This window comes from Python bivittatus, unplaced genomic scaffold (genome assembly GCF_059951505.1).
Source record: "Python bivittatus isolate LINGU-HERP-01145 unplaced genomic scaffold, Pbiv_v1 ctg000470_np1212, whole genome shotgun sequence".
Lineage (NCBI taxonomy): Eukaryota > Metazoa > Chordata > Lepidosauria > Squamata > Pythonidae > Python > Python bivittatus.
In genome coordinates this window covers 3,055,921-3,128,009 of record NW_028277065.1, presented here as the reverse complement: position 1 = coordinate 3,128,009, position 72,089 = coordinate 3,055,921, and the positions used below count along the sequence as shown (strand labels likewise).

The 72,089-nt window shown below is 37.9% G+C and overlaps 10 protein-coding genes across 10 annotated transcripts in view; 4 read left to right on the top strand and 6 right to left on the bottom strand.

Moving 5' to 3' along the window:
• LOC103056341 (olfactory receptor 9S13-like) overlaps window positions 1-167 on the top strand; it is a 939-nt gene extending 772 nt beyond the window's left edge. The window contains exon 1 of the mRNA XM_007438516.1: window positions 1-167. This exon is cut by the window's left edge and continues 772 nt beyond it. Within this exon, the coding sequence (XP_007438578.1) occupies window positions 1-167 (167 nt within the window).
• A 9,010-nt stretch (window positions 168-9,177) lies between these two features.
• On the top strand, window positions 9,178-10,188 carry LOC103056097 (olfactory receptor 6B1-like). The gene has a single exon (XM_007438515.1). The coding sequence runs from the start codon at window positions 9,178-9,180 to the stop codon at window positions 10,186-10,188; it is 1,011 nt and encodes a 336-aa protein (XP_007438577.1).
• A 7,419-nt stretch (window positions 10,189-17,607) lies between these two features.
• On the top strand, window positions 17,608-18,558 carry LOC103061046 (olfactory receptor 6F1-like). Its single transcript, XM_007434971.1, has one exon. The coding sequence runs from the start codon at window positions 17,608-17,610 to the stop codon at window positions 18,556-18,558; it is 951 nt and encodes a 316-aa protein (XP_007435033.1).
• A 3,923-nt stretch (window positions 18,559-22,481) lies between these two features.
• On the bottom strand, window positions 22,482-25,305 carry LOC148215628 (olfactory receptor 5AP2-like). Its single transcript, XM_088143107.1, has 2 exons — window positions 25,300-25,305; window positions 22,482-23,402 (listed from the first exon to the last, which is right to left on the bottom strand). The coding sequence occupies exons 1-2, from the start codon at window positions 25,303-25,305 to the stop codon at window positions 22,482-22,484; spliced, it is 927 nt and encodes a 308-aa protein (XP_087999233.1).
• Window positions 25,306-33,595: 8,290 nt separating this feature from the next.
• Window positions 33,596-34,534, top strand: LOC148215627 (olfactory receptor 6F1-like). The gene has a single exon (XM_088143106.1). It carries the CDS (start codon window positions 33,596-33,598, stop codon window positions 34,532-34,534), a length of 939 nt encoding a protein of 312 aa, XP_087999232.1.
• Window positions 34,535-38,028: 3,494 nt separating this feature from the next.
• LOC148215626 (olfactory receptor 2AP1-like) lies at window positions 38,029-41,719 on the bottom strand. Its single transcript, XM_088143105.1, has 2 exons — window positions 41,666-41,719; window positions 38,029-38,949 (listed from the first exon to the last, which is right to left on the bottom strand). The coding sequence occupies exons 1-2, from the start codon at window positions 41,717-41,719 to the stop codon at window positions 38,029-38,031; spliced, it is 975 nt and encodes a 324-aa protein (XP_087999231.1).
• Window positions 41,720-43,476: 1,757 nt separating this feature from the next.
• Window positions 43,477-45,192, bottom strand: LOC148215625 (olfactory receptor 10A7-like). The gene is made up of 2 exons (XM_088143104.1): window positions 45,187-45,192; window positions 43,477-44,397 (listed from the first exon to the last, which is right to left on the bottom strand). The coding sequence occupies exons 1-2, from the start codon at window positions 45,190-45,192 to the stop codon at window positions 43,477-43,479; spliced, it is 927 nt and encodes a 308-aa protein (XP_087999230.1).
• Window positions 45,193-50,608: 5,416 nt separating this feature from the next.
• On the bottom strand, window positions 50,609-52,954 carry LOC148215624 (olfactory receptor 5M5-like). Its single transcript, XM_088143103.1, has 2 exons — window positions 52,946-52,954; window positions 50,609-51,538 (listed from the first exon to the last, which is right to left on the bottom strand). Exons 1-2 carry the CDS (start codon window positions 52,952-52,954, stop codon window positions 50,609-50,611), a joined length of 939 nt encoding a protein of 312 aa, XP_087999229.1.
• Window positions 52,955-57,562: 4,608 nt separating this feature from the next.
• LOC112541470 (olfactory receptor 5J3-like) lies at window positions 57,563-65,312 on the bottom strand. The gene is made up of 2 exons (XM_088143101.1): window positions 65,067-65,312; window positions 57,563-58,516 (listed from the first exon to the last, which is right to left on the bottom strand). The coding sequence occupies exons 1-2, from the start codon at window positions 65,310-65,312 to the stop codon at window positions 57,563-57,565; spliced, it is 1,200 nt and encodes a 399-aa protein (XP_087999227.1).
• A 3,601-nt stretch (window positions 65,313-68,913) lies between these two features.
• Window positions 68,914-71,153, bottom strand: LOC112541471 (olfactory receptor 5J3-like). The gene is made up of 2 exons (XM_025171033.1): window positions 71,145-71,153; window positions 68,914-69,834 (listed from the first exon to the last, which is right to left on the bottom strand). The coding sequence occupies exons 1-2, from the start codon at window positions 71,151-71,153 to the stop codon at window positions 68,914-68,916; spliced, it is 930 nt and encodes a 309-aa protein (XP_025026801.1).
• Window positions 71,154-72,089: the final 936 nt, after the last annotated feature.

The window sequence follows — 72,089 nt, the reverse complement described above, 5'->3', positions numbered from 1 at the left end:
CTCAGCCAGCAGCCATATCGTCCCCTTCTCAGAGTAAAATTGTGTCAGTGTTCTACACTTTGGTGATCCCAATGTTGAATCCCCTCATCTATAGCCTCAGAAACAAGGATGTCAAACAAGCTCTGAAAAGGACTTTGGGCAAAAGAAGGTTTGTTTCTATAAGTTGATATAAATTGACAAAACTCAGTTTGAAACTGTCCTTCACTTTGCATGTGACTTTCAGAAAAGGGAATTAAGAACACTGTCTTTTTTGATGGAATCTACAAAAGTAACTTCTCAAGAGTTGCTTGAATGTTCTCTGTATATTAATGTAGTAGTGAGAGTTGTAATAGTTACTTTGATATTAAAATTGCCTTTTGTTTTTTCAGACATTTGGTATCTATGTTTCTTCTTTCCCATATTTTGAAAAAACAAAAAGAGTAATATTTTAAAACTTTTTTTTCCTCTAGTGGATTGGTTTAGAAAATAAAATTGTTATTCTTGCCTTACTTTTCTTGCTCATTCTGTCTGGGAAGAAATATTCGTTCTATAATCAAAAAAGAAATTTCTCTCTAAAATTGCAATGAAACTGTAACATGGTTCCGAATGCCAAATTCAAGACCACAGTTTGGATTCTATAGAAGTGAATTAGAGTGTGCTTGTTTCTCTGTAAACAGACTGCTTTAAAGGAAGGTTCTGGGATTCATGGGATCCCATCTTCGTGGGATCCTGATGTAATTCCTGTGTCTTTTCCCTTAATTTGGTGATTTTACATTGTCATTCAGATCATGAACAATCATGCTTTGAATCAATTCCTCTGCACATGTTCTGCAGAAACGGAATCAGAACATTTAGCATATAGTCATCATTGTAGAGCAATTCCACATGATAGCCTCCAGCTGTTTGTCTCCCATGCTGCTAACAGCTGGAAATAACCTGTTTTATAGACCCACTCCATTGAATCCCCCCCATACTTGACACTTTCCCATCTGATCTGTTAAAGTGACACCATGAAAGAAAAGGTAAGGAGGTTTAGTGGTGTGTATCCCCCTTCCCCTCCATGTGCATTGCCTTTGATTCTATATTAAACACTAGTTTTATATTTCTCTTTCTCTTGCATTTTGGGGAATGCTATTTCTGTCTATGTTATGTGTCTGTTTATATATATATAAATAAATATTCTGGGCTAATTGACTACCTGGAGCCCCTGTGTGTATGTATGTATGTATGTATGTGTATGTGTATGTGTATGTATGTGTATGTATGTGTATGTATGTGTATGTATGTGTATGTATGTGTATGTATGTGTATGTATATATATATATATATATATATATATATATATATACACACACACACACACACACACACACACATACATACATACATACAGACATATAATACTGTTTTATCCTATCTGGCGTTTTAACAGGAAGAAATGATACTGAGGGATGAATTATCTTGGTCAGTATGTTTTGGTCATTAAGAAGTGTGTGATTGATTAGTTGATTGATTAATTGAATATGTGCTTCAGGTGTGTGTTGACCACATAGATTTTCTCTATAATGATCTGTCTCTAATGTGGTCCTTCAAGTCTTCCAGTGGTGCATCCTTCACCACTGTAACTGAATCCATCCACCTTGCTCCTTGTTACCTTCTTCTTTTCCTTCTAATGATAGACATTTCTATCTAACATTTCAAAGCACATAAATATAAATATTATTAATAAAAATGACTAATTAGAATAGGGTTTATTAGCCTTTAAAGTAATCTCAAACAGTGAATCTCAACATAACAAAAAGTCATGGCTAAGTTCCATATACATAATGGCTCCAAGGATCCATCTACTGTACTGTTATATTTGAAGGTTTCTGACTAGCAGAAGCATTGTAAGATTCTTTATTCTGTATTGCATGCACATGACAAGAGTCTGTATTCTGTATAGGGTTTAATTTCCAAATACTGAATAAATCTCTTGCACACTTACTCTAGCTGTGTGTTCAATGTCTCTAAATTTAAATAAAAAATCTTGGAACCTGTTAGCAACACATGCATCTACCATTCAGCCAGTAAAACAAGACAAGGCAGGACCACCCTTTTATCATTCTTCCTGACAACTGGGCTAGAAAGAGAAACTGGCAGAACTTTTTTGCCAATTTTATGCTTTTTTCCTAAAAATCCATGTTTCACCATTCCATCAGTGAACTTGTGATTAAAATTAAAAAAAAAAAGGGGGGGTGGTGTCTCAGAATAAAAAAAAATCTTTTCCTCCTCCTCCTCCTCTTCTTCCTCCACCTCCTCCTCCTCCTCCTCCTCCTCTTCTCTCTCCTATAGGAATTTCATGTAATAAGGGCAATTGTCTTACTGTTCCTTCAAAGAGCTCACAGAAAGTTTCCTCCCCCTTCTCAGATCCTCCTCCAAAGCACACTGTGTAAGGAACCTTAGCAGAAAAAATAAGTCTAAGGAGGATTTAGATCATGTTTTGACATTCAAAGTGTGCTTATCTCAGTTTATTCAGTATTTATCTATCTATCTATCTATCTATCTATCTATCTATCTATCTATCTATCTATCTATCTATCTGTCAAATTTGTCACCACCCATCTCATTAAAAAAAAATGAGTCTGGGCAGTTTACAAAGAAATTAGAATCGATTAAAATACAATATAAAATGGTCCTGTATAAATAGAAAATAAATATAATCCAAGAATAGATGTTAAATTGGCAAGTAGCTTCACATTCCAAGAATATGTGGAACTATGAATTTGAAGTAAGATCTAGACCCATATCAAAAGGTTCACTTCTGCAATGCCATTTCAACTACTCAACTTCAAGTCTGGATCTTATGGAATAAAGAAAAATAATCTTTTGAACATATACTCAGAAATTGGCCATGTAACCAGGGTTGAGAAACACATGACCAAAAAGAATTCTGAGGCCCCTAAACTTTTTTGGGGGCCCAGGGCTGCCTCTGAAACCATCAGCAAACTTGTGAATATGGTTGCTGAAAACACTACTGTGTTTTACAGTATTTTGAGATGGAAAACAGAATGCACACTGGAAAAAAAAAAAGGAATCAAGTAACAACATATAGAAATTGTAGTCCTGCCTATGTGTGTGTTATGGCCATGGATACTTTGTGTTATCATCTTAGGCACTTCATATTTTTGCCTAGCTGTTGAATCCTACAACCAAATTTTAAGTTAACTTGCAGAAAAATACAGGTAGTCCTCGCTTAATGACCATAATAGGGACTGGAAAATTGGTCATTAAGCAGGGCAGCCTTTAAGTGAGTCACCACATGACCAGACCCAATTTTATGACCATTTTTATGATGGTCATAAAGTGAATCACTGGGATTGCTAAGAAAATCAAGTGGTCGTTAAGTGAATAACATGGTGATTAAGTGAACCCAACTTCTCCAAACGATGTTTTTTGCCAGAATTTCTTAATGACCACTTGATTTGCTTAACAACCACTTGATTCACTTAACAACCTTCATAAAAATGGTCACAAATTATGATCACGGGACTGCAGGGGGTGATGCAACAGTTTGCGGCAGTCATAAGTGCAAGTACAGGTGATAAAACACTTTTTCTGAGGCTATCATAAATTCGAACCGTCATCAAATGAATGGTCATTAAATGAGGACTATGTGCATATATCTTAATGAAAGTATAAATGTATCAGGGAAAATGGCACACAGAAATGCTTACATAGGAAACAAGTTCACTGAAATGTATAAATTTTTTATACAAGCTTTAAAAAAAAAGTGATATAGAAACTAACTGAAACAACATTTGCAAAATAAGAATGGAATGAAATGTAATGGATATCTATATTCATTACTGTATATGCAGTTTGTATGTAGAAATTGCTACAAATGGTAATCTCTGATATGATAACTTGAATGCAAAAGCAGCCAACATCTGAAAGTTTCTAGACTGTGTTTAACATTTACCAGTTAATATTCAATGGTATCTGAGATAACAGCCATCTTTATTTCATAGAATATAATAGGCAAATGTATTAAACTTTGACCATTTACTAGTAAGTCAACAAGTTCTTTTGTTTGTTTGTTTGTTTGTTTGTTAAAGGTTACATACTGTTCCTCAAATGTAAAATTGGATTTTGAAATCAATTATTCAACTGAACAGTTGAATATCAACATTTCCACTCTCATAATATTGCTTTTTTTCAGCATTTATTTCATAAATTACTTGAGATGTAGGACAGCAATTGCTTACCACTATGCAATACATAATAATAATGTGTTGATCAGTATTATCCATAGGAATATTGGGACTATGTTGTAAAACACTTAAGAATAGTTAGTGGGATTAATTGCCACCTATTCCTTTATATTTTATGTTTATCAGTCTGATTTAGTAACAACATTTGGAGGAGCCCTGCGTACTATCAAAACCTTTTGCAGGAATCAACATAAAACCTATGGCTAAATTCAGCTAACTTATGAGTGTGAAGTTTTGGAAGAATTACATAACCCTTGAGTGACATAGTGTGCATTCCTCTGTGAGTTGGTGTGAAAGTGTCACAAGTGAGGAAGTTTACAAAACAACATTGCGGAGGGAGGGAGGGAAGGAAGGAAGGAAGGAAGGAAGGAAGGAAGGAAGGAAGGAAGGAAGGAAGGAAGGAAGGAAGGAAGGAAGGAAGGAAGGAAGGAAGGAAGGAAGGAAGGAAGGAAGGAAGGGACAACATAATGCCTAGATGGTGCTAAAACATTTTACAAGAAGTTATTATGTGTTTCTATTTCTTAAGTGTCTTGACATATACTTTATTGGTGGAACTGATTATTCTTTTCCACCTGCTGAGACCCAAGAGGTAGCACAGAGTGAGGAATTAAGAACAAATCTTGATGTGATACAAAGTCTCTTCTCAGTTTAAGGTGGACTGTCCCTGGTGAGCGAAAGAAGCAACATTCTCTTTACTTACTTAGAATATATAAGTCTTTTTATTGAGAATTCTTCAACCTTTTCCCACTTAGAATACTTTGGGAATGGATGTACTACTTCCTCTTTCAGAGTGGACCCTGCTTCTCTGCAACTTTGGCCACAGAAATGTCTGTTGAGTGTTTTGCTTTACTCCACCTTTTGCTGTCATTTCCCAATGACAATTTTTACAGGAAACTAAAGAAGTTATTTTGTGAATATTTTGCTATGTAAGTAAATGTTAACAATTAGATCTATTAACTTTGAAATGCGATATAATATAATGTCTCCACTTTCTCTGTCCTGACTTTTCAACCATTTGGTATATTTGATTCATTCCATAAAAATATTTTTATAAAAAATGTACACAGCTTATTTTTATACTTGATGTACCATGTTGGATGTTAATCACATTTATTCATTGAACCCCTAAACTTTAAAAAAGAACATGGTTCCCATGTCTTTTATTTGAATTAGTCCAAGTATGGGAGGTCTTCATGTTATGATGGATGGATTGCTCTCATTCTGCATGCCATTTCTATTTAATCTCATTAATCTAGGAATTAAGGCGGGGGGGGGGACAGCTCTGCACTGTACATTCACACTGCAGTATATTTTGTCTGTACTTCCTTTCAAACTATGCATCACTAACTACATTTCATTTTAAAAAACACATTTCCAAATCAACCGAAGATCAAAAATGGTCTTTGCTAAGATATTCAGGAAATGCCAGTGGTAATAGAAGTGAAAAGATTGAGCAGGTGATGGGTTTTTAAATCCATAGATGTGATCTTTCAAGACACAGATTCATGGAGTGCAAATATTGAGTCTGTAGCCTTGCAGGCTCAAAGAAGCACTTTGGCCATTCTAAAGTTCTTTCACACTAAAGCTGGAGAATGTATACCTGAAGCTTTTAAACTATTCATAGCTAAATCTCTGGCTCAGCTGCTTTATGGTTCCCAGCTAATTTCCAAGCAAGTTATATGTCAATGGAAGTGGTGCAAACCAAGTTTATCAGGGCTCTGTTCTAAGCCCCAAAATGCATATCTAAATGTGATTCTGAAATAGAAACTGGCAAAAAAAGGATCAAATTAAGAGCTTAGCTATTAATTATTGGTTCAAGTGCCACCGTTTCCCAGCTGGAATGATTCCATTCATCTTAAATTTCAATATTCATTGTCACAAGTAATTTTAGAAAACAACAATAACACTTTCTTCTTGTGACTTTTTTTTTTTTTTTTAACTACTTACAATCTCTTGAATTCACTCAGGCTAAGAGATTCTTTAGAGCAGTGTTGTCCAAACTTGGCCACAACCCATGCTGGCTGGGGAATTCTGGGAGTTGAAGTCCACTCATCTTAAAGTGGCCAAGTTTGGACAACACTGCTTTAGAGAGTAGCTTCTGGATATTGATTATCAGAATGAAAAAGGTCTTATTCCTAAACCTCTTTCAGCATGATTGAACCATCCCAGATGAAAAATAGCTAATTATGTCAATTCCATAATTGTCACATATGATGCAGGCAAGTTTGGTATAATAATTGTGAATGTGCATAAACAATTGGTCTCAGGCTTAACATTAGCAATTAGTTTCTATTTCTATTTTAATCATTTTTTGTTGTTATCTATGATTAATACCCCTGCTTTTTAACTTTATCAGATAATTTATGTCTATATTGTCAATTAATGTTAAGTTGAATATTTACTTCCTCTTTAGATATAAATTTTATTTAACAATTTTAGCATTAATGGTGCCCACAGCTGTATCGCTTATTTTATCATGTGTACTCATCCCATATTTGTACACTTGACTGTATTCTTTATTGTTCATTTCTTTCTCTTTTTATTTATTTAATTTATTTATTTATTCAATTTATATGGCTGCAATCTCAACAAGTGACTTTTTAATGCTGTCACTCACCAAAATTAATAAAATCTATCTATAATTTGCAAATGCCTATTGATACATTTGTTTTGAACTGAGAACTGCCTAACAAAATTCTGAGAAATGCTACGTCCAAAGGTTAGGTAGGTAGGTAAACAGATAGTTAGATGGATAGTTAGATAGATATAAGCATATTAATTCAGGATGTTGAAATCAGGCCAACACTGTACACTGGAATTGTATATACCAAGCATTCATAGGATGCTCCTCTTATCCCTTTGTAAACAATCCATCACAAAATGTCCTATGCAGAATATCTTCTAGTCATTTTCATGACTGTAAAGCCTTCTTTCCTTTCTGCCAAGATAAGAATTACTTCATTGCATGAGATTCATATGTTTGAATGTACCATAGTTCTCATGGTTCATAGTGTACTCACCAAGCAGTGAAGCCGTTAAGGCAATAGCAGATTGTTAAGAATATGCAGAATAACTGTCATGGATAATAGTACCTGATAGATCTGGTCTGTATAAATATAGCTAACACCCTATTCCCCATTTGCAGGCAGGTAAATCAGAATATCACATATTTGGCAGTAGTTTATGACCTGTTACATTCAGAGAACATGAGTTACTATAATTCATTTTTCACCAAAGGGTTCTCAGAATTCTCCCAAGCATAAAACAGGATTCCTTGATATCATTTTTAATGCAGGTTTGATAATAGGCCAAGGTTTTTGCCTCAAGAGGTGCTTCACAATATTATTTGCCTCACTGAGATGCAGTGATGATATAATTCTCTCCACTGACATAACTCTTTCCACTGTTTCACATCACTTTCACGTCTCTGCTGGGAAAAAAGCTGGAAGAGGCTTCTGTGAAGTTTTGCTTTACTCTTTAGAAGTTGTGGGAGGAAGTATTGCTTCAGAAATCTGCTTCAAAGACATGTTTCACTCTTAGTTTCATTTAAATGAAGCTCCCCTTGAAGTTTTGCATAGCCCTCTAACATGGGTTATTCTAAGGAAGCTCATAAGATCCTGTGATTAGTCTGAACGTGTTAATGCTAAATAAGCTTGCAAAAGGAGAGACTAAACATAGCAATAGTCACATGATGAAATATTTATTTATTGCTTTAATATTCCAAAATTTCTCAAGGTAGTATACAATTTTTTCATAAATGCCTTTTTTTCCAGAGCCTGTGAGGTAAAGCAGGATCAGAGATCTAATTCTTTAATGTAGGGGTAGACAATGCTATTTACTCCTGTTCTCTTGTTTAAGAGGTAAAGCAGATTCTTTTATTTTTCCTTCCACAGGTCTGAAGGGCAGGGATTCTAAAGCAAGCTGTCTTTGTTCTGGGAGTGCTCAGTTCCTTATTCTTATATATTTAAGAATAATAAATATTCCTCATTCTTTATTATTCTTATTTCCTCATCAGTGGGAGGTATCAATCTTCTAAAATCTTTGTAGGCATGTTTGTGCTTCCTATCTCCCGATACACACCACTTACAAGCTATTTTCCCTAATGTAATATGCTTTTTGACATCAATTGTCAATAAAGAAACATAATTTATGAACTTTATTTGTAAATAATTTATAAGTACATTTTTGTATACAGCTTTCAATAGTTGTAAACTGTCCCCAGAATCAAGTGCAGCATGCTATAAACACCACTGGCAAAGGAGCAACAATAAAACAGGACAATTGTCCTCATAACCTCTTTGTGAGCTTTCTAGATATTTCTGTTCATCCACTGTATTGGTTTAGCTAGAGCTCTTGACTGATTTAGCTGGTCTCTTCTTATGATTTTTCTTCTTGTTCATCTCATGCTTTCAGAGGAATAAAAAAATCTCTCTCTCTTAAAAAGTATGATACATTTCAGTGCATAACTATATCTCTGTAACTGCAGATCATATGATAAATTGGTGAAGAGTATTTTTTTTTTTAAATTCCAAAAAGACATCTGCAGGGCTGGGTGGCAGGTCAAGGTTGCACATCCATGAATGCATTGGCTGGGTTCAGATATCATACTAAATGATGATCTGTTTCTCAGTGATTACTGAATAGACCACAATTGTCTGAGTTATCACAACAAAGATATAAACCATGGTTAACAAAGGGCAACATGCTTTGCCAAATTTTTATGAGTTATCATGGTATGTGATAGGCCATAGACTTAAATTTTACATCTAGCAATACTTTCTGCTGACAACAATTTAAAATATATTAATATTCTTTAATCTAATTCTATCTACAAATGTACATACAGATGGTGTTGTGATGCTAGGGTATAAGTATTCATAAACATATCATTGAACTGTAAATGCTTGTTTGCCTTCTCTTCTACAGCAATACCATATTATTCAGAATGCAAAGAGAGAACAGAACACATGCATTTATCTTGGTTGGTTTTCCTGGAAGCCTTGGATTACAGGTTTCTCTCTTTATTATTTTCTTGATTATATATTCACTGACAATCACAGAGAACATTGTGATCATTCTACTCATCAGGGTGAATATCAATCTCCATAAGCCTATGTATCTGTTTTTATGCAATCTTTCTTTCCTGGAGATCTGGTATGTCTCTGTCACAATCCCCAAGATGCTTGCTGGTTTTGTGATGGAGAAGAAGGATATTTCCTTTATTGGTTGCATGGCTCAGCTCTACTTCTTCCTAGCTCTGGCATGCACAGAGTGTGTCCTTCTAGCTGTTATGGCCTATGACCGCTACGTGGCCATTTGCAACCCACTGCGCTATCCAGCCATTATGAGCCAAGAGCTCTGCATTCGCTTAGCAGCTGGTTCCTGGATGAGCGGCTTTTTCATAGCCATGGGGAAAGTCTATTTTATTTCACGCCTGAGCTACTGTGGACCAAATGTTATCAATCATTTCTTCTGTGATGTATCCCCTCTTCTCAATCTGGCCTGCACTGACATGTCATTGGCTGAACTCATGGACTTTCTACTAGCTTTGCTCATTCTCCTTGTTCCACTCTCTGTAACAATTGCTTCCTATTTTTGTATCATTTCCACAGTCCTCCACATCCCTTCAGCCAAAGGGAAGCAGAAAGCCTTTTCCACATGTGCCTCACATCTTTTGGTAGTCACTATTTTCTACTGTGCTTCCCTTTTCATCTATGCACGTCCAAGGGCCCTTACATCTGTTGACTCCAACAAGCTGATATCTGCTGTTTATACTATTCTAACACCACTTCTCAATCCAATCATCTACTGCCTGAGAAATCAGGAATTCAAAGATGCCCTCAGCAAAACTATTCCTGGGACTTCTAGGACCTTAATCAAAGGGGTTACTATACATCCTGCTTGCCCTGGCATAAAGACATCCCACAAACCATTTGTTGAGAATATGTACCCGTGATTTCATCCTCAAACCACTCCTCATCTATTGCAAGGTAGCCTCCACAGGTCTTTTCTTGTTCTGTGTCAAAAGTAGTGTTTTCTGGCTTCTACAAGCACAAGCAATGCTATATCGTCTCTCTGTAATATTTCATTTTGTTGTAGGTAATTTCTCCAATGACATACCAAACACTCAGTGAGGTTATTTTTAGATAGAAGTTTATCAGTCTCTCAGACATCTAGTACATGAGTAGATAAGATTACCATTCTTCCTGTCACTTAGGTTTTCAGAAGATGATAGACCTGTATTCAGAAATAAGCCAAATAGCAGGTTGGTTGGTCAGTTAGTTAGTTATGTATTTATTGGGTACTGGGGAGAAGCATCTCTTTGCTGAAAACTGTCACTCAGACAACTTGAAAGGTGGCTGAAGTCTTTGTCCCAGGCACCTGTCCATGCAAACCCATGCCTGCCCTGTCCTGAAGAGCAATTGGTGGTACTTTTTTCTCAACAACAGTTGACACTGCATGGATGGGGAAATAAAGCTGTGGATTGTTGCCGTGGTGTCAGGAAAAGGGAGAATTTTTCCCAGTATTTCTGAGTGCATGTATTATGCTGACTAAGGATTATATAGGCCCTCTGGAGGGCGCCATCTTGAACAACCATTAACTGGTTAACAAAATATGAAAATATGGATCCGCCAACTAGGAAACATCTATATGGACAAAATGTATACAATGAGAAAGTTTTATATCCATTTTTATCCTGCTAATTATTAATTACATTGTTATTTCCAATTATAGAATTCATGGAGGAAAACAGCCAAGATAAGGGATAATTCAGCTTCCCTTTCCACTGACACATACATATACATCATATGGATTGCAGGGACATAATAGCAATGCAACCCTGGGTCAAACAGTTCAGTCCATTTATGAGGGTGGTGGAATTAAAAGCAAAATAGATGTGTTAAACACATCTTCCTTCCTTCCTTCCTTCCTTCCTTCCTTCCTTCCTTCCTTCCTTCCTTCCTTCCTTCCTTCCTTCCTTCCTTCCTTCCTTCCTTCCTTCCTTCCTTTCTTTCTTTCTTTCTTTCTTTCTTTCTTTCTTTCTTTCTTTCTTTCTTTCTTTCTTTCTTTCATCAATCTGTTCAATAGTGTTCTTCCATAGGTCCCTGTAGTTTTCTTGGCAAGATTTCAGAAGTGGTTTGCCATTGCTTCCTTCCTAGTGCTGAGAGAAAGTGACTGGTCCAAGGTCACCCAGCTGGAACTAGAACTCATGGTCTCACGGTTTCTAGCCTGATGCCTTAACCACTACAACTAAACTGGCTCTCACATCTACTTTAGCCTTTATATAAAGAAAACGAAAAATAGAGCCGCAAATAAGAATTTGATAGTATGATTTCTGTTGGATCTGGCCACAAAAATGACCCAGATGTTGTGAGTTGGTCATATGATATTATTCACAGGATGAGTAGCACCTCTCTGTGTGAAGTAGTTCTACAAATTAAAGAAAATGACTTTTGCCTGTTAGTCCATTGACTTAAAAGTGATTAGGTAGCTATGTTTCCCACCCCATATTTCTGTAATGGACTTTTAGACTCCCAGGAAAATTGCCTTGGGAACCCTCAAACCTATGGTGAACTGCCCACTCAAGGCTGAGAACGTCATGTCTAAAATGATAACCATCTCTGTGGAAAATGGGCAGCATATAAATTTAATAAATAAAGAACCATATAGCAGTCTTAGAACATCATGAGCCCAGCATACACTGAATAACATGCTGTACTCTTCTACTCTTAATCTGATTTGTTTGTTTGTTTGCTTGCTTGTTTTTGTTTTCTTTCTTTCTTTCTTTCTTTCTTTCTTTCTTTCTTTCTTTCTTTCTTTCTTTCTTTCTTTCTTTCTTTCTTTCTTTTGGTGACAGGGTAGAGTACATTGGCTGTTCATGGAGTGAGAGCCTCCCTATTTTCATGAACAGATAATTTCTTGAGAAGATGTTGACTGTTTGTTGCTGACTTCCCTTGCATGGTCTATCATTAGAAAACTATTGGATCTAAGGGATTCTTAAATACTCTGTGGGAGTTTTTCAGATGCAGTGACTGACAGTCCTATTGACAACCTAGTCTTACTGAAGAATAATAAGATGAGAAGAGTTATCCAGTCACTAGGAGTCAAGTCTGCTCAGCAGCTGCTTCCCGAATAATGTTTTCATAGCTATGGACAAGGTCTTCTTCATCTCATGCCTGAGTTACTGTGGACTAAAGATTATCATTGTAGGATGTCCAGAGATATTTAGGAGTGGGAAGCACATAAATTAGAAAATAAATATTTAATAACTTTCCACTTCTCAGTCTATATTGCACGGATATGTTATTAGCAAAGCTCATTGTTTCCTTCTTGTCTTATTCATTCTCATTAATTTTACTCTCTAAGACAACTATCATTTATAGCTACATCAGGTCCACATAAATACCTTCATTCAAAGCCAGTGGCATACCTAGTGTATTTGACACTTGGATTGGATCAGGGAGCTAAGCAGCAGCCACAGGATCCAGGCTGGCCCCCATGATACCACTGACAGCCTGCCCTGGACCATCTTTGTCACTGTGCAGTGCCACTGACCACCAAATAACTGACTGATATGTTGGCAGCAACAACCCAAATCCACACTTGCTGGTGACCTTCCAGATAGTCTCTTTAGACAATCCACCCTCTTACTGCCTGCACCCAGGGCAGACCGTTCCCACTGCCCTGCCACTGGTATACCTTCAAAGCACAGGGACATTTTCCACCTTGTGGTGATCATAAGGTGGTAATCACTTTGTGGCTTCACCTTATGGTAATTACAGAATCACACATTCTGCCAAGGACTTTCTCCTTCTTTAACTCCAATAAACTAATATCCATTGATTATATAACTTAATTATGATGTTTCATGCTAATGTGTAATTCAATCATGGGCATTATGACATCACAATGCATGTGTTTTCTTTTGTGGGCATGCAACCCAGTAAACCTTCCTGGGGATAGAATGTGGTCCTAAGACCAGAAAAGGGTTCACACCATGCCTATACAGAATAGACTGTGTGAGAAGGTCATGACATACCCCATTAAGGCACAGAGACAACACCGTTTATTTCACTGAAATGCCTTCTGCCACCTTTAAGTCTCCATTAGCAGGAAGTGGCTTCTGAGTATTCATTGTGCATGCACACAAATCTCTTCTAGTTATTGGAGCAGTGACAGGAGGTGAATTAAAGCAATATGATGATTTAATGTAACTTTTAGGGGAGTTGCACATTGCTTCCTAAACACCTCCAATGGAATACCTCATATGAAGTGTCAGTATGAAGGATTCTATGAAAGCTGCTTAGTTTAGAATCCTAGATTAATTAAAGCTATCGTAATCTAACAAATAAACAAACAGAAAAGCAGCCACCCTGTTTTATCTACAGTTTTTGATATGCCCAAATGTATTTCCCCTCTGAATGCTCTTTTTTTCTTGTATGATTTACGTAATTTGTAATTATTTTTCTTCATGAATACTTATTTGCCTAGAGAACTGAGGAGCAAATTTGGAGATCCGTGGGTATCTGTGCCTAATCATACTGCTGTTCCAAATAATTAAGCATTTATTGTGACAACATAATGCAAGCTGTACCCTTTAGCATTGCATTGTGACATTCCCTTCAAACATGTAAGAGGTATACTTTGCAATTTGATATTGCAACACATTTCTTTACTTGCCCCTCCATATCCCCTTTATCCCCGTTATCCCCCATCCCCCATTACATCCAGTCAGGCTTGTATATTTGTTTCAGAAGGACAATTCAAGTTCTTTCTGTCAAACTGAACCTGGATACATTTCTTTGCTATCCCTTGCTTAACCAAATTACGAGGTTTGTCACAAAACATCATGGTGTATAAATCAGAACTGTCACTTAACCTAAATTCAAATGATAAAACAAAGGTATGAATTATCCCAGGGTTTTTATGTTTTTTGCTTACTATAATAGAGCTTTTTAAAATATATATATTTAAGGCTAATTGCTTTAGAAAAATGAACTGAGCAATCAGATAAGGGAACTGATTTGCTCCTGAAGGGATATTAGACACCACTGGATTATTGATCTCTCCCTAATTCCACTCCAAATTTTGTGGTGATGTTTTTCATGGCCCTTAAGAAAACAGGAATTAAGAGTACACATTATAATTACAAATGTAATTGATTGCTGGTGAACATATCCCAAAGGTTATTGCTCAGAGATAAGGATTTCGTCTCTTGTGTGTGAAAAGACACTTCAAATAGTAACATCGACATTGGTCTATTTTCTGTGACTCTGAGACACATTGTGCTTGATGGTTTAATGTGGAGTGAGGTGGGGTCAGAAAATATGTGGGAAATTTTAAGTATGAAGAAGAGATGGGAAAGATTTCTTATTTGATTTATAAAGAATTTAAAAATCAAGATTTCACTGAAATTAAGCTACATTAACTCATTTTCATATAACTTCACTTTACCTAGAATGTATTCATAAACCTGAGCAATTAGCATTTTGTGTGCATCCTGAGGCTATCTTTATTAAGGTAAATGTTTTATTGATAATTTGATAATGGGTTGATATAAATTCATAGTTAATCATTCTATCTCTAATCTATCCAGTGTTTGAAGTTTTGCATATATTTTGAGTTTGATTATTTATATCAGTCCATCTATATTTAGGGATGTTGACAGAGGTTTACAAATGTATACATGGAGTGATCATAGATGGAGAAAGCAGAACACACAATTAATTTATAAAAACCATAACCAAATTTTTTAAGAATTTCATCTGTTATTAAACAATGAAATTACTGTAGATAAGTTAAATAGTTTATATCTATTGGTAGCCATCAGTTCTGATCTAAATATTACAGTTTTACAGGTGTTTTTTTGCAATTCAGTGAGACTTTTTTCTTAGAGGAAGTGAAATATTGCCCTGCTATTTCATAAACTTCAATACTGACATGATCGGTCCAACTCAAAGATGAGGGTATACAAAAAGTTCTAAATTTGAAAAGGCTTTGAATGTTTTAAGCCTTGTTTCTGTTGTTTCAAGTCTTCTGCCAAAAGAAAAATGCAAGCTACAATCAATTTTTATACTCATTTTTTTATCGTAGGGGTAGAGAAGCAGGTTGGGTAAGAGTTCATACTGAGTTTAAAAGAATAATTTTAAACAAGCTTTAAATTTTCTTTGCAAATAATGAACCATCTATTAAGTACTTTCCCCCTGACTGCTGCCAGTCTGCTATGGGAATAAAAATTAGGCTGATAGCCAATTTTTTAATGGATTGGATGGTACAAAGATGATGCATCATCAACATTATTTGTGGTCCAGTGAAAAAAAAATATGAGGGAATAAGGGTTTCTATTTCCATTGTTGCCTGTGATGGAGCATTGAAATGATTTAATGAAAAGGATGGACAATCTTTGTCATGGGTCAATGAGCAGAATTGCTGCTTCCCAATATAATATCTTCTTACTTCCTTCTCTCTCTCTCTGTCTCTCTGTCTCTCTCTCTCTTCTGCACACAGGACTTCCTCTCTTTAGGCTAGCAGAGGGATATTCTCTATAGAATCCTGTCAGTCACATTCTAAATGCTCTCAGCAGTAATAGAGTTAATGAAAATCATTGAAACCACAGGGTAAAGCACTTAAACAAAATGATTGGATACATTGGTTTCACTTCTGGCAAAATACCTTTTAAAAATATTTGTGAAAATGCATATGAAGATATCTTCTTGCTTATGAACAGATAATTTAGAATTAAGATCTTAGTGTTAAGTTTCCATATTGTCATCCAGTGTTGTATCCAGTGGAATATAATTTAAATTTTCTGCCTGCCTGCCTGCCTGCCTGCCTGCCTGCCTGCCTGCCTGCCTGCCTGCCTGCCTGCCTGCCTACCTACCTACCTACCTACCTACCTATCTATCTATCTATCTATCTATCTATCTATCTATCTATCTATCTATCTATCTATCTATCTATCTATCTATCTTCCATTTTAGTTTTACATCTTAAGCTTTTATTAGGTCATTAATATGCTGTTTTGAAGTTGAAATAATGGAAGCCCCAGTTATTAAAACCTCAGACATTCTTACATGATCATGGAAGAAACCTCAAATATTTCATCTTTAGAGGTATTATTTTTCTGCCCAAACCATTACTATAAAGGCTTAAATTCCTCCCAACTAATACAAATATCTGATCATTTAGTTCCCAGACTGCTAATCTGAAGTATTATACCCATTTATCTACAACATCAAGCACGAGTGAAATCAATGTCTTTTATTTCTATTCCGGAAGAAAAGGAAAGGGAGGGAGGGATGGAAACTGCATTTTGAGGAATAGATAAGTGAGCAAGGTTTTTTGTTACATTTTCCTGTATGCAGCTTCCCCCAAATGGCGTAATTCCTTATACCTGGACACGTTTCTATATTCGCACCCGAAAAGGGGAAGGAATGGGTCAAACAGGCTTAATAGACAACTATTTCACCTACAATCTTACCGGCATTTTAACACTATGCAATGAAATATTAACCCTGCTATCTTTTCTCTATGCCAGCACTGTACGAGAAATTAAGAGCTAAAATCTCAAGTTTGTGCTCAGCATAAAAACCAAGAGAACAGGGAAACCCTTGAGTGTTCTTGAACTGTGACTATCATGCTCTTATTAGCAATGTTGCACGACTGTGCTCCTCATGACCTTGTAAAACGTGAAAAGCAGATGGGTATTTGTTCCTTGACAGTTAGGACACATAGCAATAAGTTCTGATTAGCTGTGATTCTTCAGTGTTTATCTGCAAGATTTAGGTATGTCCACCTTTTATGGGCTGGATATAGATAGGTTACTAAACTCTTGGTCCATGGATATTAATGTGAAAGGTTATCATGTCTTAATACATGAAACCTAATGTGGAATCATGGGAAACATGGCCATGACACTTGTGCAGCTGCTGTATAAGGTAAGAAGTTGAATTCAGAATCAGTATCTTTTTGTTCTTCAGAGTTGCATAATCTTAATGCTTTTTTATGACATAATTTAATATCCCCCGATTCATACTTTTTAACAGGGAGTTTATCATTCATTCATTCATTCATTCATTCATTCATTCATTCATTCATTCATTTCTAATTCTACTGAGTGTGACTGAGATTGGATTCATAAGTGCACTTATCTGAGGGGTACTTGACCTGAACATAATGGAGCTCTTTTTATCTCAAAATGAACTTTTTTCAAATAATAATAATAATAGTAGTAGTAGTAGTAGTAGTAGTAGTAGTAGTAGTAATGAAATACTGAAGACTATGCAAATGTTGCCTCTCAAGCATGACTCAATGGCTCAAACTATTTGTCTTTTCCTTTTTTCCTCCCGCTTTGTTAAGAAGACAGGATGTTAACATGGAATCTGCCAACCAAAGTCTGGTAAAAGCATTTGTCATTTTGGGTTTTCCTGCTTCTCTAGAGGTCCGTATGTTGTTTTTTGCTCTGTTTTTGGCCACCTATGTCCTCACTGTCACTGCCAATGTTGTGATCATATCAGTCATTAAGATGAACCGTCCACTACAACGCCCCATGTATTATTTTCTTGGCAATTTCTCCTTCATGGAGATCTGGTATACGACCTCCACAGTACCCAAAATGCTGGAAAGTTTCCTGGTTGGTGGAAGTAGCATCAGCGTGGCAGGTTGTATTGTGCAGCTCTACCTCTTCTTCTCCCTGGGCTCTACTGAATGCTTCCTTCTGGCCACTATGGCTTATGACCGCTACCTGGCCATCTGCCATCCTCTTCATTATCCAACCTTTATGACTCTACATCTAACTATTTGGCTGGCGACAGCAGCCTGGGTCTGTGGATTCCTGGCTCCATTGCTTCCCATCCTCCTCATATCGCAGCTCTCCTTCTGTGGGCCTAAGGAGATCCATCATTTCTTTTGTGATGCTGGGCCTCTGCTGAGGAGATCATGCGGAAATGCCTTTCTCAGTTCTACACTGGTCTCTGTGTTGGCCTCCGTGGTCATCCTGAGCACGTGTCTGCTAACCATGGTTTCCTACATTTTTATCATTTCAACCATTCTCCACATCCCTTCAGCCACTGGGAGGCAGAAAGCCTTTTCCACCTGTGGATCACACCTTGCTGTGGTGGTGATTTATTATGCCACAGTGATCTTTATCTATGTACGGCCCATCTCTCCTTCTGTTTCGAATCTGGATACAGTGGCATCGGTCTTTTATGCTGTAGTGACTCCACTGCTTAATCCAATGATTTATAGTTTAAGGAACAAGGAGGTGAAGGATGCCCTTAAAAGGTTGGTGAGAAAGAATAAGGTGCTAAGGATATTGGATCATTGATCATGGATTCTGGGTAAAAGAGCGTTACAAGTAGTCCTCATTTAGGGACCACCATTGGGAGTGGCAACTCAGTAATTAAGCAAAGTGGTCGCTACGTGGGGAATCATGCAATTGTGACTGGGCTGATGAATTTATTTCAGCTTTCATTTTCCTTGGTCCCTTTGGAATGCCCACCCCTGTGCTGGAATAATTAGCAAGAAGGGAAGTAATGTTCCTATCTACATTCAGTGGAGGGGAAGGGATTACAAGAGAGTAAACAGAAACACAATGGGGAATACACATAGAAAGGAATGCCACGAACGTGCTGAGCAAGCAGCTGGTATATTCCCCATTGTGTGTCTGCTTACTCTCTTGTAATCCCTTCCTCTCCAATCTCTCCGTTTTGTGGGGGAGGGGAGGAAAAAAATAGGTTGTCTTTTGGACAAGACAATAGCATGACTGATCACGTGACTGAGGGATGCAATGAAGGTCATAAATGTGTGCCTTGGTCAAATTTTAATGGTCACTGCACAAGGCAGTCAGTAAGCAAAGTCTACCTGTTTACAACTGAGGGGAAAAAAATGCTATTTGATTTCAATGTGCCAAAATTCTCTTTTCCTTAACCCTTCCATCTCAAGCTTTGTTTTATTTTAATTCCCTTGGTCCAGAGCAGTCTTCCCTAACTACTATTTCTAGTATCCTTGTCATACTGTTTGGGCTACTGTCCTAGTTCAGACACCTCTGATGGGCCACCAGTTCTCCCAAATGATATTCCCAAGAACTTTTGGGAATGAGAAACTTTCGCAGAATGATCTAGGACTAACATGAATTTTTAGACTAGATTAACCATATACATTTTTAAAGTTAATGAATATTTAAGCTCTCAATCTCCTAGGAATTATCAAAAATATTTCCATTACAAACAGTTTCTTGAACAAATAATTTTTGTTTTCTTGTGGTTTATTGTCCATGTTTTATTAAAGGGGGAAAAAACAAAGAAACATTTATCTAAAGGTGAGAGCCCAGAGGCTGATTATCTTAGTTTCTTGCTAGCTGACCAGGTGGCAGCGATTTCAGGCAATGTAGCCTGGTTTGGAGTTTGATCTATGATGAAATGTAAACACCTGCTGCAAGTGAAGTGCTGCCATGTCTTAACTAGGCTTCCAAAACTCAATATATTTTGTCCTCCTTTGCCCCCCTTTCCTTCTCCCCCCCCTTTTGCCCCCCCCCTTCTCATTTTAAATATATACCTATACTCTATGTTTTATTTTGCTATTTCTTGGCTGGGACATAATGGTCTTAAATCCAACAAACCCTAGCAGGCCTTCAGCGTGACTTAATATAAGTTAACGTAGCTTTACATTCTCGTAGTGTTTTATAAATTCTAGTATTACTTAGGTTCCTTTATACTTATTTGCCTCAGTTTATACTATTTAGGTTATTTATTATAAAATTAGTTATAATTTTACAGGATTCTTTTGCATTTTAATACCTGTACTTTGCAATTTTCCCTTAATAATCTCATCTTTACCTTATTTTATTCTCTCAATACAACTATTTGTATTTCTCTTTTAGCATAATTGTTATCTTATTAGTTACATGCTGGGCTATGAGTGAAATAAAAATTGATTGACTGGTTGATTATTTAAAGGTTTTACAATACCTCTGTGGATTCTCCTTATATTGTTAATAAAAATTTATCAAAATATTTGTTCTGCAGCAGTAATGATTCAATGGCTGTTCATTCCTTTCTTAATTGTTCCTCACTTCATCCACATTGTTTACAACAATCTGAACATTAGCATTTCACTGCAATCCAAAAACAAAGAAATGACATATGAAACATATAACCCTTAAGCAAATATGTAAGCTGTCACATCATCCAAAAGGACAATTCCCAGCTTCTGTTCTAGGAAAGCGACTGCCAATTGCTTTCCCTCCTGTGGGTGGGTTTCATGTCTATGTGAGGATGTGTACCCAAATGCAAACACACACACAAACACAAACACACACATATGCCTATATACACATATGTGTTTGTGGGTGCATGTGCATGTGTGCACATGGGCATATATAAAGATATATAAGCATACTTATATAAAGATATATATATAAAGATATATAAGCATACTTATATACACATATATAAACACACACACACACACACACACACACACATTATAATATACATATATGCAGGAACAACCATCAACTTCAAATTAAGAATCCCTTTCCATCCCACTACACTTTAAGAGCTTCAGTACCTCTGTTTACAGCAATGCTGAAATATAATAATGGCTATGATCTTTGTGTTATCTATAGAATGTTGCTGGTTTGAACTTCTTTTACTACTGGAGAAATTACAAAATTATTTATCACTGGACTTATTTTAAAAATTGCCAAGGGTAAGAAGTATCTACTGTAGCTCAGGAGTCAGGACCAAATAATAATAATAATAATAATAATAATAATAATAATAATAATAATAATAATAATGATGATGATGATGATGATGATGATGATGATGATGATAAACTAAAATCATCATCATCATCATTATCATCTCTGCTGCTTTTAAATCAATAACTCCTATATAATAGACGAAGGTGATAACCGCTGTGGCTGTTTTCAGCACTCCTGGTAAAGGAAAGCTCTACCTGAAATTCAAGATCAGGGCAATCTCTGGCTTGGCTGAGGCATCTGAAGCAACATCAGGAGGAAAGAGTACTTAATACCTCACCAGTAAAACACACATGGAGGTCATTTTAATAGTGAGTAGAGGTTGAATACAGGGTGACATTTTCTGTTTCTACCCTTCAATGATATTTGTTGGTCCATTCTGGAAATGAGGTAACAGTGTGGATAAGCATTTAGATATTCAAGATCAGCAGGTCCATGGAATATACAACAAACATAAAGGTCGTGACACATAAAAAAGTGATTATATGGCTGAACTTTGAATGTATGTAACTGTAGTTGAACCAAATCAGAAGAATCACTTCCATCCAAAACATTTCCTTTTCATAATTTTAAATTTTCTGAAGAACGGATTCCATGGGACATATATTTATATCCCAGCTGCGATATATGTCAAAATGATTGGGTTGGATTACATGTACTCATGGGTAGAAAAAGTCCATTAAAATAATGTTAGCTCTGGCTAAGTTAAGTCTTCTTTTCCTTTCAAAGAGTCTAACCTAATAACCTCACATCAGATCCAGCTCTTAATCATGCATTGCAGTAATGGTCTTAAGCACTCATTGTCTGCTGAGATATATATTAAAAAAAAAAAAAAGTTCAAATATGAAATGCACACATGCACTCACAAATGTTCTGTCTGAGTAGATTAATCTGTTACTTTTACTTTTGTCCACACTTTAAAAGAAATATAAATAGTTTCTTCTTTTTATTTATGTATTTAAAAATTATATTTGCAAATCCCTATAGAAAGTAAGTGGAATAACGTAGCAGATTTCATATATTCACCCATAATCAACCAATAAAAAAACTCAATTATACCTTGGAAATGAAATTGAATCATACAGACAACTATAATAAGGGTTCCAAAAAAAGTGATCTTACATTTCTAATTGATGGAATAAAATTGAAAGTTAATTAGTTATTATCATTTTATTTCAAATGAATTGTGTTATAGTCTTTTAAAAGTACATTTCTTTCTTTTTCTAAATGTAGTGATGTCAGCAGCTCATGTTAATTAATCCAAAATGGCCACAAACATAGGATGACCCCACCTATATTTTGTCTCTTGCCCGTTTGCCCACTCCTAAAAGCATTTATGTATAGATCTGCTTTCCTTTCCAATCTTTTGTCTTACACCTCAGATAATCTCTCACCATTGCCACTATTAGCATTGGATCAACGGATTTGTAGAAAACATATTCAGAGAGACTCAGGCTGAGAAACTGAGATATAGAGTCAGAAACCTAGGAGTACACCTGGAGTAATTTTCTCAAAGCCTCCTTCACTTCCTTGTTCCTCAAACTATAAATGAGGGGATTGACCACAGGAGTGAGGATGGTATAGAATACAGAGAAGAGTTTGGATGAATTTCTCATTAGCGAGCCATCTGGCAGGAGGTAAACAATCATTAACGATCCATAGAAAATGGTAACAACAATTAGATGGGAAGAACAAGTGGAAAATGCCTTCTGCCTCCCAAAAGTGGAAGGGATTCTCAAAATGGCCAATATGATGAAAATGTAAGATGTCATGGTCAAGATAAATAAAGGAAAGGTAAATAGAGAAGAATGTATAAAGACTACTTCAATAAACAGTGAAATATCACCACAAGCTAGCTTACTCAGAGGTACAAAATCACAATAAAAATGGTCAATTTCATTGAAGCCACAGTATGTTAATTGTGCCATCCATGTGACCACTATTGAGATAGAAAAACAGCCACCTACCCAAGACCCAGTTGCTAAAGAGATACAGACCTTATTATTCATGTAGAAGTGATATTGCAATGGCTTGCAAATGGCTAAATATCTATCATAAGACATCACAGATAGGAGACATGTTTCTGTAGTCAACAGGAACCCAAATAAATATAACTGCATAAAACAACCAGAGAATGTTATGCTTCTATTCCCAGTTACAAAGCTGGACAGCATTCTGGGCAGAATGGTTGAGGCATAGCAAATCTCCAGACAGGATAAGTTCCCCAGGAAGAAATACATGGGGGTATGAAGACACCTATCAGTTGCAAACAAAGTAACAAGGAGAAGATTCCCAGACATAGTCATCATGTAAATGATAAAAAATAATAAGAAAAATAAAATCTGCAGTTCAGGCTGATCTCCAAATCCCAACAAGATGAAGTCCGTGATTCCTGTTTCATTTACCTAATGGAAAAAATATGCATACATACAGACAGACATACAGACATGCATGCAGACATACATGAAAATGCAAGTTGTTATTGATGCTTGAGGACGATGACATTTTTGAAGACATAGCATCAATAGTATTATTATTTGTTTAAAATATAAGGCCTTCCTATTTATTGTTTCATACAGAAATCTTGTTACATAAATCAGAGAATTTCCAAGCTAAAAAAATCCAGGAATGATAAACACCTGTAACTATTGCATTACTTCATGCAGGAACTTCTAAAACTCTAAGAGGTAAGAACAATGTATTCATCTGAACACACTTCTGCTTGTTCAAGCACCACAGTGAACAAGCTTCCTTAAGATATTTTACTGGGCCTAAGCAGATGCACCTGACTTTATGTAATAACCTATGAATAGCAGTTGTTTCTTTGCCTTGAAAGACAGAAATGGAGAGCCTATGCATGCATGATTGAATGTAACTCCAATTCCTCTTTCAAGGATTTAATTCTGAGTAAATACGCCTGAGATTGGGCCATGCTTTGAACATCTCCCCGTTTAATTTTTTTGTAAAATGAATAATTATACAAGAAAGCTCTTTCAATTTTTCTTGAACATGACTGGAATCCAGACCTCTGCATCTAGTTCAACTGTTAATTATTTTCCCTTGTAGGAGGAAGAGTTTAGTCTGTGGTGGCAAAAAATAGGAGTCTGGCAGCACCTTTTCTGGCCATCAGATCTTCTTAAAAGGCATCATCTTTTGTGACCTGCAGTAGGTTAGTTATGCAGATACAGGTTATATATGAGAAAGGGTAGAAGTATCTTATCTGTTAACAACTGTAATGTGCTCAAAACCCATTGTGTTTATTGAGACCTTCTGAGATTGCTTGAAACTTTTTAATGCATGTTCAATAATTTTTCACTCGATGCTGCTGTTAAAGTGCCACTAAATGATCACTTCACGGTCTACTGTGAAGTATCCTGGGAGGCTGGAAAGCTCTGATACGAATTTGTCCTTGTTTTGAGCCCTTGTGTCAAACTTCTGTCCTTTAAGTATTTTGCAAAAGGTTTGTCCTGTTTTTCCTATGTAGAATCCAGAGGGGCATTGTGGCTGTTTTCCCTCCTTTCCCTCCCTTTCCCACCACTTCACCCCAGTTTAGATCTGACATCTGTCCACTCCATGCATCTTAATGAAATGGGTTAGTTGGAAAAGGTGCTATCAGACTCCTGGTCATTTTCCCCACTGCACATTGAACATGCCTGCATTTGAAAATTATTTGAAAAGACTGTTTGAGAAGAAACAATTGAGAAAATCTGACAGAAAATCTGATACAAACAACATCCCGCTACTGATACCTGAAAAGGATGGATAAGTGTTAGGCGAAATTGATATAACCATTGCAATAAGTACTGTGGTCATATTTTTGAGCTAAGCCTCTGAATTCTTACCAAATCCATTGAGAAGATAGTTCAGTATGCATCTGAGCAACGTGCCTACTTTGTTCCCCAGGAAACCTAAATTGCTCATAACTGCTTGCTTTTATTTTCTGCAAAGGAGGAACTTAGGCTCACGAGGCAATATTCTTGTGGGGATACTTTTAATATGATACAGGGAATTATTTGCACACTTACTTGTTCAAGATTTCCATATCCTTCAATATTTCCATATCCTTTTTATTGGGAAAATTTGCTAAGAGTGGAAGAATGCCACCGAGGAAAATGACATTTTGAAAAGAATTTTTAGAGCCTCCTCTCTCTCTCCCCCAATCCCTGCCTTTCTTTCTTCTTTAAATACGAGATCTTGTCTCTATGCAATCACAGAACTGCTATGAAATAATGATTTTTAATTCATTTAAAAATAAAATAAAGCAGGCCGTTGGAAAGCAGGAATAAATAGGGATTTACAAACCTCCATTTTAGCTATTAAGGATATTAGATATTTTTATGTCCAATAGGAATTGTTGCTGTACACACACACATACATACACACTCAGTCAGAGTAAAGAGAAAATGCAAGAAAATAAATGATTCCTTAAATGTAATTATTTAGGAAGAGACTAGAGAGTGTTACAATATTATTACATTGAATTTATTTATTTATTTATTTATCTATTTATCTATCTATCTATCTATCTATCTATCTATCTATCTATCTATCTATTTATTTATTTATTTGGTACATTTTTTCAGAAAACTTTGGTACTGGGCAATATACAAATATAATTAATACAAAAATAATTATATATCAATGTCATCACAGCGATTTGAAGGTAATGTACAGTCATGAAAATAGATTATAGTAAATGAAACCACTATGAAAATTCAACACCACAATCAAAGGGCAACCCATAGTAAACTTCTGTTGCATAAAGCTTGGACTAAGGGATTTGGGTATATCTTCATACCCCATTTATTTTTCTACTTTCTACTTATTATCTTTGAAGTGTACTGATGTCATGAAACTTAGTGTGAGATTTGCCCCGTTCGACAGAGAAACTCTCGTGACACGTGTGGTTCACAAAGAAAGTTTACTCATGCGTAACGTAGTAGTCACAAGCAAAGCCAGGACTGGCTTGGTACAATTGCATCACTTGTTATATTCCCCCCTTCCCGCGCTTTTTCCCGCCTCGTGATCGCGTTGCAGCTGTGGACTATTGGGCCCCCCAATGTCCCCCTTGATCGTTCATGATGGCAGGGTCGGTCAGAGTCCATTGTCCTTGATTGCCAGTCCCCCTCCGGCTGGGTTGGTCCCTCCCTGCTACGTGCAGACCCGCGGGTTCTGTGCTGCGTTGCGATCTTGTTTCGCTGCCCTGCGGCCCCGTTCCTTGCTTGCTCGCGCCGTTATCAGTTCATAGTTAAAAGCTTCCGCTGTGGTTTTCCTGTTTAGCTGGCCGCAGGTGGCTTGTTAATTAGCAGCGCTTTCGGTTCCTCTTTTCCCCGCTAGCTACCGCCGGTGGATTCCGCGTGGTCTGGTTGCGAGCTTCCCTGCAGCCCCGTGCTTCCCTGAAGCCTCGTGCTGACCGAACCTGACATGCCGCCCCCCTGAAGACAACTCCCCCCCCCTCGATTCTATTTCGGCTTCCCGGGGTATTTACTGTAAAAGTCCCGCACTAGGTCCGGCGCCCTTATGTGGGTTTTACTCACCCATTCGCTGTGGGACTTGGGGAAATGTTTCCATTGCACTAGGACCTGGGTCTGCCCCTTGTGCCTCCAGGCGTCCAGTATCCAGTTGATTTCGAAGTGCTGCTCCCCCCCGACCATGATGGGTGGCGGTACTCCCTCCGCCTTGTGCCAGGCGTTCCCCGGCTGGTGCAACTTTAGCAGGCTGCAATGGAACACCGGGTGGATCTTCCCGAGGCTTTTCGGGAGCGTCAGCCTGACGGTCACCGGATTGATGACCTCCGTAATGGGGAACGGCCCCACAAACCTCGGGCTGAGTTTTTTCGATGCCTGGCGCGTCTTTAGGTTTTTGGTTGACAGATACACCTGGTCCCCCACTTTCCATTTCTCCTCGGGGAGCCTCTTGCGGTCCGCGTGCTTCTTGTAGTCGGCTTTGGCTCTTTGCAATGCCGCGTGCGCCGCTCGCCGGGTCTCGTCGATTTGGGCGAACCAGGCGTCCAGGGAGTTGATCTGGGATTCCGGCTGAGGCAGCTCCAGCATGGGGACGAAATCTCTCCCGGTGGCTACTTTGAACGGAGAGAACCCGGTACTCTTGTGGACGGCGTTGTTGTATGCCACCTCCGCGAATGGTAGTAGCTCCGCCCAATCGTCCTGTTGGTGCCCCACGTAGCAGCGCAGGTACTGTTCGAGCCCCCCGTTCAGGCGTTCCGTGGCTCCGTCCGTCTGCGGGTGCGCCGCGGAGGATAGGGCTTGTTTCATCCCCACCCGCTTCAGGAACTCCCGCCAGAACCGCGCGATGAAGTTGCCGCCCCGATCGCTGACGACCTGTCAAGGTGCGCCGTGGAGTCGGTAGACATGTTGCACGAACAGTCTCGCCAGCCCCTCGGCCGTGGGGACTCGCCGGCACGCTACAAAATGCGCTTGTTTGGAGAATAAGTCCGTGACCACCCAAATGGCGGTCTTCCCCTTACTCTCTGGGAGCTCCACTATGAAGTCCATGGCGACCTCTTGCCAAGGGCCGTCGGGTTCCGCTACCGACTGGAGTAGGCCTCTAGGTTTGCCTTTGGCCCCTTTCGCTGTCGCGCACACCGGGCAACCCCCCGAGTACGCCTCCACGTCCTTCCGGAGCGTGGGCCGCCAAAACTGCCGCCGGATTAAGTGGAGTGTCTTTACGAAGCCGTAATGCCCCGTGCTCCGGCTGTCGTGGGCTCTCTCCATGACCTCCCGTCGGCAACCCTCGGGCACGTACAGCTTTCCTTCGTGCCACCACAACCCCTCTTGGCCGGTTAGCGCCTCTCGGTTCTGCTTGAGCCAAGCGTCCCACTCCGCCGCCTCCGCGAACACTTGCCTTACTTCAGGCGCCGCGTCCCGTCGCTCCCCCTTGGTCTGGCTTCGGGTCACCGCCTTTGCAGCCAGCCTGCTGGCAGGGATGACGGAGTCCACGATCTCCTCCCGTAGGCTGGCGTGTTGGGGCATGCGAGACAGTCCATCTGCTAGGAAGTTGCGCTTCCCGGGGATGTGTTTCAGTGTGAACCTGAACCTCCCGAAGTATTGGGACCACCGTGCCTGTTTGGGGGATAGCTTACGCGGGATCTTCAGGGCCTCGAGGTTCTTATGGTCCGTCCACACCTCGAACGGTTCAGTTGCCCCCTCCAGTAGATGCCTCCACGTGGCCAGCGCCCACTTGACCGCGTACGCCTCTTTCTCCCACACCATCCACCTCCTCTCCGTCTCGGTGAATTTGCAGGAGGCGTAGGCGCACGGGTGGATGGCCCCCTCCGGGCTGGGTTGGAGCAGGACTGCCCCCGTTGCCACGTCTGATGCATCCACTTGGATTATAAACCGCCGGTCTGGGTCGGGATGGCGCAGGATCGGCTCCGCTGTGAACCGCCGTTTTAGTTCCTCAAACGCCCCCTGGCATTCTGCAGTCCACGCGAGTGCCATGCTGGGCTTGGGGGGTTTCCCAGTGCCCTTGGTTTTTAGCAGGTCGGTTAGGGGAAGGGCGATTTGGGCGAAGTTCGGGATAAACTGGCGATAGAAGTTCGCAAACCCTAGGAAGCTTTGGAGTTGCCTCCGGGTTCACGGCGCTTCCCAGCCCAGGACATCCCGTACTTTCGTACATCTCAATTCCCCGGCTGGATATTCGGTAGCCGAGGTAGTCTAGTTGCTCTCGATGGAACTCGCATTTCGAGAGCTTTGCGTACAGCTGTGCCTTCAGCAGTCTCTGGAGCACCGTGCGCACCAGGCTCACGTGCTCCGCCAGGGTCTCGGTGTAGATGAGGATGTCGTCCAGGTAGACCAGGACGCCCCGGTAGAGTAGGTCGTGCAGCACCTCATTTATTAGCTGCATAAATACCCCCGGGGCCCCTTTTAATCCGAACGGCATCACGGAAAACTGGTAGCTTCCGAGCGGGGTGTTGAACGCCGTCTTCCACTCATCTTTTGCGCGGATCCTGACTCTGAAGTAGGCTTTGCGCAAGTCCAGTTTTGTGAACACCCTCCCCTTCGACAGATGCGACATCAAGTCCTTCATCAGGGGGAGGGGGTATTTGTACTCCGTGCTGATTGCGTTCAGCCCCCGGTAGTCTACGCACATACGGAGCGAGCCATCCTTCTTCTCCCGGAATAGCACCGGGGCCGCTAATGGTGACTTCGCGGGTTGGATGAATCCCCACGCTAGGTTCTTGTCTATGAACTCGCGCAGGGCCCCCATCTCCCTCCTCGACAGGGAGTACATTTTCGGCTTAGGCAGGGTCGCTCCTGGCTCTAACTCGATGGCGCAATCACTGGGCCGGTGTGGTGGGAGCTGGTCGGACTCCTTCTCCCCGAACGCTGCCGTCAGGTCTCGATACTGCCTCGGGATTCCGCCGCCCGTCGGGGGTTCCCCGGGTCCGGCCCCTCGCTTTGCGGTCACCTCGCCAGTCGCCGCTGCCTCCCCTCGCCTCGGGATCGTGGCGGGTCTCCGGGGTCCCGGCGCTGCTGCTGCTGCTGTTGCCGCCCTGGTCTCAGGCCCCATCTGCTCTCGCCCCGTCTCCCGGTGTCCCGGACCCTCCGCTTGCCCGCCGGTGGTTGCGGCTGCCTCCGTCTCCACGGCTCGGTCCCCTCTGCTCTCGCCCCTCGCCGGTCTGTCGACCCCGAACCGCACTGCCTCCGCCGTCCAGTCGACTCGTGGGTTCCGCCGCCGCAGCCACGCCAAGCCGAGTACCACCGCGTAGTCGGCCACCGGGACCACCACAAACCTCAGTTCTTCCCGGTGACTCCCGATCATCATCTGGAACGGCTCGGTGTAATACTGAGCTGGCCCCCCCCCCGCCAGCGTGCCATCTAGCTGGCTGAATGAAATGGGCTCCCGGAGGCGCCTCAGCTGTAGCCCGAGCCCCGAGCCCACCGCTGGGTGCATCAAGCAGTGGGTGCAGCCCGAGTCCAGTAGCGCCCGTAGCTGCGCCTCCCCTCCGGATCTCACCCCCCGGACGTGTATCCTCACCCGGAACGGTGGGCAGTCCTCGTCTCCTATTGGGTCCGCGCGCCTCGACTCCCCTGCTCGCACTGGGACGCCGTTCAGTGTGAGCGCGCCTCGTTTCCCGCCGGCTCCGAGTCCTCTCCGGAGGATGCTGTCTCCGGGGTCGACCACCCCCCGCGTCCTTTCTTGGTCACCGCCGCCACTGCCCCCTTCCGCGGTCGGTCGCCGGTCCTTTTCCCGTTCGCACACGGGGGCTTGACTTCGGGCCGTGGTGGGGCTCCTTCCCGCTCCGTCGGGCACTGCGCCGCTCGGTGGCCTCTGCCTCCGCATCGGAAGCACAGATTCGGGGCTCTGGTCACCTCTCGCCCCCCGGTGGACTGCCGCCGACCGCTCCACCTCTCCTCGGGGGTCCTCTCCCTCGGCTGGTCCCTCGTCTGGTCCCGTCGTCTTGTGCTCTGTTGGATCTGCCGCCACGCCGATTCCGCCGTTCCGGCCAGCCAGATCTAATCCTTCACTGTGGGCGGGTCGTCCCGCCCCAGTGCCCGTTCCAGGATCTCTGGGTTGAGTCCCCTCTTAAAATACTTCACCTTCAGGGACTCCGACCAGTCCGTGAGCTTCTCGGCCAACCTCCGGAACTCCAGGGCATACTCCGATACCGATTTGCCCCGCTGTCTGAACTGTAGGATGTCGTCCTCCGCCCGCTTGGCGCTCAATGTGTCCTCGAATCTGTCCCGGAGCGCCTGCATGAAGTCCGGGAAACTCCGCAGTTCCGCCGCGTTGGCATCGTACAGCCCGATCACCCAGCTGGCTGCTTGGCCATCTAGCAGCTCGGCCACGTAGGATACTCTATCCTCGTCTCTAGCGAATAGGTGACCACCCCTCTGCATGAACCCCCTGACGTGCATCAGAAAGTGCGGCAGCTGTTCAGGGTCCCCTGAGAACTTCCCAGTGATACCTCGAAGTCTCAGGGCGTCTGCCGCCCGTTGGTCCTCCGACCGGGGCGCCGTGGGTGGTGCCGGCGGGGGTGTCAGACCGCCCCCCCTGTCGCTCGCCCCCTCATTCACCGCCGGTGGCCCCACTCTCTGTAGTAGGGTCTGGAGCATCGCCTCCACGGCGTCTAGGCGTCGCTCGACTCTCTCCTCTAGTCGGGCGAATTTCTCGCTCCACTCGCGGTTCCGGAACCCCGAACCCCGGGTCATCGTAACGCCTGAACCGTCTGGTCCTTGGTTCACGCCCATCGACCACCGCTCGGATGGAGGGTGCCCGGCCCTGGCCGCTGCCCCGTCGCTCCCGGGTGGCTCCGACCACCCTTCCGCGAGCCTGGGTTCCTCGCGCTCCAGCTGACCCACGGATTCCTCGTCGCTGGTCATGCCTGTATTGAGAAAGAAAACGCTCCTCGGTGGTACCGGGTAGCGCTGACGGTGAGTCCTGGCTTTATTTGAGATTTGCCCCGTTCGACAGAGAAACTCTCGTGACACGTGTGGTTCACAAAGAAGGTTTACTCATGCGTAACGTAGTAGTCACAAGCAAAGCCAGGACTGGCTTGGTACAATTGCATCACTTGTTATATTCCCCCCTTCCCGCGCTTTTTCCCGCCTCGTGATCACGTTGCAGCTGTGGACTATTGGGCCCCCCAATGTCCCCCTTGATCGTTCATGATGGCAGGGTCGGTCAGAGTCCATTGTCCTTGATTGCCAGTCCCCCTCCGGCTGGGTTGGTCCCTCCCTGCTACGTGCAGACCCGCGGGTTCTGTGCTGCGTTGCGATCTTGTTTCGCTGCCCTGCGGCCCCGTTCCTTGCTTGCTCGCGCCGTTATCAGTTCATAGTTAAAAGCTTCCGCTGTGGTTTTCCTGTTTAGCTGGCCGCAGGTGGCTCGTTAATTAGCGGCGCTTTCGGTTCCTCTTTTCCCCGCTAGCTACCGCCGGTGGATTCCGCGTGGTCTGGTTGCGAGCTTCCCTGCAACCCCGTGCTTCCCTGAAGCCTCGTGCTGACCGAACCTGACACTTAGAACATAAGTGCTGTAGATATGATTTCAAGTGCTGGCCCAAACTTTCCAGATTAGTCATAACATATATACAGAAATGTGCTATGTATGTATGTATGCATGTATGTATGTATGTATGTGTTAGTATTATATCTATTGCTTTGTATTTTCTTTCTATAAATAAGAAAAAAAATCATACCTATCTTAGGTAAAGGGTATAATCTACAATACACTTACCGGGATCTAAGCCTACTGAAGTCTGTAGCATTAACTTCCAAGTAGACATACATTTAATTGCATCAACTGGACATATTACCATTCAGAAATGAAGTTCTATAATAGTAGGGTTTTCCTCCCCCCCCCCCCCCAATTTCCTTATTTTATTTCATGATATGGTCATGTTTGCTTTTCTTCTGTCAATCTTTTTGTTTGTTTGGAAAGAAAGTGGAATACTATAACCACTTACCTAAAACACCAAGTATCAATGTCTTATTTCTACCCTGGCAGAAAAACAGAGGGGGGGAGACCAAGTGAGTAAGTTGCAAATGAGGAAGAGACAGGTTTTTCTCTCACACTTTCCTGCATGCAGCCTCCCCCAAATGGCATAATTTCTTATATGTGGACATGCTTCTAGAGTTGCACCTGAAAAGGGGAAGGAATGTGTCAGGCTTAATAGCCAATTATTTCACCTACATTTTAACACTATACAATGAAATATTACCCCTGCTATCTTTTCTCTATGCCAGCACTCTATGTGAAATTGAGAGCTAAAATCTCAAGTTGGTGCTCAGCATTCAACCAAGAGAATAGGGAAATGCTTGAGTGTTCTTGAACTGTGATCATCATGCTCTTGTTAGCAATTCTGCACAACTGTGCTCCTCATGACCCTGTAAAACATGAAAAGCAGATGGGTATTTGTTCCTTGACAGTTAGGATGCATAGCAATAAGTTCTGATTAGCTGTGATTCTTCAGTGTTTATCTGCAAGACTTAGGTATGCTTTTTGTGTTGTCCACCTTTTATGGGCTATATATATATATAGGTTAATCAGCCCTTGGTCCATGGAAATTAACATGAAAGGTTATCATGTCTTAATACATGAAACTTAATGTGGAATCATGGGAAACATGGCCATGACACTTGTGCAGCTGCTGTATAAGGTAAGAAGCTGTATTAAAAATCAGTATCTTTTGGTTCTTCAGAGTTGCATAATTTCAATTCTTTTTTATGACATAATTTAATATCCCCAGATTCTAACTTTTCAACAGCCATTTTATCATCCACCCATCCGTCCGTCCGTCCGCCCGCCCATCCATCCATCCATCCATCCATCCGTCCGTCCGTCCGTCCGTCCGTCCATCCGTCCGTCCGTCCATCCGTCCATCCATCCATGCATTCACTCATAATTCTACTGAGTGTGACTGAGACTGGATTCATATGTCCACTTACCTGAGGCGTACTTGACCTAAATGTAATGTAGCTCTTTTTCTCATTCAATGAACTGTTTTTAAACAACAACAACAACAGTAATAATAATAATCTGAAGAGTATGCAAATGTTGCCTCTCAAGCATGACTCAATGGCTCAAACTATTTGTCTTTTCCTTTTTTCCTCCCGCTTTGTTAAGAAGACAGGATGTTAACATGGAATCTGCCAACCAGAGTCTGGTAAAAGCATTTGTCATTTTGGGTTTTCCTGCTTCTCTAGAGGTCCGTATGTTGTTTTTTGCTCTGTTTTTGGCCACCTATGTCCTCACCGTCACTGCCAATGTTGTGATCATATCAGTCATTAAGATGAACCGTCCACTGCAACGCCCCATGTATTATTTTCTTGGCAATTTCTCCTTCATGGAGATCTGGTATACGACCTCCACAGTACCCAGAATGCTGGAAAGTTTCCTGGTTGGTGGAAGTAGCATCAGCGTGGCAGGTTGTATTGTGCAGCTCTACCTCTTCTCCCTGGGCTCTACTGAATGCTTCCTTCTGGCCACTATGGCTTATGACCGCTACCTGGCCATCTGCCATCCTCTTCATTATCCAACCTTTATGACTCTACATCTAACTATTTGGCTGGCGACAGCAGCCTGGGTCTGTGGATTCCTGGCTCCATTGCTTCCCATCCTCCTCATATCGCAGCTCTCCTTCTGTGGGCCTAAGGAGATCCATCATTTCTTTTGTGATGCTGGGCCTCTGCTGAGGAGAAATGCCTTTCTCAGTTCTACACTGGTCTCTGTGTTGGCCTCCGTGGTCATCCTGAGCACGTGTCTGCTAACCATGGTTTCCTACATTTTTATCACTTCAACCATTCTCCACATCCCTTCAGCCACTGGGAGGCAGAAAGCCTTTTCCACCTGTGGATCACACCTTGCTGTGGTGGTGATTTATTATGCCACAGTGATCTTTATCTATGTACGGCCCATCTCTCCTTCTGTTTCGAATCTGGATACAGTGGCATCGGTCTTTTATGCTGTAGTGACTCCACTGCTTAATCCAATGATTTATAGTTTAAGGAACAAGGAGGTGAAGGATGCCCTTAAAAGGTTGGTGAGAAAGAATAAGGTGCTAAGGATATTGGATCATTGATCATGGATTCTGGGTAAAAGAGCGTTACAAGTAGTCCTCATTTAGGGACCACCATTGGGAGTGGCAACTCAGTAATTAAGCAAAGTGGTCGCTACGTGGGGAATCATGCAATTGTGACTGGGCTGATGAATTTATTTCAGCTTTCATTTTCCCTGGTCCCTTTGGAATGCCCACCCCTGTGCTGGAATAATTAGCAAGAAGGGAAGTAATGTTCCTATCTACATTCAGTGGAGGGGAAGGGATTACAAGAGAGTAAACAGAAACACAATGGGGAATACACATAGAAAGGAATGCCACGAACGTACTGAGCAAGCAGCTGGTATATTCCCCATTGTGTGTCTGCTTACTCTCTTGTAATCCCTTCCTCTCCAATCTCTCCGTTTTGTGGGGGAGGGGAGGAAAAAAATAGGTTGTCTTTTGGACAAGACAATAGCATGACTGATCACGTGACTGAGGGATGCAATGAAGGTCATAAATGTGTGCCTTGGTCAAATTTTAATGGTCACTGCACAAGGCAGTCAGTAAGCAAAGTCTACCTGTTTACAACTGAGGGGAAAAAAATGCTATTTGATTTCAATGTGCCAAAATTCTCTTTTCCTTAACCCTTCCATCTCAAGCTTTGTTTTATTTTAATTCCCTTGGTCCAGAGCAGTCTTCCCTAACTACTATTTCTAGTATCCTTGTCATACTGTTTGGGCTACTGTCCTAGTTCAGACACCTCTGATGGGCCACCAGTTCTCCCAAATGATATTCCCAAGAACTTTTGGGAATGAGAAACTTTTGCAGAATGATCTAGGACTAACATGAATTTTTAGACTAGATTAACCATATACATTTTTAAAGTTAATGAATATTTAAGCTCTCAATCTCCTAGGAATTATCAAAAATATTTCCATTACAAACAGTTTCTTGAACAAATAATTTTCGTCTTCTTGTGGTTTATTGTCCATGTTTTATTAAAGGGGGAAAAAACAAAGAAACATTTATCTAAAGGTGAGAGCCCAGAGGCTGATTATCTTAGTTTCTTGCTAGCTGACCAGGTGGCAGCGATTTCAGGCAATGTAGCCTGGTTTGGAGTTTGATCTATGATGAAATGTAAACACCTGCTGCAAGTGAAGTGCTGCCATGCCTTAACTAGGCTTCCAAAACTCAATATATTTTCTCCTCCTTTGCCCCCCTTTCCTTCTCCCCCCCTCTTGCCCCCCCCTTCCTATTTTAAATATATACCTATACTCTATGTTTTATTTTGCTATTTCTTGGCTGGGACATAATGGTCTTAAATCCAACAAACCCTAGCAGGCCTTCAGCGTGACTTAATATAAGTTAGTAACTTATATTTACTATAGTCATATAGTAATATAACATAGCTTTACATTCTCGTAGTGTTTTATAAATTCTAGTATTACTTATGTTCCTTTATACTTATTTGCCTCAGTTTATACTATTTAGGTTATTTATTATAAATTTAGTTATAATTTTACAGGATTCTTTTGCATTTTAATACCTGTACTTTGCTTTCCCTCCTGTGGGTGGGTTTTCATGTCTATTTGAGGATGTACACAAACTCACACACACACACATGCCTATATACACATACGTGTTTGTGGGTGCATGTGCATGTGTGCACATGGGCATATATAAAGATATATAAGCATACTTATATACACATATATAAACACACACACACACACACACACATTATAATATACATATATGCAGGAACAACCATCAACTTCAAATTAAGAATCCTTTTCCATCCCACTACACTTTAAGAGCTTCAGTACCTCTGTTTACAGCAATGCTGAAATATAATAATGGCTATGATCTTTGTGTTATCTATAGAATGTTGCTGGTTTGAACTTCTTTTACTACTGGAGAAATTACAAAATTATATATCACTGGACTTATTTTAAAAATTGCCAAGGGTAAGAAGTATGTAGCTCAGGAGTCAGGACCAAATAATAATAATAATAATAATAATAATAATAATAATAACAACAACAACAACAACAACAACAACAACAACAACAACAACAATAATAAACAAAAATCCTCCTCATCATCATCATTATCATCTCTGCTGGTTTTAAATCAATAACTCCTATATAATAGACGAAGGTGATAACCGCTGTGGCTGTTTTCAGCACTCCTGGTAAAGGAAAGCTCTACCTGAAATTCAAGATCAGGGCAATCTCTGGCTTGGCTGAGGCATCTGAAGCAACATCAGGAGGAAAGAGTACTTAACACCTCACCAGTAAAACACACATGGAGGTCATTTTAATAGTGAGTAGAGGTTGAATACAGGGTGACATTTTCTGTTTCTACCCTTCAATGATATTTGTTGGTCCATTCTGGAAATGAGGTAACAGTGTGGATAAGCATTTAGATATTCAAGATCAGCAGGTCCATGGAATATAAAACAAACATAAAGGTCGTGTCACATAAAACAGTGATTACATGGCTGAACTTTGAATGTATGTAACTGTAGTTGAACCAACTCAGAAGAATCACTTCCATCCAAAACATTTCCTTTTCATAATTTTAAATTTTCTGAAGAACGGATTCCATGGGACATATATTTATATCCCAGCTGCGATATATGTCAAAATGATTGGGTTGGATTACATGTACTCATGGGTAGAAAAAGTCCATTAAAATAATGTTAGCTCTGGCTAAGTTAAGTCTTCTTTTCCTTTCAAAGAGTCTAAACTAAGAACCTCACATCAGATCCAGCTCTTAATCATGCATTGCAGTAATGGTCTTAAGCCACTCATTGTCTGCTGATATATATATAATATATAATATAATATATATTATAATATATATAATATATATATTAAAAAAAGTTCAAATATGAAATGCACACATGCACTCACAAATGTTCTGTCTCAGTAGATTAATCTGTTACTTTTACTTTCTTCCACACTTTAAAAGAAATATAAATAGTTTCTTCTTTTTATTTATGTATTTAAAAATTATATTTGCAAATCCCTATAGAAAGTAAGTGGAATAACATAGCAGATTTCATACATTTACCCATAATCAACCAATAGAAAAACTCAATTATACCTTGGAAATGAAATTGAATCATACAGACAACTATAATAAGGGTTCCAAAAAAAGTGATCTTACATTTCTAATTGATGGAATAAAATTGAAAGTTAATTAGTTATTATCATTTTATTTCAAATGAATTGTGTTATAGTCTTTTAAAAGTACATTTCTTTCTTTTTCTAAATGTAGTGATGTCAGCAGCTCATGTTAATTAATCCAAAATGGCCACAAACATAGGATGACCCCACCTATATTTTGTCTCTTGCCCGTTTGCCCACTCCTAAAAGCATTTATGTATAGATCTGCTTTCCTTTCCAATCTTTTGTCTTACACCTCAGATAATCTCTCACCATTGCCACTATTAGCATTGGATCAACGGATTTGTAGAAAACATATTCAGAGAGACTCAGGCTGAGAAACTGAGATATAGAGTCAGAAACCTAGGAGTACACCTGGAGTAATTTTCTCAAAGCCTCCTTCACTTCCTTGTTCCTCAAACTATAAATGAGGGGATTGACCACAGGAGTGAGGATGGTATAGAATATAGAGAAGAGTTTGGATGAATTTCTCATTAGCGAGCCATCTGGCAGGAGGTAAACAATCATTAACGATCCATAGAAAATGGTAACAACAATTAGATGGGAAGAACAAGTGGAAAATGCCTTCTGCCTCCCAAAAGTGGAAGGGATTCTCAAAATGGCCAATATGATGAAAATGTAAGATGTCATGGTCAAGATAAATAAAGGAAAGGTAAATAGAGAAGAATGTATAAAGACTACTTCAATAAACAGTGAAATATCACCACAAGCTAGCTTACTCAGAGGTACAAAATCACAATAAAAATGGTCAATTTCATTGAAGCCACAGTATGTTAACTGTGCCATCCATGTGACCACTATTGAGACAGAAAAACAACCACCTACCCAAGACCCAGTTGCTAAAGAGATACAGATCTTATTATTCATATAGAAGTGATATTGCAATGGCTTGCAAATGGCTAAATATCTATCATAAGACATCACAGATAGGAGACATATTTCTGTAGTCAACAGGAACCCAAATAAATATAACTGTATAAAACAACCAGAGAATGTTATGCTTCTATTCCCGGTTACAAAGCTGGACAGCATTCTGGGCAGAATGGTTGAGGCATAGCAAATCTCCAGACAGGATATGTTCCCCAGGAAGAAATACATGGGGGTATGAAGACACCTATCAGTTGCAAACAAAGTAACAAGGAGAAGATTCCCAGTCATAGTCATCATGTAAATGATAAAAAATAATAAGAAAAATAAAATCTGCAGTTCAGGCTGATCTCCAAATCCCAACAAGATGAAGTCCGTGATTCCTGTTTCATTTACCTAATGGAAAAAATATGCATACATACAGACAGACATACAGACATATGTATAGACATACATGAAAATGCAAGTTGTTATTGATGCTTGAGGACGATGACATTTTTGAAGACATAGCATCAATAGTATTATTATTTGTTTAAAATATAAGGCCTTCCTATTTATTGTTTCATACAGAAATCTTGTTACATAAATCAGAGAATTTCCAAGCTAAAAAAATCCAGGAATGATAAACACCTGTAACTATTGCATTACTTCATGCAGGAACTTCTAAAACTCTAAGAGGTAAGAACAATGTATTCATCTGAACACACTTCTGCTTGTTCAAGCATCACAGTGAACAAGCTTCCTTAAGATATTTTACTGGGCCTAAGCAGATGCACCTGACTTTATGTAATAACCTATGAATAGCAGTTGTTTCTTTGCCTTGAAAGACAGAAATGGAGATCCTATGCATGCATGATTGATTGTAACTCCAATTCCTCTTTCAAGGATTTAATTCTGAGTAAATACGCCTAAGATTGGGCCATGCTTTGAACATCTCCCCGTTTAATTTTTTTGTAAAATGAATAATTATACAAGAAAGCTCTTTCAATTTTTCTTGAACATGACTGGAATCCAGACCTCTGCATCTAGTTCAACTGTTAATTATTTTCCCTTGTAGGAGGAAGAGTTTAGTCTGTGGTGGCAAAAAATAGGAGTCTGGCAGCACCTTTTCTGGCCATCAGATCTTCTTAAAAGGCATCATCTTTTGTGACCTGCAGTAGGTTAGTTATGCAGATACAGGTTATATATGAGAAAGGGTAGAAGTATCTTATCTGTTAACAACTGTAATGTGCTAAAAACCCATTGTGTTTATTGAGACCTTCTGAGATTGCCTGAAACTTTTTAATGCATGTTCAATAATTTTTCACTCGATGCTGCTGTTAAAGTGCCACTAAATGATCACTTCACGGTCTACTGTGAAGTATCCTGGGAGGCTGGAAAGCTCTGATACGAATTTGTCCTTGTTTTGAGCCCTTGTGTCAAACTTCTGTCCTTTAAGTATTTTGCAAAAGGTTTGTCCTGTTTTTCCTATGTAGAATCCAGAGGGGCATTGTGGCTGTTTTCCCTCCCTTCCCTCCCTTTCCCACCACTTCACCCCAGTTTAGATCTGACATCTGTCCACTCCATGCATCTTAATAAAATGGGTTAGTTGGAAAAGGTGCTATCAGACTCCTGGTCATTTTCCCCACTGCACATTGAACATGCCTGCATTTGAAAATTATTTGAAAAGACTGTTTGAGAAGAAACAATTGAGAAAATCTGACAGAAAATCTGATACAAACAACATCCCGCTACTGATACCTGAAAAGGATGGATAAGTGTTAGACGAAATTGATATAAGCATTGCAATAAGAACTGTGGTCATATTTTTGAGCTAAGTTTTGAATTCTTACCAAATCCATTGAGAAGATAGTTCAGTATGCATCTGAGCAACGTGCCTACTTTGTTCCCCAGGAAAAAAAGTAACATACCTAAATTGCTCATAACTGCTTGCTTTTATTTTCTGCAAAGGAGGAACTTAGGCTCACGAGGCAATATTCTTGTGGGGATACTTTTAATATGATACAGGGAATTATTTGCACACTTACTTGTTCAAGATTTCCATATCCTTCAATATTTCCATATCCTTTTTATTGGGAAAATTTGCTAAGAGTGGAAGAATGCCAACGAGGAAAATGACATTTTGAAAAGAATTTTTAGAGCCTCCTCTCTCTCTCCCCCAATCCCTGCCTCTCTTTCTTCTTTAAATACGAGATCTTGTCTCTATGCAATCACTGAACTGCTATGAAATAATGATTTTTAATTCATTTAAAAATAAAATAAAGCAGGCCGTTGGAAAGCAGGAATAAATAGGGATTTACAAACCTCCATTTTAGCTATTAAGGATATTAGATATTTTTATGTCCAATAGGAATTGTTGCTGTACACACACACATACATACACACTCAGTCAGAGTAAAGAGAAAATGCAAGAAAATAAATGATTCCATAAATGTAATTATTTAGGAAGAGACTAGAGAGTGTTACAATATTATTACATTGAATTTATTTATTTATTTATTTATTTATTTATTTATTTATTTATCTGTCTGTCTGTCTGTCTGTCTGTCTGTCTGTCTGTCTGTCTATCTATCTATCTATCTATCTATCTGGTACATTTTTTCAGAAAACTTTGGTACTGGGCAATATACAAATATAATTAATACAAAAATAATTATATATCAATGTCATCTCAGCGAATTGAAGGTAATGTACAGTCATGAAAATAGATTATAGTAAATGAAACCACTATGAAAATTCAACACCACAATCAAAGGGCAATCCATAGTAAACTTCCGTTGCATAAAGCTTGGACTAAGGGATTTGGGTATATCTTCATACCCCATTTATTTTTCTACTTTCTACTTATTATCTTTGAAGTATATCGATGTCATGAATCTTAGAACATAAGTGCTGTAGATATGATTTCAAGTGCTGATCCAAACTTTCCAGATTAGTCATAACATATATACAGAAATGTGCTATGTATGTATGCATGCATGTACTGTATGTATGTATGTATGTATGTATGTATGTGTTTTATATTGTATCTATTGCTTTGTATTTTCTTTCTATAAATAAAAAAAAAATCATACCTATCTTAGGTAAAGGGTATAATCTACAATACACTTACCTGGGATCTAAGCCTACTGAAGTCTGTAGCATTAACTTCCAAGTAGACATACATTGAATTGCATCAACTGGACATATTACCATTCAGAAATGAAGTTCTATAATAGTAGGGTTTTCCTCCCCCCCCCCCCGCCACAATTTCCTTATTTTATTTCATGATATGGTCATGAGTGAGTTGCAAATGAGGAAGAGACAGGTGTTTCTCTCACACTTTCCTGCATGCAGCCTCCCCCAAATGGCATAATTTCTTATATGTGGACATGCTTCTAGATTTGCACCCGAAAAGGGGAAGGAATGTGTCAAACAGGCTTAATAGCCAATTATTTCACCTACAGTCTTAACCACATTTTAACACTATACAATGAAATATTACCCCTGCTATCTTTTCTCTATGCCAGCACTCTATGTGAAATTGAGAGCTAAAATCTCAAGTTGGTGCTCAGCATTCAACCAAGAGAATAGGGAAATGCTTGAGTGTTCTTGAACTGTGATCATCATGCTCTTGTTAGCAATTCTGCACAACTGTGCTCCTCATGACCCTGTAAAACGTGAAAAGCAGATGGGTATTTGTTCCTTGACAGTTAGGATGCATAGCAATAGGTTCTGATTAGTTGTGATTCTTCAGTGTTTATCTACAAGATTTAGGTATGCTTTTTGTGTTGTCCACCTTTTATGGGCTATATATATATATATATAGGTTAATCAGCCCTTGGTCCATGGAAATTAACATGAAAGGTTATCATGTCTTAATACATTAAACTTAATGTGGAATCATGGGAAACCTGGCCATGACACTTGTGCAGCTGCTGTATAAGGTAAGAAGCTGTATTAAAAATCAGTATCTTTTGGTTCTTCAGAGTTGCATAATTTCAATTCTTTTTTATGACATAATTTAATATCCCCTGATTCTTACTTTTCAACAGCCATTTTATCATCCATCCCTCCATCCGTCCATCCATCTATCCATGCATTCACTCATAATTCTACTGAGTGTGATTGAGACTACATTTTTATCATTTCAACCATTCTCCACATCCCTTCAGCCACTGGGAGGCAGAAAGCCTTTTCCACCTGTGGATCATACCTTGCTGTGGTGGTGATTTATTATGCCACAGTGATCTTTATCTATGGACAGCCCATCTCTCTCTCTATATATTAAATAAAATAAAAGAAATCTGAAATGCACACATACCCTCACAAATGTTCTTTTTGAGTAGATTAATCTGTTACTTTCACTTTCTTCCACACTTTAAAAGAAATATAACTGACTTCCTTTTTTTCATTTCTGTATTTAAACATGATATTTGTAAACCCTTATACAAGGTAACTGGAATAACATAGCAAAATTTCATATTTTCACCCATAATCAACCAATAAAAAAACTCAATTATACCTTGGAAATGAAATTGAATCATACAGACAACCATAATAAGGGTTCCAGAAAAAAAGTTATCTTAGTTTTCTAACTGATGGAGTAAAATTTAAAGTTAATTAGTTATTATCATTTTATTTCTAGTGATCTGTGTTATAGTCTTTTAAAAGTACATCTTTCTAAATGTAGTAGTGTCTGCAGCTCATGTTAATTAATCCAAAATGACAACAAACATAGGATGACCCCACCTATATTTTGTCTCTTGCCCATTTGCCCACTCCTGAAAGCATTTATGTATAGATCAGCTTTCCTTTCTAATCTTTTGTGTTACAGCTCTGATAATCTCTCACCATTGCCACTATTAGCATTGGATCAATGGATTTGTAGCAAACATATTCAGAGAGACTCAGGCTGAGAAACTGAGATATAGAATCAGAAACCTAGGAGTACACCTGGAGTAATTTTCTCAAAGCCTCCTTCACTTCCTTGTTCCTCAAACTGTAAATGAGGGGATTGACCATAGGAGTGAGGATGGTATAGAATACAGAGAAGAGTTTGGATGAATTTCTCATTAGCGAGCCATCTGGCAGGAGGTAAACAATCATTAAGGATCCATAGAAAATGGTAACAACAATTAGATGGGAAGAACAAGTGGAAAATGCCTTCTGCCTCCCAAAAGTGGAAGGGATTCTCAAAATGGCCAATATGATGAAAATGTAAGATGTCATGGTCAACAAAAATAAAGGAAAGGTAAATATAGAAGATAACATGAAGGCTACTTCAATAAAGACTGAAGTATCATCACAAGCCAGCTTACTCAGAGGTATAAAATCACAAAAAAAATGGTCAATTTCATTGAAGCCACAGTATGTTAACTGTGCCATCCATGTGACCACTACTGAGACAGGAAAACAACCACCTACCCAAGACCCAGTTGCTAAAGAGATACAGACCTTATTATTCATATAGAAGTGATATTGCAATGGCTTGCAAATGGCTAAATATCTATCATAAGACATCACAGATAGGAGACATGTTTCTGTAGTTAACAGGAACCCAAATAAATACATCTGTATAAAACAACCAGAGAATGTTATGCTTCTTTTCCCAGTTACGAAGCTGGACAGCATTCTGGGCAGAATGGTTGAGGTGTAGCAAATCTCCAGGCAGGACAAGTTCCCCAGAAAGAAATACATGGGTGTATGAAGACACCTGTCCGTTGCAACCAAAATAACAAGGAGAAGATTCCCAGTCATGGTCATAAAGTAAGTGATCAAAAATAGTAAGAAAAATAAAATCTGCAGTTCAGGCTGATCTCCAAATGCCAACAAGATGAAGTCTGTGATAGCTGTTTCATTTACCTAATGGCAAAATGATATATGTGTACATGAAAATACAAATTATTATGCATGCTTGAGGACAATGACATTTTAGGAAACATAGGATTAATACTAAACACTTCCTATTTATTATTTCACACAGAAATCGTGTTACATAAACCAGAGAATTTCCAGGGTAAAAAAATTCCGGAATCCTAAACAGCTGTACCTATTTTATCATCTCATGCAGGAACTTTTAAAACTCTAGGAGGTAAGAAGAATGTATTCATCTGAACACACTTCTGCTTTCTTTTCTCTTCAACTATGTATAGGCAGCTTCCCCCCACACACATACCATTTGAGTAAATTGTGAAATAAATGGGAATCTGTGGCATAATTCAAAATAGTTAAATAATGCTTTGATTATATTTTAACTGGTTACTAAATATACCACTTTGAGAGAGAGAGAGAGAGAGGGTCACAATTTGGGGACAATCATTCCCATTGCCTATTTCTAAAAGACTCAGGTCTCATGCATGACTTCTGTGGCTTTTCTAAGCCTTTTCAACTGATAGATAACATCTAGACCTGCAAAATATATCTCTTAGATTTAACTCTGTCTTCTCTCTCTGACTCTCTCATACATTTTCAGTATAAATTCATCAGTATTCATAATTCGGATTTTTTCAACCACCACAACAAAAGGAAATGTTATATCAAACATGTTTTATCACTCAAGATTCAGATAGCTGGATTAGAAAATATCAACCTAGGCACATTCCCTTTCTGACTCCCTGCCTCTGTAGATGTGCAGACTGATAGTAATTCTACCTCCATTGTACATCAGTATAGAATGTAAGAATATGTGCAAATATAATCCTACATTCACGCTAAGTCAATTCTCAGGCAGAAAGGCCAACATATTTGAAGGGCACCATATATCTAAGGTTGCCTGAGATATTACACTGGGCTTCCCCAGATGCACTTGAGTTTATGTAGCAGTGCATAATATTAGGTCTTTCTCTGCCCTGATGGACAGAGACTGAGAGCCTGTGCATGCATGGTTCAGAATAAGTCCAATTGCTGTTCCAGGGATTGAATTCTGAGTAAATATGCAAGAGATTGGGCCGTGTTTTGCACATCTTCCCATTTAGTTTTATTGTAAAATTATTAATTATCCACAAAAACCACTTTCAATGTTTCTTGAACATGACTGGAATCCAGACCTCTGCATCTAGTTCAACTGTTTATTATTTTCTATTGTAGGAGGAAGAGTTTAGTCTGTGGTGGCAAAAAATAGGAATCTGGTAGCACCTTTTCTGACCATCAGATCTAAATAAAAGGCATCAACTTTTGTGAGCTGCAGTAGGTTCGTTATATAGATGCAGATTATATATGAGACAGAATAGAAGTATCTTATCTGTTAACAACTGTAATGTGGTAAAAACCCATTGTGTTTATTGAGACCCTCTGAGATTGCCTGAAACTTTCTAATGCATGTTCAATAATTTTTCACTCGATGCTGCTGTTAAAGTGCCACTAAATGATCACTTCACGGTCTACTGTGAAGTATCCTGGGAGGCTGGAAAGCTCTGATATGAATTTGTCCTTGTTTTGAGCCCTTGTGTCAAACTTCTGTCCTTTAAGTATTTTGCAAAAGGTTTGTCCTGTTTTTCCTATGTAGAATCCAGAGGGGCATTGTGGCTGTTTTCCCTCCCTTCCCTCCCTTTCCCACCACTTCACCCCAGTTTAGATCTGACATCTGTCCACTCCATGCATCTTAATAAAATGGGTTAGTTGGAAAAGGTGCTATCAGACTCCTGGTCATTTTCCCCACTGCACATTGAACATGCCTGCATTTGAAAATTATTTGAAAAGAGTGTTTGAGAAGAAACAATTGAGAAAATCTGACAGAAAATCTGATACAAACAACATCCCGCTACTGATACCTGAAAAGGATGGATAAGTGTTAGACGAAATTGATATAAGCATTGCAATAAGTACTGTGGTCATATTTTTGAGCTAAGTCTCTGAATTCTTACCAAATCCATTGAGAAGATAGATCAGTATGGATCTGAGCAGCATATCTACTTGGTTCCTTGGGAAAAAAAAGTAACATACCTAAATTGCTCATAACTGGTTGGTTTTATTTTCTCCAAAGGAGGAACATAGGCTCACGAGGCAATATTCTTGTGGGGATACTTTTAATACAATACAGAGAATTATTTGCACACTTAGTTGTTCAATATTTTGATATCCTAATTATGGGGAAACTTTGGTAGGAGTGAAACAATGCCAAGGAGGAGGAAGTGGAGGAGGAGGAGGAGGAGGAGGAGGAAGAAGAGGAATAATAATAATAATAATAATAATAATAATAATAATAATAATACATAAAATTCAGATTTCTTCTATATGAGTTCAGATGCCATTTTCTGGAACACCAAAGAAATGTTATTAGATTTGCACGTAGAAGTTGGAACCAGAACTAAGAGAAAACAACATTTTGTTAAGAAGTTTTAGAGCCCCCTCCCACTCTCCCTCCCTCCCTCCCCCCTCCCTCCCTGGCTCTCTTTCTTTTTTAAATATGAGATCTTGTCTCTATGCAATAACAGAACCTCTATGAAATAATATTTTTCTATTCATTTAAAAGTGAAAATAAAGGAAACAGTTCAAAAGCAGGAATGAATATGGATTCACAAATTGCCCATGTTAGCTGTTAAGGATATTAGCTATTTTTAATATCCAATTGGAATCAGGAAAAAGTACCTGCCCATGCACACACACACACACACACAAACTCAGAGGAATGAGAAAACTACAATATTATTACTTTGAATGTATTTATTTATTTATTTATTTATTTATTGTACACAGTTCAAAAAACTTTGCTATTGGGCAATATACAAAATAGTTAATAAAAAGTAATTATTATATCAATGTTATTCCAGCAAATTGAAGGTAATGTATAATAATGACAATAGATAATAATAAATGAAATCACTATGAAAATTCAATATAATCAAAGGGCAATCCATACTAAATTTCCATTACATAAAATTTGGACTAGGTAATTTGTGTATATCTTCATATCCAATTTATTTTTCTACTTCCTACTTCTATTTTTGAAGTGCATGAGCCACTTCAGGCAACACTAGCAGGGCTAGCTACTGTATATAAACAGGGAGCAAACCCTACACTCTCTAGTACTGATGATGTTACCTAGTTGGATAATGTAGTGTCTGCAATCAAATGACCAAGCTCAGAGAGCACCAAGGACTCCACAATTTAACCTTGAGCTACATATAATCTTTTTTATTGGTAAATTTAGAGAATACATATCAAGCAGACAGAAGTCTCTGAAATAATACATAAAGGGAGTATCAATTCTCGAAGTTATACTACCACTACTACCACTACTACTGCTGCTAATAATAATAATAATAATATGAAGCTTTATACCCATGAGCCTGGAATATTGAAACTAATAAACACTGTTTATTTGAAGGCAAAGTCAATGGGGAAGCTGGCAGGAAATTGCAAACTGTGGTCACATGAAGTCCTCACTTACTGACCTGCAGTGATTTGCTTAATGACAGCAACTGAGGCTGTTGGAATTGCTGTCACTAAATGATATGGTTACATGGTTTCTTGACTTATGAACGCTTTGCTTAAAAACAGAATCAGAATCATCTTTATTACGGTCACAGACCAGAACCACAAACAAAAGTACGTTAAAAAAATTCATTAAAGTGAATTAAAATACATTAAAATAAAATAAAACTAAACATAATAATATCTTTGCAGATTGGTGGGATCATCAATGGGCAGTCAACATCTGCCTGATTTTACAAACAGTGTAACAAAATTTAGCTACGTTCAAGGAAACTATATCATTCTGATCAGATAGCAACAACTGCACATAAAAAGGATCAGAATTTCCAGGATATTTTACCAAATGAGGAGTTATTATAGCAGGACATGTACTGTAGTTTCAATAGCCCCTTGTCCACAGGGGCACAATCTCAGCTCGTATGGGACTTTTTTGTATCGGCCCTCCAAAACTGCTGTAGGAAGAGCATTACAGTGTTCTACAGTTAATGCCCTCCGAAGTTTGGGGATGGTTATGTAATTTAGGTATCTCGCTGGCTTATAAGAAAAGACTTGACTGCTCAAAAAACATTCTTAGGAAGGGCAGACTGGTCTTGGTGTTTTAGATAAGTGGGTATAGTATTGCAGATTAATAGTCTGGGAAATAAGCGGTCAGATATTTGTATTAGTTGGGAGGAATTTAAAATTTATAGTAATGGTTTGGGCAGAAAAATGGTACCTCTAAAGATGAAATATTTCAAATTTCCTCTATTTACATAGTAATAAGTTCTGATTAGTTGTGATTCTTTAGTGTTTATCTGAAAGATTTAGATATGCCTTTATGTGTTGTCCACATGTATATGTATATGCAACACATGTTTGTGTAGCATGCATGTGTATACATGTATATAAATAAAAATGTATAAGCCTACTTATAGGCACATATATAAGTACATACACACATATATAAGCATTGAAATACACCTATATGCAGGAACAACGATCACCTTCAAAATAAGAATTCCTTTGTACACTGCTTCACTTTAACAGCTTCAAAACCTTTCTTTACAGCAATGCTGAAATAGGATAATCGCTGTCATCTTTTTCTAATCTATAGAATGTTGCTGGTTTGAACTTCTTTTATTACTGGAGAAATTACAAAATTACATATCACTGGATTTATTTTAAAAATTGCCAAGGGTAAGAGCTAAGTAGCCCAAGGGGGGAAAAAAATCTCAATAACAGTAACAACTATCCTCTTCCTCTTCCTCTTCCTCTTCCTCTTCCTCTTCCTCTTCCTCTTCCTCTTCCTCTTCCTCTTCCTCTTCCTCTTCCTCCTCCTCTATGCTGGCTTTAAATGAGAAACCTCCTATCTACTAGAGAAAGGTCATAACCACGAAATACAAATTGTTGTAAAATTTTACTTGGTTGATGGCTTATTGCTTTTTTTGTAAAGTGGCTGGTGAATTCGTTCATTTTAATGGTTCTTAGAAGTTGAATACATGGTGACATTTTCTGCTTCTAGCATTCTATAACATTTGTTGGCCCATTCTGGCAATGAAGTAATAATGTGGATAAGCTTTTAGATATTCAAGATCAGCAAGTTCATGGAATAAAAAAATATAAAGGGCATGAAACATAAAACATAAAACAGTGATTATATGGTTGAACTTTGAATGTATGTACAGTAACTGCATTTGAAAAAAAAATCAAAATAATCACTTAGCTCTCAAATTTATTCTCCAAAATATTTCCTTTTTGTATTAAATCTTAAAATATTAAAATTTCTGAATAATTGATTTCATTTTTTATACTTTTATATCCCAGCTACAATATTAAAATCTCATTATGTTTAATTAAGTTTATTCAATTCAGAAAAATCCATTAAAAGTAGTGTTAGCTCAGGCTATTTTAGATTTTTCATTTCAAAGAGTCTAATCTAAAAACCACAGATCTGGATCCAGCTCTTAAAGATGCATGGCAGTAAACTTCTTAAGCCAATCATTCTGTGTGTGTGTGTGTGTGTGTGTGTGTGTGTGTGTGTGTGTGTGTGTGTGTGTATATATATATATATATATATATATATATATTATTTTCAAATCTGAAATACACACAAGCACTCACAAATATTCTGTTTGAATAGATGAATCTATTATTTTCTTCCACACTTTAAACAAAATATAAATAACCTTTTTTCATTTATGTATTTAAAAATGATGTTTGTAAATCCTTATAGAAAGTAGGTGGAATAAAACAGCAAAATTTCATATATTAATCCATGATCAACTAATTAAAAAAATCTCAATTATAGTTTGGAAAAGAAATTGAATACAGGCAACTAAAATTTAACTTCCAAGTAAAGTGATCTTAGATTAATAATTGATGGAATAAAATCTAAACTAAATTATAGAAATGCTATTATAATTTCTTTCTACTGAAATGTTTTATAGTCTTTTAAAAATAGATTTTTTTTTAATATAGTGAGGTCTGCAGAAAAACATAATCATGCCAAAATGACAACAAACATGGGATGACCAGAAACATATTTTGTCACTTCTTCCCCTTGCCCACCCCTGAGAATACCTATGGCTTGATCAGCTTTGCCAACCTCTCCAATATACAAATACATTCAGAGAGATTCAGATTGAGAAACTGTGATGTTGAGTCAGAAGCCCAGCAGTAACATATGGGATAACTTTCTCAAAGCCCCCTTCACTTCCTTGTTCCTCAAACTGTAAATGAGGGGATTGGCCATAGGAGTGAGGATGGTATAGAATACAGAGAAGAGTTTGGATGAATTTCTCATTAGCGAGCCATCTGGCAGGAGGTAAACAATCATTAACGATCCATAGAAAATGGTAACAACAATTAGATGGGAAGAACAAGTGGAAAATGCCTTCTGCCTCCCAAAAGTGGAAGGGATTCTCAAAATGGCCAATATGATGAAAATGTAAGATGTCATGGTCAACATAAATAAAGGAAAGGTAAATATAGAAGATAGCATGAAGGCTACTTCAATAAAGACTGAAGTATCATCACAAGCCAGCTTACTCAGAGGTACAAAATCACAATAAAAATGGTCAATTTCATTGAAGCCACAGTATGTTAACTGTGCCATCCATGGGACCACTATTGAGACAGAAAAACAGCCACCTACCCAAGACCCAGTTGCTAAAGAGATACAGACCTTATTATTCATATAGAAGTGATATTGCAATGGCTTGCAAATGGCTAAATATCTATCATAAGACATCACAGATAGGAGACATGTTTCTGTAGTCAACAGGAACCCAAATAAATACAACTGTAGAAAACAACGAGAGAATGTTATGCTTCTATTCCCGGTTACAAAGCTGGACAGCATTTTGGGCAGAATGGTTGAGGCATAGCAAATCTCCAGACAGGACAAGTTCCCCAGGAAGAAATACATGGGGGTGTGAAGACGCTTGTCAGTTGCAACCAAAATAACAAGGAGAAGATTCCCAGTCATGGTCATAAAGTAAGTGATCAAAAATAGTAAGAAAAATAAAATCTGCAGTTCAGGCTGATCTCCAAATCCCAACAAGATGAAGTCTGTGATGGCTGTTTGATTTACCTAATGGAAAAATGATATATGTGTCCATGAAAATACAAGTTGTTATGCATGCTTGAGGACAATGGCATTTTAGGAAATATAGTGTTAATACTACTATCATTTGTTTGAAATGTAAGCTCTTTCTATTTATTGTTTCATACAGAAATCTTATTACATAAACCAGAGAATTTCCAAGGTAAAAATATTCTGGAAGCAGAAACAGCTGTAACTATTGTATAATTTCATGTAGGAATTTTTAAAATTTTAAGAGGTAAGAACAATGTTTCACCTGAACATGCTTCTGCTTTTTCAGGGACTACATTGAAAAAGGTTGCCTTAGACATTATACTGGGGTTAAGCAGATGCACTTGAAGTTATGTAGTAACCTACAAATAGCAGTTCTTTCTCTGCCCTGATAGACAGAGATGGAGAGCCTGTGCATACATAGTTGAGAATAAGTCCAATTGCTGTTCCAAGGATTTAATTCTGAGTAAATATGCAAGAGATTGGGCCATGCTTTGCACATCTACCCATTTAGTTTTATTGTACAATGATTAATTATCCAAGAAAACTGCTTTCAATTTTTCTTGAACATGACTGGAATCCAGACCTCTATATCCAGTTTCAACTGTTTATTTTTTTTCCATTATAGGAGGAAGAGTTTAGTCTGTGATGGCAAAACATAGGAGTCTGGTAGCATCTTTTCTGACCATCAGATCTCCTTAAAAGGCATAAACCTTTGTAAACTGCAGTAGATTGGTTATACAGATGCAGATTATATATGAGAAAGAGTAGAAGTATCTTATCTGTTAACAATTGTAATGTGGTAAAAACCCATTGTGTTTATTGAGAACCTCTGAGATTGCCTGAAACTTTCTAATGCATGTTCAATAATTTTTCACTCAACACTGCTGTTAAAGTCCCACTAAATGATGACTTCGAGGTCTACTGTGAAATATCCTGGGATGTTGGAATGCTCTGATACTAATTTGTCCTTGTTTTGAGTCCTTGTGTCAAACTTGTGCCCTTTAAGTATTTTGCATATTTTGCAGAAATTGTCCTGTTTTTCCTATGCAGAATTGTGGCTGTTTTCCCTCCCTTCCCTCTCTTTCCCTCTGCTTCACTCCAATTTAAATCTGACATCCATCCATGCTATACATCTTAATAAAATGGGTTAGTTTAAAAGGTGCTATCAGACTCCTCATTATTTTCTCTGCTGCACATTGAAAATGCCTGCATTTGAAAATTATTTGAAAAGAATGTTCAAGAAGAAACAAGAGGAAATCTGACAGAAAATCTGATATAACCAACATCCCACTACTGTTAACGGAACACTCTAAAATGATGAATAAGTGTTAGATGAAATTGAAATAAGCATTGCAATAAGTATTGTGGTCATATTTTTGAGCTAAGTTTCTGAATTCTTACCAGATCCATTGAGAAGATAGTTCAGTGTGTATCTGAGTAACGTACCTACTTGGTTAACTGGAAAAAAAATATGTGACATACCTAATTTGTTCATAACTGATTGGTTTTATTTTCTCCTGATGAGGGAATTAGGCTCATGAGGCAATATTCCTGTGGGGATACTTTTAATATGATACAAGGAATTATTTGTATACTTACTTGTTCAATATTTCCATATCCTCCAATATTTCCATATCCTTATTATGGGGAATCTTTGCCAGGAGTGAAAGAATGCCAAGGAGGAAAATGATATTTTGTAAAGAGTTTTTAGAGCCTCCTCTCTCCCCCAATCCCTGCCTCTATTTCTTTTTTTAAACATGAGATCTTGTCTCTATGCAATAACGGAACTGCTATGAAATAATGATTTTTAATTAATTTAAAAATAAAATAAAGCGGGCCGTTGGAAAGCAGGAATGAATATGGGTTTACAAATTCTCCATTTTAGCTATTAAGGATATTTTCTATTTTTAATATCCAATAGGAATTAGCTGTACACAGACACACACACAAACAGAAATGGACAATCAGTCAGAGGAAAAAGAAAATGCAGGAAAATAAGTGATTCCATAAATGTAGTTATTCAGTCTCTTCTTAAATAATTACATTTATGGAATCACTTATTTTCTTATAATATTGTCTTACAATATTATTACCTTGAATTTATTTATTTATTTATTTGGTACATTTTTCAGAAAACTTTGGTATTGAGCAATATACAAATATAATTAATACAAGAATAATTATATATCATTGTCATCTCAGCGAATTGAAGGTAATGTACAATCATGAAAATAGATTATACTAAATGAAACCACTATGAAAATTCATCACCACAATCAATGGGCAATCCATACTAAACTTCTGTTGCATAAAGCTTGGACTAAGGGATTTGGGTATATCTTCATACCCCATTTATTTTTCTACTTTCTACTTATTATCTTTGAAGTGTATTGATGTCATGAAACTTAGAACATACTGTAAGTGCTGTAGATATGATTTCAAGTGCTGATCCAAACTTTCCAGATTAGTCATAACATATATTCAGAATGTTTCAATGTGCCAAAATTCTCTTTTCCTTAACCCTTCCATCTCAAGTTTTGTTTTATTTTAATTCCCTTGGTCCAGAGCATTCTTGCCTAACTACAATTTCTGGTATCCTTGTCATACTGTTTGGGCTGCTGTCCTAGTTCAGACACCTCTGATTGGCCACCAGTTCTCCCAAATGATATTCCCAAGAATTTTTGGGGATGAGAAACTTTAGCAGAATGATCTAGGACTAACATGAATTTATACCTGGATTAACCATATACATTTTTTATGATATGGTTAATGTAATTATGTATTATTAAATACTTGAATATTTAAGGTCTCAATCTCCTAGGAATAATCAAAAATATTTCTATTACAAACAAAGTTTGTTGAACAAATAATCTTCTTCTTGTTGTTTATTGTCCATGTTTTATTAAAGGGGGAAAAAAACAAAGAAACATTTATCTAAAGATGAGAGCCCAGAGGCTGATTATCTTAGTTTCTTGCTAGCTGACCAGGTGGCAGGGATTTCAGGCAATGTAGCCTGGTTTGGAGTTTGATCTATGATTACATGTAAACACCTGCTCCAAGTGAAGTGATGGTGAGCCTTAACTAGGCTTCCAAAACTCAATATATTTTCTCGTCCTTTTCCTCCCTTTCCTTCTCCCCGCCTTCCACCCCCCCTTCTCCTTTTAAATATATACCTATACTCTATGTTTTGTTTTGCTGTTTCTTGGCTGGGACATAATGGTCTTAAATCCACAAACCCTAGCAGGCCTTCAGCATGACTTAATATAAATTAGCATAGCCCTACATTCTCATAGTGTTTTACAAATTTGACTATTACTTATGTCCTTTTATACTTATTTGCCTTAGTTTATACTATTTAGATTATTCATTGTAAAATTAGTGACACTTTGCAGGATTCTTTTGTGTTTTAATACCAGTACTTTGCAATTTTCCCTGAAAAATTTCATCTTCAACTTAATTTATTCTATCAATGCAAACTTTATTTTTATTTCTCTTTTAGCATAATTGTTATCTTATTAGTTATATGCTGGTCTATGAGTGAAATAAAAATTGATTGGTTGACTATTTAAAGGTGTTATAATATGTTTGTGTATTCTCCTTATATTGTTAATAAAATTTTATCAAAATATTTGTTGTGCAGCAGTAATGATTCAATGGCTGTTCATTCCTTTCTTGTTCCTCACTTCATCCACATTGTTTACAACAATTTGAATATTAGCATTTTATTGCAATCCAAAAACAAAGAAATGACATATGAAAAATATAAGCCTTAAGCAAATATGTATATATGTCTAGACTGTAAGCTGTCACATCATCCAAAAGGACAATTCCCAGCTTTTGTTCTAGGAAAGCGACTGCAAATGCTTTCCCTCCCATGGGTGGGTCTTCATCTGTATGTGAGGATGTACCCAAATGCAAACACACACACACACAAACACAGACACACACATATGCCTATATACACATACGTGTTTGTGGGTGCATGTGCATGTGTGCACATGGGCATATATAAAGATATATAAGCATACTTATATACACATATATAAACACACACACACACACACACACATGCATTATAATACATATACGCAGGAACAACCATCAACTTCAAATTAAGAATCCCTTTCCATCCCACTACACTTTAAGAGCTTCAGTACCTCTGTTTACAGCAATGCTGAAATAGAATAATGGCTATGATCTTTGTCTAATCTATAGAATGTTGCTGGTCTGAACTTCTTTTACTACTGGAGAAATTACAAAATTATATATCACTGGACTTATTTTAAAAATTGCCATGGGTAAGAAGTATCTAGCTCAGGAGACAGGACCAAAAATAATGATAATGATAATGATAATGATAATGATAATGATAATGATAATGATAATGATAATGATAATGATAATGATAATAAACAAAAATCATCATCATCATCATCATCATCATCATCATCATCATCGTTATCATCTCTGGATAAAAATTGCCAAGGGTAAGAAGTATCTAGCTCAGGAGTCAGGACCAAATAATAATAATAATAATAATAATAATAATAATAATAATAATAATAATAATAACAACAACAACAACAACAACAACAACAACAATAATAAACAAAAATCCTCCTCATCATCATCATTATCATCTCTGCTGGTTTTAAATCAATAACTCCTATATAATAGACAAAGGTGATAACCACTGTGACTGTTTTCAGCACTCCTAGAAATGGAAAGCTCTACCTGAAATTCAAGATCAGGGCAATCTATGACTCGGTTGAGGCATCTGAAGCAAAATCAGGAGGAAAGAGTACTTAAAACCTCACCAGTAAAACAAACCAGGAGGTCATTTTAATAGTGAGTAGAGGTTGAATACAGGGTGACATTTTCTGTTTCTACCCTTCAATGATATTTGTTGGTCCATTCTGGAAATGAGGTAACAGTGTGGATAAGCATTTAGATATTCAAGATCAGCAGGTCCATTGAATATACATCAAACATAAAGATCATGACAGATAAAACAGTGATTATATGGTTGAACTTTGAATGTATGTAACTGTAGTTGAACAAAATCCAAAGAATCACATGCATCCAAAACATTTCCTTTTAATAATTTTAAATTTTCTGAACAACTGATTTCATGGGGCATACTTTTATATCCCAGCTATGATATACATAAAGATGATGGGGTTGGGTTACATTTACTCATGCTTAGAAAAAGTCCATTAGAATTAATGTTAGCTCTGGCTAATTTAAGTCTTCTTTTCATTTCAAAGGGTCTAACCTAAGAACCTCACACCAGATCCAGCTCTTAATCATGCATTGTGGTAATGGTCTTTAGCCAATCATTCTCTGCTGTGATACCTATAATTTCTTAAACTTCAAATCTGAAATGCACACTCACACTCACATATGTTCTGTTTGAGTAGATTAATCTGTTACTTTCACTTTCTTTCACACTTTAAAAGAAATATGAGTATCTTCTTTTTTTCATTTCTGTATTTGAAAATGGTATTTGTAAACCATTATAGAAATTGAGTGGAATAGTATCAAAACATTTCGTACATGTTTATTCAGCCATGACAATTATGATATCCATTAATCAACTAATTAAAAAATTCTCAGTAATACTTTGGAAAGGAAACCAAATCATACTGACAACTATAATAAGAGTTCCCAAAAAAGTGAATTTAGATTTCTAATTGATGAAATAAAATCCAAAGTTAATTACATCAATGTTATTTTGATTTTCTTTCTAGTTAGATGTGCTATAGTCTTTTAAAAATATATTTCCTGTTTTTTTTTCCTCTAAATTTAGTGATGTCTGCTGCTCATGTTAATTATGCCAAAACGACAACAAACATGGGATGACCCCACCTATATTTTGTCACTTGCCCCTTTGCCCACTCCTTAAAGCATTTATCAGCTTTCCTTTCCAATCTTTTGTCTTACAACTCAGATCATCTCTCACCATTGCCACTATTAGGGTTAGATAAAGAGATTTGTAGCAAACACATTCAGAGAGACTCAGATTGAGAAACTGAGATATAGAATCTGAAACCTAGGAGTACACTGGAGTAATTTTCTCAAAGCCTCCTTCACTTCCTTGTTCCTCAAACTGTATATGAGGGGATTGACCATAGGAGTGAGGATGGTATAGAATACAGAGAAGAGTTTGGGTGAACTTCTCATTAGGGGTTCATCTGGCAGGAGGTAAACAACTATTAATGATCCATAGAAAATGGTAACAACAGTTAGATGAGAAGAACAAGTGGAAAATGCCTTCTGCCTCCCAAAAGTGGAAGGGATTCTCAAAATGGCCAATATGATGAAAATGTAGGATGTCATGGTCAACATAAATAAAGGAAAGGTAAATATAGAAGAATGTATAAAGGCTACTTCAATAAACAGTGAAATATCACCACAAGCTAGCTTACTCAGAGGTACAAAATCACAATAAAAATGGTCAATTTCATTGAAGCCACAGTATGTTAACTGTGCCATCCATGTGACCACTACTGAGACAGAAAAACAGCCACCTACCCAAGACCCAGTTGCTAAAGAGATACAGACCTTATTATTCATATAGAAGTGATATTGCAATGGCTTGCAAATGGCTAAATACCTATCATAAGACATCACAGATAGGAGACATGTTTCTGTAGTCAACAGGACCCCAAATAAATACAGCTGTATAAAACAACCAGAGAATGATATGCTTCTATTCCCGGTTACAAAGCTGGACAGCATTCTGGGCAGAATCGTTGAGGTATAACAAATCTCCAGACAAGATAGGTTCCCCAGGAAGAAATACATGGGGGTGTGAAGACGCCTGTCAGTTGCAACCAAAATAACAAGGAGAAGATTCCCGGTCATGGTCATAAAGTAAATGGTCAAAAATAGTAAGAAAAATAAAATCTGCAGTTCGGGCTGATCTCCAAATCCCAACAAGATGAAGTATCTGATGGCTGTTTCATTTACCTAATGGAAAAATTATATATGTGTCCATGAAAATACAAGTTGTTATGCATGGTTGGAGACAATGACATTTTAGAAAACATATCATTAAATCCTTCCGATTTATTATTTCACACAGAAATCACTAAATCCTTCCTATTTATTATTTCACACAGAAATCTTGTTACATAAACCAGAGAATTTCCAGGGCAAAAAAATTCAGGAATCCTAAACAGCTGTAACTAGTTTATCATCTCATGCAGGAACTTTTAAAACTCTAAGAGGGAAGAACAATGTGTTCTCCTGAACATGCTTCTGTTTGTTCAGGCAGTACATTGAACAATGTTACCTTAGACATTATACTGGGCTTATGCAGATGCACCTGAGGTTATGTAGTAACCTACAAGTACATTAGTTTTTCCTCTGCCCTGATAGAGAGAAATGGAGAGCCTGTGCATACATGGTTGTCAATGGTGCTGAATGAGGGTGTCAAAGTTGTGTCCTTTAAGTATTTTGCAGAAGGTTTGTCATGTTTTTCCTATCTAGAATCCAGAGGGGCATTGTGGCTGTTTTCCCTTCCTTCCCTCTCTTTTCCCCCACTTCACCCCAGAATAAATCTGATATCCGTCCACTCTATGCATCTTAATAAAATGAGTTAGTTGTAAAAGGTGCTATCAGACTCCTGATTATATTCTCCGCTGCACATTGAAAATGCCTGAATTTGAAAATTATTTGAAAAGAATATTTGAGAAGAAACAATCTGAGAAAATCTGACAGAAAATCTGATACAACCGACATCCCACTACTGATAACTGAACTGTCTAAAATGATGGATAAGTGTTAGACGAAATTGATGTAAGCACTGCAATAAGTATTGTGGTCATATTTTTGAGGTAAATTTCTGAATTCTTACCAAATCCATTGAGAAGATAGTTCAGTATGCATCTGAGCAACGTACCTACTTGGTTCCTTGGGGGGAAAAAAAAAGTAACATACCTAAATTGCTCATAACTGGTTGGTTTTATTTTCTCCAAAGGAGGAACGTAGGCTCACGAGGCAATATACTTGTGGGGATACTTTTAATATGATACAGAGAATTATTTGCACACTTAGTTGTTCAATATTTCCATATCCTAATTATGGGGAATCTATGGTAGAAGTGAAACAATGCCAATGAGGAGGAACGAGAGGAGGAATAATAATAATAATGATACATAAAATTCAGATTTCTTCCATTTGAGTTCATATGCCATTTTCTCAAACACCAAAGAAATTTCACTAGATTTGCACGTAGATGTTGGAACAGAGAACTAAGAGAAAATGACATTTTGTAAAGAATTTTTAAAGCACCCTCCCACCCTCCCTCCCTGCCTGTCTTTCTTTTTTAAATATGAGATCTTGTCTCTATGCAATAACAGAACCACTATGAAATAATGATTTTTTCTATTCATTTAAAAATAACAGTTGGAAAGCAGGAATGAATATGGATTCACAAATTGTCCATGTTAGCTGTTAAGGATATTAGCTATTTTTAATATCCAATTGGAATCAGGTAAAAAGTACCTGCACATACACACACACACACACACACAGAGTGAAAGAGAGAGAGAGAGACTCAAAGGAATGAGAAAACTACAATAATATTACCTTGAATTTATTTATTTGTTTGTTTGTTTATTTTACATGGTTCAGAAAACTTTGGTATTGAGCAATATACAATATAGTTAATAAAAATAACTATTATATCAGTGTAATCCCAGCAAATTGAAGGTAATGTACAATAATGACAATAGATAATTGTAAATGAAACCACTATTAAAATTCGATATAATCAAAGGGCAATTCCAGAATCTTTCCCGCTCATGTCTTCCATCACAGGAGTTAGGGTAATCTGTGTCCATAACTTTAAAATTAACAGCAAAATTCTCCAGATTGTACAATGGTGCTTAAAAGTTTGTGACCCCTGTTGAATGTGAAGGTTCACATACTTTTGCCATACTTCCACATAACTGTGTGGTGAAGAACAGACTTTGATAGTGAATACCCAGAATTCTCTTCTTTTAATAAGACAGGACATGTCCCCCCCCTCCCCACCCACACATAGAGACCTGATTATCATTCCATTGATTGAAACATCTGACCTCTAATTTCCCCTTCAAATGAACTGATAATCCTAGAGGTTCACATACTTTTGGCAGACACCAAATACATAGCTTTGGAACATTTTCCTCAATAAATAAATAAACAATTATACATGTAGTCCTTGCTTAATGACCACTAATTCCTCAACCATTCAAGGTTTCAATGGTGCTGAATGAAGGGACTTACGACTGGTACTCAAAGTTGCAGTCCTCACAGCATCCCTGCCATCACGCAATCACCATTTACAACCTTCACTCCTAGCTTCCCACAAGCAAAGTCAGTGGGGAAGCTGGCAAGAAGTTGCAAGTTGCAGTCAAATGACATCTCATTTAATGGCCACATGCAATTTGGTTAATGATTGCAACTGTCTGAAATTCCATCATAATTTTTTTCAATTTTTCTATATATGACTGCATCGCTTAGCAACGGAGTTGCCAGTCCCAATTAGGGATGTTAAGCAAGGACTACCTGTAATATTTTTCACTGATTTGTTTAACTTGGTTCCATTTATCTAGTTTTAGGACTTGTGTAGAGAACCAATCATGTTTTAGGTCAAATTTATGCAGAAAGATTGAAAATTCAAAAGGGTTCACAAACTTTGAAGAACCAATGTATATATACCTAAAGTTGAACTCTACTTGCATCCAGGGTCCATTTCCCACTTTCATTAAGGGTTGCAGAAGTTACTGTAGTAATATCAACAGAAGTGGAAGGCTGAGAAATTCAACGTATTCTCTCTTCTTTCTTTAAAATAAATAAACAAATAGAACCATTAGATTTTTCAAATGATTAACACACATACTTCACTTCTAAATAGAGACATTTACTACTGAATTTGAGAAGGCATTGAAAGCTATCAAACAGGGGCTAGGGTTGTGCACATGGTTTATGGACTGCACATTGCTCACCCCTGGCACAAATCATGTAGTTTTCACCAGGTAGCCATAGAGGCAAACCTGACATTTTAAACAAGATAGTCACATGCTTGTCCCCACTGTCTGAATGACTTTCGTGTACTTCTTCAACACTCAATTCTTGTAATGTATGTCCTTAAGTATGGGACCAATTCAGTCCCATAAAGAGTTAGGGAGTCTTTGTCTGCCAGAGCCCTCTGCAGTTGCGAACTCTTAGGTCTGTACAACTCACTATTTATATCCAGAGTTGTAGGCCTCTTGAATCCCATTGACCTGGCACACATATGGATATACTGTATATTAAGTACTTTCCTCCCCTGTGAAGGAGTAGCATATGTTGTTGTGAAAGGAAAATTAATATGATTTACCGGCTTATATATAAGATATATTTGATTTACACTAGGAAAGAGTAGACAGATGTTACATGCATTGCAGAATGTGAAATGTAAAAATACTAATAGTGTATACAGATTCATAGTATATGCTTTGGTGGAAATGTCTAGCCATTGGATTTTTAAACTGAGATTTATTTTACTGTACAATAATCACTGCAAACAATAGGAATACCTTCAGGGGCACATCAAGAGGACTTCTAAAAGACCCTACAGACTCCCTCCAATTTTTTCTCTTGCCAGGTTCCCCTAGCATACTTTTTCTTCTCAAGCCAGCACACACTTTCTCACCATTCTTTGTTCTTCTCCTTGTCCTCATGGCACTAACATCTCTTTCCCTATTTCTTTCAATTTTAAAATAATTTGAATGTACTGCAAAATGAAGCTGTAGTCATACTTAATAGCTTTATTTCTTTAGAATGCCTCCGTAGAACAGAATAGGAAAACAAGGCACAGAGTAGGGCAAGTTCTATGAACTACGAACACACCAGGATATAGGTTCTAGATTCTGATATAGTTCTAGAGACACCCATCTGGAATATTATGAAGGAACAGCTTTGTGGTTGAAATTGCCTACTTTCCCATTCTTCTAAGTTCCCTGCCCTCCTCCCCCCCCCCCACAAAAAGAAAATGGAAGAAAGGGTAAATTTTTCTTAGCAATTGAAGAACCATGCCAAGATAAGTAGGTCTTGTTATAGATAAATAAGTTTGTTGTTGTACCCACAGGTCATAACAATGTAGCATAGCATAGAATATAATAAAACAAAATAGCAATAAAATAAAAGAGTAAAAAGAGGGTTAGATACAAAGAGGTCAAAACAAAATAAAGGCAGGGCTATGATTCAGAACTTAAATATTTGTTATAGATTTCTTTCTAAGTTAAAATGAGAACAAAGCAAAAGTAAGAATCCTACTTCTAACCCTTGGAAATACATCTGCAAGAAGATAACTCAATCATTTGAAGCCTCAACCCTTGAATTCAGTTACCATCAATAATTTGGCCCTGATCTCATCGTAAATGGGGTAGTGGAAGATATAGTGCATAATGTCCTTCACTTTCCCGACACTTAGTTTTCTTGGCAATATTATGTATGTGACTTGACATTATCTTGTTACAGATAGAGGTGTGGGTTTTTTTTGTTGTTTTTTTAATCAATTTTAGTCTACAGAATTTTCTAATGGTGTCCTTTTGGTGGTCATTGACCGGATAAAGATGTTTTCCATTCTAATGATGTCCTGTCCAAGTACTAATTAGGCTCACCCTTAGTTAGCTTCAAAGACCAGTTAAGTCAGCCAAGTGCTGTCTTCTGAACAGCAGGTATTCAGTTTAAACATTGCTATGGGTATATGTAGGAAAAAAGAAATCTAATTATAACTATGCCACAGTATAGTTTAACACATTAAAGAAGCTGATGGGTAAGTAAATAAATAAGTTTTATTTCTCTAACAATAGCTTATAATCGTTTAGCATAGCATAAAATACAATAAAGTAAAATAATCATAAAATAAAGTATTAAAAGAGTGTTAGATGCGAAGTGTTAGATACAAAAAAAATCTAACTTGAGTGTTAGATACAAATAAAAACAAAATAAAGCCAGGGCTATGATTAAGAACTTACATCTTTCTTTCTAACTTTAAATAACAGCAAATCAAAAGTAGCAACCTGATTACTAACAGATGGAATCCCATCTGCAAGAAGATAATTCAGTCATTTGAGATCCAAGCCCTTGAATTCACTTGCCATCAATAGTATGGCCCTGTTCTCATTCTAAATGAGACAGTGGAGGAAACAGTGAAGAATGTCCTCCACTTGACTAATACTGTTAGTAGGTCTTGTGTTATGAGTAAGCTTTTGTAGTCCAAGAAAAAGAAACTGGATTACACTCATTGTCCAGTTAAGGCATGGAATTTAGATTATAATCCCAGCTACACCCTTTTAATAAAATGTCGTCTTTCTAGATTTATCTATAGCATACACAAGTTGCTACTTTAGTTTTGTACTGTGGGAGTCCAATCAATTATTTTTTTTTCACAATGAGAAAGCAGCTTCAGCTGTAGTATTTGAATCCTGTGTCTGTGCTACTTCATTCATTGTCAGAGCAAACTAATTGAACTTCAGATTTAACTTTAAACTATTTTAAGTTTTACCTGTTAGCCTCATTTGAACATTGCAATTGGTAGATGCTCTGTCTCTATTACCTGTTTCCAACTGATTATTAATTATCTGGACTTAATTAAGTGGATCGCTATACCTATTCTAAAAGAAGGATCAGCCCCAGAGAGAGAACCATATTAGAACCACATTGCCAGAAATCTTTAATAATGAAGTAGTGATTTGTATAGGCTAATGTTTTTCTCCTAAAGAAAAAAGGAGAAACTTCATTGAACTTCTCATAACGGGTAGGAAATTATGTTATCTTGTTATGATGGGGGTTCTCTGGCTTTATATTTCTATTAATATAAAGATACACAAATATATAAAATATTTATTATACTTATTGGTTTAACCCCTAGAGTCTGTTTAACTCCTCTTGATACTTTGTTGAAAACGATCTATCCTACTCAGTTTTATCTTCTCCCTCCCTCCCTCCCTCCCTCCCTCCCTCCCTCCCTCCCTCCTTTTTCATTTTCCTTTTTTCCTTTTTTCCTTTTTTCCTTTTTTCCTTTTTTCCTTTTTTCCTTTTTTCCTTCTTTTCCTTCTTTCCTTCTTTTCCTTCTTTTCTTTCTTTTCCTTCTTTTCTTTCTTTTCCTTTTCCTTTTTCCTTTTTCCAACCCACTCCAATATACCACTCTGATGAATAAGTACACATGTGTTTGGCTGGCCTTCTGTTCCTGGTTTGGTGGCTTCCTGGCACCTGTGTTGCCCACGACCTTCCTTTTCCAACTCCCTTTCTGTAGATCAAATGTTATCAACCATTTCTTCTGTGATGCTCCACCTATATTGAAATTCTCCTGCAAGGACATATTTGTGGTTGAGGTAATCAATTTCATTGTGGGGTCAGTTGTGTTGCTCGCCTCTTTCTGTTTCATAACTGTCACATATATCTTCATCATTAACACTATACTACACATTCCTTCTACCGAGGGGCAAAAAAAGGCATTTTCCACATGTGCTATGCACCTTACCATTGTCATCATTTTCTTTGGAACCACCGTCTTTATGGACATCGGCACAAAGACAATCCATACTTTTAACTTCAACAAGTCTTTGTGTTCTACTCTGTTGTAACACCTGTCCTCAACCCTATCATCTATAGCCTGAGAAACAGTGATATTAAAGGAGCAATGTTGAATGTGCTGTTGTACAGGAAGGGATCCATGTTTAAGTGATAGCAAATAAAGAACACATGAACCACGGGTCAGATTGCCCATGACCCTGGAATACTGAAATTAAGAAGGCTCCAGCATATCCATAAAATTCCAAATCTTTGTCTGTCCAACTATTAGCATCATGTTGTTAATATTTGCTGCAAAATTTGGTAAAATTCAGTGTGTTTGTAGAGCCCCTTACATTTTTCTAATTGTTATGGTTGTTTTTTAGTCCAGGTTATGTTTTGTCTTCTTGTTTTTTAACTGTTTTAATTGTATGTTCCCCCCAAGTCCTGCTCTGTTCCCCTATTGCAGCAGGGGGTGTTCCTGGGTAGGATGATCATAGAAATCTGAGGATATATGCCAAAAGTATCCATTCCCAGCAGGGTCATTCAAGGCATGAAGTTCATCTCAGATGCCCAGTTAAAGTAAGCAGGCCCCTATATTGGGCAGCAGCGGTATAGGAAAATGCCAGACACAGATGACCACTTTGGTGACAACAGCAAAGGCATTCATTCGCACTGCACAGCAGAAGGCAATCGTAAACCGCTTCTGTATTTTTAATCAAGAAAACCACATGGGTAGAAAATACAAAATGATTAACTATATATAAATGGAAGCTGGATTGGAAGAAGATGAGCTTGGCTTTCAAATTGGTGAAAGAAACATCAATGACCTGCATGGTACTGATGACCCTACTCTGGTAGCTGAATATATAAACTATCTGCAGACTTTCTATTTCCATTATTGTCTGTGATGGAACACTCAAATGATTTAATGAAAAGGCAGCTGGACAATCTTTGCCATGGGTCAATGAGCAGAGTTGCCGCTTCCCAGTATAATACCTTCCTATTTCCATTTTTTTTCCCTGCACGTAGGACTTCCTCTCTTTATGCTAGCAGAAGGATATTCTGTATAGAACCATGTCAGTCATATTCTATATGCTTCCCCAGTAGTAGAGTTAGTGAAAATCATTGAAACCATGGCGTTAGGCACTGAAGCAAATGATTGGATACATTGGTTTCATTTCTGGCAAGATACCTTTTAAAAATATTTGTGAAAGTGCATATGAAGATATATTCTTGCTTATGAACAGATAATTTAAAATTAAAAATTTAGCATTAAGTTTCCATATTGTAATGTCGTTGTACTTGTTGTATCCAGGGGAACCTAAGAGTCAATGTGCAAGTGAGATGGACAGCTGTATAAATTCAGTAAATAAATCAGTAAATACTTTCTTATCTATATCTCTGTCTATCTTCTATTTTTGTCTTGCATATTAAGATTTTTATTAGGTCATTAATATATTGATTTGAAATTGGAATAACTGAAGCCCCAGTTATTCCATCCTCAGACATTCCTGCAGGAACTGAGGAAATTTGAAATATTTCATCTTTAGAGGTGCTATTTTTCTGCCTAATCCATTACTATAAAGGCCTAAATTCCTCCCCACTAATACAAATATCTGATCATTTAGTTCGCAGACTGTTAATCTGCAATACTGTACCCAGTATTATCTAAAACACCAAGCACCAGTGAAATCAATGACTTTTATTTCAAGTCTGGCAGAAAAAGAGAAGGAGGGAGGGAGGGAGACCAAGTGAGTGAATTGCATTTTGGGGAACAGATAAGTCAGCAGGTTTCTTTCTGTCACATTTTCATGCATGCAGCTTCCCCCAAGTGGCATAATTTCTTAAACCTGGACATGTTTCTATGTTTCCACTGAAAAAGGGGAAGGAATGGGTCAAACAGGCTAAAAAGCCAACTATTGCACCTCCAATATTACCCACAACACTGTACCATGAAATGTTATACCCTTGCTGTGCTTTCTGTCTGCCAGCACTCTACGTGAAATTAAGAGATAAAATCTCAAGTTGGTGCTCAGGATTCAACCAAGAGAATAGGGAAACGCTTGAGTGTTTTTGAACGGTGACCGTCATGCACTTGTTAGCAATGTTGCAGAACTGTGCTCCTCATGACCCTGTAAAACGTGAAAAACAGATGGGCATTTGTTCCTTGACAGTTAGGACACATAGTAATAAGTTCTGATTAATTGTGATTCTTCAGTGTTTATCTGCAAAATTTAGGTCTGCTTTTGTGTGTTGTCCACATGTATATATATATGTATATACAACACATGTTTGTGTAGCATGCATATGTACATGTGTATATAAATAAAAATGTATAAGCCTACTTATAGGCACATATATAAGTACATACACACATATATAAGCATTGAAATACACCTATTTGCAGGAACAACGATCACCTTCAAAATAAGAATTCCTTTGTACGCCGCTTCACTTAAACAGCTTCAAAACCTTTCTTTACAGCAATGCTGAAATAGGATAATCGCTGTGATCTTTTTCTGATCTACAGAACGTTGCTGGTTTGAACTTCTTTTACTACTGGAGAACTTACAAAATTGCGTATCACTGGATTTATTTTAAAAACTGCCACGGGTAAGTGCTAGCTAGCCCAAGGGGAAAAAAAATGCCAATAACAGTAACTCCTCCTCCTCCTCCTCCTCCTCCTCCTCCTCCTCCTCCTCCTCCTCATCATCATCATCATCATCATCATCATCATCATCTATGCTGGTTTTAAATCAGCAACCTCCTATGTACTAGAGAAAGATCATAACCACGACAGCTATTTTCAGCACTAGGGGTAAGGGAAAGATCTACTAGAAATTCAAATCATTGTAATTTTTTACTTGGTTGAAGGCATATTGCTTTTTTTGTAAAGTGGCTGGTGAATTGTTGGAATTAGCATGTTAAGGAGTTAAGCATTCCAGGTATAAGAGATAGGAGCATTTGAGGCAAAATAAAGGAGGAAAAGTACTTTAAAACCTCATCAGGATAGCACACATGGAGGTCATTTTAATGGTGATTAGAAGTTGAAGACATGGTGACATTTTCTGTTTCTAGCATTCACTAACATTTGTTGGCCCATTCTAGCATTGGGGTAATAATGTGGATAAGCTTTTAGATATTCAAGATCAGCAAGTTCATGGAATAAAAAACAAAAAGGGCATGAAACATAAAACAGTGATTATATGGTTGAACTTTGAATGTATGTAACTGCAGTTGAACACAATCAAAATAATCACTTAGCTCTCACATTTATTCTCTAAAATATTTCCTTTTCAATAATATTACATTTTCTGAATAACTGATTTTGTTGTATATACTTTTATTTCCCTGCTACAATGTTAAAATATGACTGGGTTTCATTAAGTTTATTCATCTTCAGAAAAGATCCATTAAAATTAATGTTAGCTCACACCAACTTAGATCTTTCATTTCAAAGTGCCTAATCAAAAAACCACAGCTCTGTATCCAGCTCTTAATGATGCTCTCCAGTAATGTTCATAAGGCAATCATTTTCTCATAAGATTTTTTTTTAATTTTCAGATCTGAAATACACACATGCACTCACAAATATTCAAAGTTTGAATAGATGAATCTATTACTTTGATTTTCTTCCACACTTTAAAGGAAATATAAATAGCTTTTTTTAATGTATGTATTTAAAATGTTGTTTGCAAATCCTTATAACTCAGACAATCTCTCACCACTGCCAATATTAGCATTGGATAAAGAGATTTGTAGCAAATAAATTCAGAGAGACTCATATTGAGAAACTGAGATATAGAATCAGAAACCTAGCAGTACACCTGGAGTAATTTTCTCAAAGCCTCCTTCACTTCCTTGTTCCTCAAACTGTATATAAGGGGATTGACCATAGGAGTGAGGATGGTATAGAATACAGAGAACAGCTTGGGTGAATTTCTCATTAGGGGGTCATCTGGCAGGAGATAAACAATCATTAAGGATCCATAGAAAATGGTAACAACAATTAGATGAGAAGAACAAGTGGAAAATGCCTTTTGCCTCCCAAAAGTGGAAGGGATTCTCAAAATGGCCAATATGATGAAAATGTAAGTTGTCATGGTCAACATAAATAAAGGAAAGGTAAATATAGAAGATAGCATGAAGGCTACTTCAATAAAGACTGAAGTATCATCACAAGCCAGCTTACTCAGAGGTACAAAATCACAATAAAAGTGGTCAATTTCATTGAAGCCACAGTATGTTAGCTGTGTCAACCATGTGACTCCCACTGAGACAGGAAAACAGCCACCTACCCAAGACCCAGTTGCTAAAGAGATACAGACCTTATTATTCATGTAGAAGTGATATTGCAATGGCTTGCAAATGGCTAAATACCTATCATAAGACATCACAGATAGGAGACATGTTTCTGTAGTCAACAGGAACCCAAATAAATATAACTGTATAAAACAACCAGAGAATGTGATTTTTCTATTCCCGGTTACGAAGCTGGACAGCATTCTGGGCAGAATTGTTGACGTATAGCAAATCTCCAGACAGGACAAGTTCCCCAGGAAGAAATACATGGGAGTATGAAGACGCCTGTCAGTTGCAACCAAAATAACAAGGAGAAGATTCCCGGTCATGGTCATAAAGTAAGTGATCAAAAATAGTAAGAAAAACAGAATATGCAATTCAGGTTGATTTCCAAATCCCAGCAAGATGAAGTCTGTGATGGCTGTTTCATTTACCTAATGGGGGGAAAAAATGCATTAGTTACATATACACACACACACACACACACACACACACATACAGTATATGAAAATACAAGTTGTTATGCGTCCTTGAGGACAATGACATTTTAGAAAACACAGCATTAATACTAATATATATATATATATATATATATATATATATATATATATAAAATATAAGGCCTTAGATGTTATATTGGGCTTAAGCAGATACACTCGAGGTTATGTAGTAGTACATAATACATAATATTATTATGTACATAGTACATAGTATTAGTTCTTTCTCTGCCCTGAAAGACAGAAACGGAGAGCCTATGAATACATGGTTGATTGTAACTCCAATTCCTCTTCCAAGGATTCAATTCTGAGTAAATATACATGAGATTGGGCCATGTTTTGAACATCTCCCCAGTTAGTTTTATTGTAAAATGATTAATTATCCAGGAAAACTGCTTTCCATTTTTATTGAACATGACTGGAATCCAGACCTCCGCATCTAGTTCAACTGTTTATTATTTTCTATTGTAGGAGGAAGAGTTTAGTCTGTGGTGGCAAAAAATAGGAATCTGGTAGCACCTTTTCTGACCATCAGATCTAAATAAAAGGCATCAACTTTTGTGAGCTGCAGTAGGTTCGTTATATAGATGCAGATTATATATGAGACAGAATAGAAGTATCTTATCTGTTAACAACTGTAATGTGGTAAAAACCCATTGTGTTTATTGAGACCCTCTGAGATTGCCTGAAACTTTCTAATGCATGTTCAATAGTTTTTCACTCAACACTGCTGTTAAAGTCCCACTAAATGATGACTTCGAGGTCTACTGTGAAGTATCCTGGGAGGTTGGAAAGCTCTGATATGAATTTGTCCTTGTTTTGAGTCCTTGTGTCAAACTTCTGTCCTTTAAGTATTTTGCAAAAGGTTTGTCCTGTTTTTCCTATGTAGAATCCAGAGGGGCATTGTGGCTGTTTTCCCTCCCTTCCCTCCCTTTCCCACCACTTCACCCCAGTTTAGATCTGACATCTGTCCACTCTATGCATCTTAATAAAATGGGTTAGTTAGAAAAGGTGCTATCAGACTCCCGGTCATTTTCCCCACTGCACATTGAAAATGCCTGCATTTGAAAATTATTTGAAAAGAATGTTTGAGAAGAAACAGTTGAGAAAATCTGACAGAAAATCTGATACAACTGACATCCTGCTACTGATAACTGAAAAGGATGGATAAGTGTTAGGCGAAATTGATATAAGCATTGCAATAAGTACTGTGGTCATATTTTTGAGCTAAGTCTCTGAATTCTTACCAAATCCATTGAGAAGATAGTTCAGTATGCATCTGAGCAACGTTCCTACTTTGTTCCTTGGGAAACAAAAGTAATGTACCTAAATTGCTCATAATTAGTTGGTTTTATTTTCTCCAAAGAAGGAACTTAGGGTCACGAGGCAATATTCTTGTGGGGATACTTTTAATATAATGCAGGGAATTATTTGCACACTTACTTGTTCAATATTTCAATATACTTATTATGGGGAATCTATGCTAGGAGTGAACAAATGCCAAGGAGAAAATGACATTTTGTAAAGAATTTTTAGAGCCTCCTCTCTCCTGCAATCCCTGCCTCTATTTCTTTTTTAAATACGAGATCTTGTCTCTATGCAATCACAGAACTGCTATGAAATAATGTTTTTTAATTAATTTAAAAATAAAATAAAGCAAACAGTTGGAAAGCAGGAATGATTATGGATTCACAAATTCTCCATTTTAGCTATTAAGGATATTAGCTATTTTTATATCCAATAGGAATCAGGCAAAAAATACCTGCACATGCGCGTGCGCGCATACACACACACACACTCAGTGAGAGGAAAGAGAAAATGCAAGAAAATAAGTGATTCCATAAATATAATTATTTAGTTTCTTGCTAAATAATTACATTTATGGAATCACTCATTTTCTTTTAATATTGTCTTACAATATTGTTGCCTTGAATTTATTTATTTATTTATTTGGGACATTGTTCAGAAGACTGGTGTTGGGCAATAGACAAATATAATTAATGCAAAAATAATTATATATCAATGTCATCTTAGGAAATGGAAGGTTATGTACAATCATGAAAATAGATTATAGTAAATGAAACCACTATGAAGATTCAACACCACAACTGAAGGACAATCCATACTAAACTTCCATTGCATAAAGCTTGGACTAAGGGATCTGTGTATATTTTCATACCCCATTTATTTTT

Bases quoted from the DNA above. Each gene is read 5' to 3' on its own strand.
- LOC103056097 (XM_007438515.1), top strand. From the start codon at position 9,178: ATGCAAAGAGAGAACAGAACACATGCATTTATCTTGGTTGGTTTTCCT.
- LOC103061046 (XM_007434971.1), top strand. From the start codon at position 17,608: ATGGAATCTGCCAACCAAAGTCTGGTAAAAGCATTTGTCATTTTGGGT.
- LOC148215627 (XM_088143106.1), top strand. From the start codon at position 33,596: ATGGAATCTGCCAACCAGAGTCTGGTAAAAGCATTTGTCATTTTGGGT.
- LOC148215626 (XM_088143105.1), bottom strand. From the start codon at position 41,719: ATGTATGTCTACTTGGAAGTTAATGCTACAGACTTCAGTAGGCTTAGA. The intron at 38,950-41,665 runs GTAAGTGTATTG...TTTTTCCATTAG, and splicing joins TCAGTAGGCTTAGATCCCAG to GTAAATGAAACAGGAATCAC.
- LOC112541470 (XM_088143101.1), bottom strand. From the start codon at position 65,312: ATGGGCAATCTGACCCGTGGTTCATGTGTTCTTTATTTGCTATCACTT. The intron at 58,517-65,066 runs GTAAGGTGCATA...TTTTTCCATTAG, and splicing joins CAAAGAAAATGATGACAATG to GTAAATGAAACAGCCATCAG.